We start from the raw sequence: 67,608 nt of genomic DNA on the forward strand, positions 1-67,608 counted from the left end.
AGGAAGCATCAGAGGAACGCGGGGGAAAAGTTTGAAAGCACCAACCTGTCCGTTCTTACAGAGGTCTGCCCACATGCTGGTGCCGTCTCCTCCTCTCATCAACACATGGTAGATGAAGAAGTACGTGCCCGGGATGCTGCAGATGAACTTTCCCGCGATGCCGTCATAGTTGTTGCCCAGGTTGGTGACGACGTCGTCGAACTTGAGGATCTCGTAGCCTTCGTGGGGGTTCTTCAGCCCCGCATAGAAGGCCACCCGAGGCACCGTGTTGTAGGTGGCCGTGCTGATAGCTCCGTCCCCCCCCAAACCCAAAATCCCAGTCCTCCCCTGATCGCCTCTGTCGCCGGGAGGCCCCGCCGGACCAGGCGGCCCCGGTTCTCCCGGCGGTCCGGGTGGTCCGGGTTTGCCTGGCCTGCCAGGCTTCCCCTGCGGGCCCTGCACCAAGGTGGAGGGCGGAAGCACGTTGCTGTTGTCGCTCAACGCCTCCGCCTCCGCCTGGAGGCCGGTGGAGCTGGTGCTGCTGGCCGGCGTGCCCTTGTTGAGGTAGGGGTCGCACACCATACGACAGGTGCCCAGCATCTCATAGTGGCTGGCATCCGTCCCCACGGAGCTGACGAGCACGGGGATGAGGACCACCAGCACCAGGACCAGCATAACCCCTACGGCAGCCGCCACCAGGGTCTTCCTCCCGATGCTGAGTCGGGGAAGGGGCTGCGCTGCCAGCGTGGGTCTCCCGGGGGCGGAAATGGTTACTGCTTGAAGTGGGGCGCCCGTCACCGAAGAAAAGGACCCAGGGATCCGGAGGAGGAGGGATGCAAGAGGACCGGCGAGTGCACGAGGGTGAGGGAGAGACCCACATACACTTGATGCTCCTCCCTGCACTGCTCCGTCACACTAAAGTCGGCGAGCGGTCGTTCACACGCGCGTCAAGACTCCGGGAAGCCCGGGCGCGCACACACGGAGCGACATCCAGCGCACGCTTCCAAACACAATCTGACTTGTGAGTAGAAGCAACAAGGATCTGGAGCCCGGAGGAAAGGATGGAGAGACAGAGGGAGTGAGGCAGAAAGAGAGAGAGAGCGAATATGATGACAGTGGGGGAGTGTTGGAGATACAGAGGAGCCGTGTGTGTGTGTGTGCGTATGTGTGTGTGTGCATGTGTGTGTGTGTGTGTGTGCGGTGAGTTTGTGGTGCCTGATTCTCAGGCTCGGCTCTTTATACAGCGGCGGCGGCAGAAGCGCCCCCACCTCCCAAACACCACCCCTCATCCTCCCCTCCTATTCCCCCCCATCAAGTGAGAGGTTGGTGTGAGCACATCCTCTCTCTCTCTTGCTCGCTCTCTCTCTCTCTCTCTCTTTCTCTCTCTCTCTCTCTCTTACCCGCTCACTCGGAGGAAGGTCTCTCATCACACCACATTTCTTTCCAACCCTCTCCCGAAAACCCGCCGAGGATCCACCGCCACCTTCCTGACCGTCTCGCTCCACCTCTTTCATCCCCTCTTTTTCCCATTCTGCCTCTTTTTTTCCCTCTCTTTCGATGCCATCTCTTGCTCCCTTGCTTTCTCCCCTCTCTTATCAGCATCCAGCCTCTAAAAATAAAGATGGAGCTTGTTGGTTTTTTTCCCTTTTCTGGGAGGAGGGCTCCGGAAAACCGTGCATATACAGTGTTGCACAGACACAAGGCGACACATCTGCTATGCCAGGAAAGACTTGCAGCAAATAAAAAAAAAAGGTTGGAATGACAAAAGTGAGAGACTAAATATTATCGTTCAAATTAAACATTCGGTTGCAGTTTTGAAACGTTTGAAATCTTCACTTATAACTTTCCTTTCCTCTGTTTTTATTGTATTCCACTGTCCGCCTTCTCCCCGCGTCAATAGCCCTGCCCCCCCTGAATGCTCCCTCTTATTGGTGTCTTTTTTTAGGCATTGATCTCATGGTTTTTTATCAAATTAAGCTCCTGGTTTGGGGGGGTGAAAAATCTATATTGAGGCGTGATGTCGTTTGTTTGACATTTTCATACCTTAGCGTGATAAATGGTAAAAGAAGAAAGCAAATGACAAAGTGTGCAGATGTCAGACAAACAAAGCCATCTTACGAAGTAGGCGCGATGCTTGCCGAGCAGTTGAGCGGCCGCTCGCCGGCGTTTTCTGGGGAATTCGGTTCACAGCACGAAATTGACCAATAAATCAAACTTGAATGGAGAGACCACGGCTCATCCGTGTCAATATGAAGCGCCGATCTGGACCAAAAATGTTCACGTCAGCTGTGTGGAGGCGGCATTCCGAGCAGGAGAGGAGGGGTTTATTTTGTCTGCATCGATGTTGGCGGGTTTAAATCGCAGAACGGAAGCCGATTGAGCCGGTAGTCAGGGAAATCTAAATCACCAGTTTATACCCAGTGGGTTCCAATTATGTCCGAAAGGGAGCGTCTCCATTCTGTTTGGTGCAGCTCTTTCAATTCATAACTTCTTCATGTCGATTTTGATGCATCGCCACCTCCTGTCCCGGCATGCGCACTGCAGCATTTTTCCAGTTTTCATTGATCTGCTTGTGTGAGGATCATTTAGAAAACTTTACAGTGAAAAGGCCTGTTCTGGAAAACAGGCCTCGGACTGTGTCGGAGCTGGACAGATGTGGATCAGTGCACATTTGTCGCCGCTCCTCTTCGTATATCAGCGGTTATATTTCTCTCCATCTCCCTCGCCTCATCATCGCCGGTCGGTTGTCTAATCTATCACTTAGCAGGAGACGTATCCAAATATCCGGCGCACCAGCTGTGCCTGCAATGCATATTTGCCTGTATTGTTTTATTCCTCACACCAGACAGGGGGTTTACCTATATGAGGAAGCACACGAGTTCTAAATTGGATTTGGGGTTTGTTTTTGGGGGGGTGCTGAATTGTTTGTTCTTCACACCTGCCGTGGCCCTCAAATCACTAAATCAAAGAACCGCAGAGATCAATGCGCGCGGGAGAGGACGAACAAAAGAACGATAGCGATGAGAGGAAGATGAGGGAGATGAGGAAAGGAGCGGCTGGAGGTGAACGAGCTCCCTCCCAGGCTGATGCGTTTCAAGACCCTCGGTTTGGAAGAGGCGGATCTTGCATGTGTTTTTATGACATCATATAAACATCGGTGTAGTTTCAGGCAGCTCTTGGTTTCCGTAGTCGTTTAATCCGGTGTCAGACCAGACTATTAAACCAGATTCTGTCTAGCCGCTCTTACTGACTGGTTTTGAGATGAGTGTTATTCGAGTCTTTCTACCGCATGATGTTTTTTTTCAAGTAAATACATTTTATTTCTGTTCAACTTTGACCAAACGCTGAACCAAACAGCCCATTTGAGGACTTGCCGACCAATAAGATCCCTCCGTTGACGTCTTTGGGAGAGTAAAGACGTGTTGGAAGTGAACATGAGTTCGCCGAGGAGTGCTCAGGTGTTTAAACAGAAGTGTTCAGTTTGGTTTATTTGCTTTAATTCCATCGTTATTTGTTAATAAAAGCAAGCTGAAGCAGGTTTTCACGGCGCACAGCTGCCACAAGAGAAACGTTTTTTGAACTACAATAATCGAGCGGATGCGAGGACAAGGCGAGAACAGGAAACCGCAACCCCGGCGTAGCGCCGTGTCCAGGCGTCAGCCGCGTCCAAACGCACCTCAAACACGCTGTACCGCTTTGTTGTTCTCCCTGGTCACAGAGATACGAGGAGGCGAGTGTTTCAAAGGCGCACCGGGGAAAATCTCAAAACACGAGGAGTGGAAAAGACTTTCAAGGATTCGATTTTTTTCCTTTTTTCTTTTTTAAAAGAGGAAAGTTTAGCAGGTCAAAGAAAGAAAACAACATCACAAATACGCGAGCAAACACCGAAGACGCATCATCTCTAGTTGGGGTTGTGTCTCTGATTGCTTCCCTTGTGTGGTTCCTGGCCGGGGCTTATCAAAGCGCCCCTTTCATAAGTGCTCGGATCAAGCCCACTGCTGTGACTGCTTGGCACCCAGCTGAGGAGGTTTAGAGATGGAGGAGGAGGAGGAGGAGGAGGGAGGAGGAAGGAGGGAGGAGGAAGGAGGGTGGGCCTCAAAACAAACAAGGGAAGGCATAGGAAGTCGAAATCGGTGATGTTGAGAGAGGGGTTCTGCATTTAAAGGAAACCGGGAAAGAAAAAGGCAGAGTTTGGATGGAAGTGTGTTGGATATGTTTCACGATAAAAACGAGGGCGGGAGGTGTTTTACATGCGGCCTGAGAAAATGGATATGCATTTGCTTTAAGCCCTCTCTGCCTGGGTGATTCCTTGCTGACGTAGAATATCCAGGCGAATGCTTAAAAAGAAAAATGTGAAGGACAACGAGCCACACAGAATGCCCCGAGGCCGTGTGTCCCTCCTCGCCACGGCGACCGCGGCTCCATCGAGCCCGACGTCTGCCCTGTTTGCTTAAACATGTCACAGCGTTGCATTTTCCACAGGAAATAATGAGAGACTTTGCAGACCCAGAGCTCAGCCGGTGCTTTCAGATGGGGGGGGTAGGGTTAGGTCCTAATGCGATTATGACACGTCGCATGTGCAGTGGATTCAGCCTTATTGCGTGTGCGTTTCAGCGCAATGAGCCGATAACAGTTGGGTGCAAGATTATGAGATACTAACCGGTCGGTTGCACAGACAGGCGTCGCAGACTGCACAGGAACTGTAGTGATTTACAGAGCAGGATTGAGGGGGGGGGGGGGGGGGTGGGCTGGATTTTATCACCCGTGAACACGTCTTGATCCTTGTTTACGCATTGTCTTGTTTTCCTTGACTGAACAGCAGCGCTCCAGGGAAAGAGTTGCTCCACTCTCGCTGCTCCGAAACGCTGTGAATGAAGGGAGCTGAGAAATTAGAGCCTTGATTCCCCGCCGCCGCTGCAGGCCGGCTAACATGTCGAGGTATAATGAATCCGGCGATGTCTCCGCTTGCGTTCCCTCAGTCTGCCTCGCCCGCAGCCAGCCGGTCGTGACCTCGCTCAGTCTTGACTTATCTTCCACCCGGGCTCCCAAATGATGGGCCAACCTTTCCACCTCGTGCAGGACTGCGGCGCCACTCCCAGCACGAAGTGGAATCTCTTTGCACCGCTTCTCGACTCTCCTCCTCCACATGCATGTGATCTGACTCCAGCTTTCCAGGAAAGGTCGGCATTCTGCGAGGATGCCTCACATCTGCGTGCTTTGAGGAAGTGCCATACTTGACCAATAGTTTTTCCTCATTAGCAGTTTAAATTTGCATTTTTTTTTTCACTCAACAGACGTCTTTCTTGAGAAACATTTGGGATGGAAAAGTGAGGCATTTTATTGTTTATTTCCTTACCTTGCATCTGAAATCAATGCCAGTGCACGCATTTTGTCAGCCAATGCTGCTTGCTATGATAGCAACAAGCTAGTCTATTTATTAGCATTCACTCAACTCCCTTTATCCCGTAACCTCGAGTTCACGCAAAGTTCATCAAAACTTTATGCTGCACTTTTTTTCTTATCCCCCCCCCCCCCCTTGCTCTTAAATAATACCATTAGCTAAAACAGTGAACCTAAAATTACTGTAAATTATTCAAAATGATAAATGCATTGCCTCGTGCTGATATTAAAATTAAAATTGCTCTGTTAGAAGGTGGTGACTGCAGCTCAGCGGCAACAAAATTACACACGTACACAAAAGGTCAAGGCTCTAGGAGGCAGATAGATAATGAAATCAGCGCGTACTTCAGCGTGAGCCCCGATGAGCCTGCAGGGAGGAATCGGGAGGATTGAGCAGTGTGTGTGTGTGTGTGTGTGTGTGTGTGTGTGTGAGAGAGAGAGAGAGAGAGAGAGAGAGAGAGAGAGAGAACCTTCAGGACAGAAGCAATAAAGCTGCAGCTAAATGGACTGATACAGTAAACAACAGGTATCATTTAAATACGCCTAGAAAATAAACCAATATTTCCACAACTCTCAAATGTCACTTGAATTATCTAGAGTGATGCCGCATTGACTCATCCTCAGCGCTCCCCCCCACCGGCCTCCCGCTGCCAGTCGCCCGTCGACCTCCGACCCGCCCCGGCGGAGACGCATCCCCGACCCTCCGCTTCCGTCTCACGCCACGGGCCTCGGGCGCTGCATTGAGCATTATGCAATATGCATGTATTTATGCATAGGAGGTCTTCTCTGTGAATCACGTGGGACGTTTCAGGGAATTTGTGATGAACTGGGAAATTCCTGTCCCTTAAGCGCTCATGTCACACCCCAGGCTCATTTATAGTATATCATATAGCCATCAGGGAGGAGGGAGTACAGCGCAAAACATCATTAATATGACAATCATTAATATGGATCTGGGAGCAGGGAGTACACAACCAGGAATAATGAGAAGAGCGTGCGATAAATATTGCGGCATTCCCTCATTTATTATAAATAACTCATAAATAAGCGTGGGAAACATTCTATACGTGTTAACAATATTTATATTGGGTAATTAGAAGCTGCTGCAGCTTCTGTGTTAAGAAAAAAAAAAAACCTGCACAGCAGCCAGCTGACCTTGACCTTGATTCTGTTTTCCTGATTTGGTTTTCTGAATAAAAAAAAGACAGACATATTAAAGTGAAACCACGAGCGAGCTGACCACCTGACAACGCACCTGGATCCGGAAAAACAGTCCAAATCTTTCCCCTGAGGAGGCCGAGAGGTGGAGTGCAAAGGGGACCCCCTCTCCCCCCCCCCCCCCCCCCAGCTCCAAAGAGAAAAAGCAGCGCCACCTTCCCTCCTCCCTCTATACAGCATGGCAGTTAATTTAAATTCTGCAAGGAGACAACCCATAAATCACCTCCATTCTGACTAATGGCTTCTGCAACCGAGGGAAAACGCTCGTCTCTCTACCTGGAGAGATTCTGCACTGCAAAAAAATAAAAAATAAAATAACAGGCTACGCTGAGTTTGTGCGTTTGTGTGCATGGAGTGTGAATCTATATGTGTGTGCTGTACACACACACCAGTGCTTCCCTCAGACCCTTTTTTTTGAGGGAGTCAGCAGCACAACTCACCCGTCCACGTGAGCAGCTTTCACTGGAGGCAGAATTCCCCTGCGCTGGTCCATAATTAGCCCCCCATAACGCCAGTAGTGTGTGACACTATACTGACCTTGGACTGGACTCTAAAAAAACACCCCTCCATGGGCCGACACAGGCACAGCTCACCCAGATGTGTGAGTCATAAAGCCTTCTGTTAACGCCTTAGAAATGATGAAGGCAGCAATCGCTTGTGATATTTACAGGAATAAGCGGATGTTTATGTGGAGCATATCATTATTTTGATGAGAACAGAGGCTAATATTTAGATTTCAAGTCACCAAAGACACATTTTCAGGTTCATTTCCTGTGGCTTGAATCATCTTCACACCTCAGCTTTTCTCACCACTTAGACGTTAGACCAGGCATGGACAAACTACGACCCGGGGGCCATATACGGCACGTTGGGCTTGTTAATCCGGCCCGCCAAACTTGTCCAAATTCTATCATTAAATTATATTTTATTATAATTAAATGTAATTTATATTAGTTCACACAAACACTCCATCCATCTGTCAAATCTGAGAACCCGTTGTGGCCCGCGAGTCAAAAGGTTTGCCCGAACCTGCGTTAGACTCACATTTAAATCAGAACGTGATCACAGCTGATGAATTGTTTTAAAATCTGTGATGTGATTGCTGCATTAAAAAAAAGATATATTAATCAAAAAATATTTTAGATATGAGGTGTTTTGGATGAGTGTTGAGAATTAGCATGGATGCTAATCCATGCATCTGGTTCCTGTTCCAGGGGGGGAAGTAGAGTATTTATGTATAATCACTAAGCTTATTTATGGCGCTTTACTTCCCGATTGACAGCGGAGATAATTAAATCCTTGGAAAATCTAAGCCGCTGTGAGACAAAAACGGCACCGGCGAAGCGTCGCTGCCCTTTGCACCGCTGAGACATGTTCTTTCAGCTTCCTGTTTGTGTCTTATTTGCCCCCTCATCATCTGTTGCTACCCATTAGCGCCGCGACAAATACCAAACATGCACACTGACATAATGATTTTATTAGAGGATGTTAGCCGTGCATAAATCATGCCACGTGCAGGTTGTACTTCGGTCCACAACGACCCAAAAGCCCGTCCACCGTACATTCCTGACCCGGGTCTGGTGGGTTGGGTCTAAAAGCAGCTCAGTAGTGTGAACAAAGTTAATCATTTGCGTTGTTTTAAAGCTACTCGACGGTACCGATCGCCATCGGAGCGATTTCCCTGGGTGTTGAACCCAATGCTGTTTATGGGGAGGAAGCAGAAAAGCAGCGGGATCAGCACCTTGGAGAGTTCCGCAAAGCTCGGCCTCGCTTCTGTGAGTTGCGCTAATGCAATGCATGAAGTGGGTCGTTTCTGCTCCGAGGCGGGTCGCTGGTTCATTAGTGCAGATTCTTACAGATCCGTTAGGACAGACCGGCGCCGGTAACAAGTTGTTTGGGTGTCGGCCAGAGTTACAGAGTTTCCACTTACTCCTGCGCCCGACTCTAATTGTGGGGATTTTGACGACTCACTAGAGATGCTTCGATCCGATTCTAAACGGTCTATCCATTAACTCGTACATGCTGCGTCCTTTATGCGTTACGCTGCCGCCGCTAGCCACTGCTCGACTGCCTCACTAATGGCGATTAGAATCATGTGTTAGACTACACAGGTGTGGCCGCATGCTAACACCGCTATGCTATCTGTGCCGCATGTGAGGTCGTTTCTTTGCACACGATTTGATTCCCATCATTTAAACCGCCTCCCAGTTTTACCATCTCTGTATTTAATCTCACTGGACAGGAACCTCCTCCCGAGTTTTCCCTCTCCTCTGTCCCATAATCCGATCTCATTAGGCCCATGAATGAAAGTCTCTCCGTGTGAATCCATTAAGGAGGCTTCCTCGTAGCTCTCGCTGTGTAATCTCTCAAACCTTATGGGATTAATCGCCCACAGAGAAGAGAAATCTATCCGTTTAATCACTGGAAGATGTGACAAAAACGCTGGAACTCGGGGATGTGGTGGGAAATGATTGGCCAATTTTAAATTCATTGAAGAGGGAGCGAAGAGAAACGGAGGGGAGCTAATACGGCTTGTAGAAATCAGCGCTCTCTGCTGCCTTAATGAGGCAATCATTCCAGCTATTTGTGCTATATGTTTGCACACAGAGAAAGGACGCTTTGTATTGGCTCAGGACGAGAACTACACAAACTGATTAATGATTAAGAAGAATAAAAAAAAAGCCTCTATGAGTTTGAGCGAGACGATCCCTTCATGTATTGCAAATAAAATGGGGGTGTCCCGCGCGACGACATCGTGTTTAGCGTCGCTCACCTTCAGCAGTGGAGAAACGAGGCCGAGAAGGATTCCACCGTTTAAAGTTTGATGATGCCTCCGTGCGCCCGTAATGAGACGGGATGAGGGTCGCCCAGCGACGTTAACCCGCTAATAAAATCTGCCTGCCTTTAAAGGGTGTTAGAAAACCACAATTACCCCCCCTGACATTTTTTTTACTGAACTGAATATTGCATCTCGGTTTCTAACCGTTTTTCTGGCTTTAGAGTAATAAAGGGAAGTTACAGTAAGAGGTCAGTATTGACCAGGGGGAGGAGAGGAGAGGAGAGCTCAACTATTGATGAGTTTCTTGCCTCCGAGCTATCTCTGGACACCCGTGACTTGTGAACAAGCTTTCAGCTCGCATCATCTTTTCCACTTCCACCTATAATTGGCCGTATGTGTCACCAGACGCCCCGCTGCGGAAGAAGAAACGAAGATCACAGCTGTGACGAGGTGATTGCTGAACGACTCGTCCTTCGCCATCGGTCGTGGGAGACCGCGTGAGTCGTCGAGCCCTTCTTACCTCTTGGATTCACGGGGACTTGTTGTGCAATTATTACGGGCCTTTAAATAATCAGGCCGTGAAGAGGTTAAACTTTAAGCTCTACGGGTCGTCTGCATATAATGAGATATATTTATAGTCTCAAGAGAACATATGCGTTAGATCATCGGTAGAATAGTGTCTCAAGTCAAGCCATGTGGCATTCAGTGGGCATTCGTTAACCTTTACTGCTGCCTCAGCAGATACTGGCATCAGGTTAATCAGGTGCTGCGTTCAGGTTATCGGGGCCGATAGGACCGGAGAGCAAGTCCCAGCTTCAGCAAACCTGAAACGCAGGTGATTCAAAATATGCAACCGATGGCCGTCTCCCCACGCCCGCCTGCAAAATTAATTGGCGGCGAATGCATCAGTGACACCAGCGATGGAGGGGTGGGAAAAGGTCAGAGATCGGATAAGGGTTTGTCCGTCTTCCCTCATTTAAATGGCAAATGTCACAGCAGCCGGCGGAGAGGCTGCTGCAGGGAGCAGGGAAAGGGCGAGCGAGAGAGCGAGGAGGAGGGCGAGAGGGCGGGGACGGGAGGAGGAATTGGATAAGTGGGGGACGACGTGAAATGCTGATGAGATGCTGCTGGGTGGATGCTAAGCGGCGAGCGGCGATGATGGTCCATCAGAGCCGGGGGGGGTGGGGGGTAAAGCTTAGTGCACCTCCCGTGAGGAGGAGGTGTCAATTATCCAACATGCAGGCAAACTATGCCTTCGATCAAGACTGCAAGATAATGTTGGGTTTTCTTACCTCGTCTCTGTTGGATGGATAAAAGTGATCAGTGATTCTTATTATGTGGGCGGGGTTACAGATTCCACACGACCAATTAAAAGCTAACAAACTAGCCTATAATCAGGACGGCCCTGCCTGGCTGGAGGCATATTTGTTGCGCCATGGCAACCGACTCATCCTGCACGCCACGAAGGCCTGCGTTGCGATGGCGTGTTCCCGCCCAGGCGTCTCGTCCCTCGCCTTTCCTAATCCGGTGATTATCTAATCAGAGCTGGCGCCGCGCATCCTGACAACCGCTTATACGTTAACAATGTTAATGAGGCATTTTGCTGAAGGATATTGAGATTGTATCTTCACCTTGTGACTCGGGATGTCAACAGCGCAGCGTGCGACGAGTCGCCGTGTGCAGGCGTGTAATTGCAGGACGCCGGCGCCCTGATGGCTGAGCTATTTGAGGAACACATCACGTAGTCGTGTGACTCCTGCTCTGCCTGTCTTTACTTCCTATGTGGACGGCAGCATTTTTACAACATCTACAAGACATGTAAGGATTTAAAGAACGAACTGTAAAAGTGTCGGAGCTGCCTGATCGCAGCATAAAGGGTAAATAAACCCAACGCTTCTTTGCGACTCCGCCCCTTTAGATGTAACGCACGCATCCTGTTTCTGTCTGCTGGCTTGTGTGAGGATAAATAAACAGCTGCGGACGACATTCTCTGTAGCAATCAGCGTTCCTGTTTTCTCCTTTAGCAGGTTGTTGCATAATGTTCATTAGTCAGTGTTTGGTGTCCACGGAGAAATCGACCGTGAGCTTGATGGACTTTAAGCCGTTACACATGAAGATGCAACATTTTGGAGGAGCTGTAGCAACGTTAATTCCCGCCTCCGTGACCCGGAAGTGTTGTTTTAGCTTTTAAGCACTGCGTATTTGCCAATTTTCCACCAGTTTACATTTCTGCGTCTGAAGTGGAAGCAGGCATCTGGGAGGCCGAATGCGAGGGGGCTTCAGCTCCTTCTGAGGGAATGTTCCGAGGGAGGCCACGGCGAGTGGCCTCAGTGAGGAGCAGCACATGGGTGGCCTCTGGAGGCAGGCCCCCCCATCTGGTGTTTTCTAAGCGCTTGCCGCTGTAATGAAAAACAGGATTCTCTTTCTATCTCTTTGCATCCCTCCGCCCTCCCCTCGCCGTTCTCGCGTCTTGTCTCTGTATATATGTCTCCGGCTTTCTCCCTTCTGTGGGATTATATACTGTGAGCTGCTAATAATGTTGAAGAGCCTCCTGGGCTCCCGCTCCCGGAGCAACGGTGCAATAAAGTCGGGAGCTCACAAATACACGGCTGTTTAATGGAAGGCGAAGCTCGCCAGCCGCCACGCTGTATTTACAGGTAGCCTCTTCTGCCTCAACTTCTTTGTCTTTCTTTCTTTTCCTTCCTCGCCTGCCTCACCTGTCAGCCACCTCGGAGGAGACTGGCAATCTGCTTGCCGCCTGTGCCTCCCCTGCAGCCTCCCACGCCACTGCCAGAAAGCGCACACTTGGGCTGGCTTCAGGAAAACACAGCGAGAACCACTCAGTCATTGTGAACGCCGTTTGCAGCCACAGTCGGCGAGGCGGCACGACGCAGGTCGCAGAGAAAGAGAAATTACAGTGCTATTCACCAAATACGTAGGGAAGAAGAAGAAGAAGACCGGGACGCTCTCTTCATCACGGATTGTTGTTCGTCACGCTTGGCGCCGCTGCCCGTTGTCCCAAACTATTCGGATCTTCCCATTTAGCTGGTGCCATCTGTTTTAAAGCAATGTCAGAATGGGCATGACGCGACGGGGCCGCCGCTTCGGTGCCTTGTTCTATTTATTCCCCGATAATGAGAAATCAGCAGAGGGGCTGGCAGGGCGCTCGCAGCCTCGCACGTTCACCCATGAACTTCTCTCTGGGCCATATGGCTCACCTGCAGGGGGGCTGCTTGACTCTCCTTGCTCCGTGTGCAGAGGCACTGATCTCCAGCGCTGCTCTTCAGAAGGCTGCTGTGAATCCAACGTGCATCCCGGTTTGAAAGGGAATAACTCCCCTCCGCACGCTCTGTCACCCCCCCCCCCCCCCCCCCCTGCAAGTGTTGTTACGGTAACCGACAGGTGACTCGATTGTCAAAAAAAAAAACGTCGGCAGCCGCGGAGACTCGCCGTGGGGATTTAAGCTGTCATAATTGTCCCTCCTCTTTGCGGGACACTTTGTCCTTATGCGGTAATCCCATCTGTAGCCTCGTACGTGTCACGTTTCCAACGGGGGGGGAGACGGCACTCTGTGACTAATTACACACTCTTGGAATGTTTGAAGGGCCACAGATTGAGGATGGCGAGCACGAAATGTTTAATCCAACATCCTGGCCAGAAGACTTTTAAGTGTCGCGCCGGCCTGGCTCTGCAGCAGCAGGCTCTGGCACAGACAAAAACCAACTTGTAATCCCCAGTGCTGCACAAATCATCATGTGCACACACACACTCTCTCTCCCCCCCAACGTGGTGCCGTGGCATGACGCTGTTGTCGTGGAAGCGAGGCACGAGGCATGCGGAAGTCTTTGCACATTTTATTAATGAAAGTGTTGCCCCGTGTATTTATCGAGTGTGGTGGGATAATGTTGATTTCACTCCCTCACATCTGGAAGGGGCTAAATCCCAGCGGGGAGCCACCTCTGCCCCGGATGCTCTGAGCGGAGCGCCTTGGGAGACCACAAACAAAAGCTGAGCCCCCCCCCCCAGAGCCCGCACGCAGAGAAAAGGTCACAGAGCGCGCTGAACCGACCGACATGCGGCGTCATCCACCGGTCTCTCAGAGCGGCCCCTTGATCCGACTCTGGACGTCCCCCCCCCGCTCGCCCGTCGGGGGGTGTTATTGTCATCCTGGCACCGTGTGGCCGTAAGGATACCCTAATGAAAATGTATGGAGGCATTTAAGTCACATAACATCTATCATTCTAACATTTCCTGGGAGCATTCATCCATATTGTTTTCATACTTATAAGCAGTGTTTTTCCAGAGCTTGATATGTTAATCCCGATTGTCTCGGATGAACTTCAGGGAAGCTGCTTCCTTTACGGACACGTCTCAGGGCAAAAACGGGGCTCGCTTTCAAGTGTGGAAGAATCCTTGAGCTCTTTGACATTGAATCATTGCAGCTTAGAGTCGCGCTGATATTTTGAAAATTCATTCTTCTCTTATAATAAACACCTTTTACTTTTGTTGGGCCTTTATTCGTTTGCTCAATTCTGTTTTATTTTTTTTAAAAAGGAAGTCGATAAGAGCATTTAGCAAGTCACATTTTTGCTATCTCGGCTACATGTGAGCTGATTCCAAATGTTCCAGCAAATGAAAGGACAAATAAATGAATAAAAAAAGCACGTCAAACAAAACAGTGTTTGAGGTGTTCATTTTAAGCCTATTTGAAACTCAAATTTGTCCTCAGGTGATGCGGACTTGACCAGTCGCGAAGGTTTTATATCAAAAGACGTTAAATTTTGCAAATTGGGCGGGGGGGCATTTATGTATTTATGTATAACAAAGCGTCGGAATCCTGCAGGATTACAGCGTGGAGATGAATATGCTGCTCAGATTTAAACAATGCTGATGTGTCAGTGTTGTACGCCCGATCAGCCACCCCTTCCTTTTGCCCCAGCCATGTGAGACAGGTGCTGCTGGGGGGGGGGGTTCTTCTTACCTGCACCTGCATTGTGTCTCCAGAGCAACTGCTTTCCCATTTAGCGGCTGACAATATCCAAGCTTTCTATTCATTTCCCGTCTTTCAAGTGGGAGGAAATGAATCACTGAGCTGTCAAGGAGAGGCGCAGGAGCAATAACAGGACTGTGAGAGAAAAGAAACTTTGATATCTGAGGTTTACTCACGCTTTATTCCCTGCGTACCCCTGGGCCGTGATACGGGACGTTGCACCGCTAGACTCCGGCTGCTAAAGCTAACAGACCTGCAGGTGTAATTTCATCTGCCCGTCCTTTTTCCTCCCTTCCTCCATATGCCGCCCACTTTCTGGTTCTTAACATTCTCTCACTCCGTCTTTCTTTCTCACATGCTGCTTGACCGTCTGTCCTGCGTCACCTTCATTAAACTCAAAACGTGCCGTAAAGTCTCAATCGGGTGTTTTAATGAAACGCCATTGGACAGGAAATCACCCTGTTCTCTGCTGCTGACCTAAAAAAAAAAAGTTGTTGATATATTCATATTAAACCCGTTTTAACCCTCGCCCGTGTTTCCCTGCGAGTTGAAGGTTGAAATAAATGAGCGCTGTACGGTGAGAATTAATTCAGCGCCCATCACGAGGCTGAAGACGCAGTCGGGACAGACGAATGAACCGTCGGGCTAAAGTCGGGACGATGCATCACCGTCTCCTCCAGATGAATCTCCTCCACTGGACATGCTACCTTTGTTAAAAGTAATTAGGACTTAAAACTACTTGTGTTAAAGACGGGCTTCTAATCAGGAGCGCCACGGCGTTCTCCAAATACCTCCACCAATGACAGATGGAGCTTTAACATCTATAAATCAAAATTACAAGTCGTTGACTCGTTAATGATTAACTTTGAGCCACTGAACAACAGGAACTGATTAAAACCATTGCATACCCTTTTTAATGGACCCGAAGGGAACGTCTGTCTTTCCACACTACAATTCCTGACAGACACACAGAGATGAAAATGAGCTCAGAGGCATCACCTGGCTGGTTGATGGCCGGATGCTTGAGAAGAGCACATCCAGTTCAAATATAAACCAATTTACACGTTGAATAATGTCAGAGCTTTTTCTTTATCCTCGACCAGCTGTCCGTGATCAATAATCCTCGGGTTGGGCAATAACAATGATCCCTCTGATTAATAGCGGATAGGGTGCGGCTGCGGGATATAACTCATCTCTAATGAGGAAATATTAATTAATTTAGCTGCAGATCAGCAGCAGGGAAGCTGTGAGTGTTTCCGGATTAAAAGAGAGAGAGAGGGGATTCAAATTCAATGTTTATTTAAGTCTCCTACCGAATCGGTCAGGTCCTAATGTTAATAAATGTTCCGTGTTCTCCTTTACGGCCCAAATATCCCATCCTCCGGATAAATCCCGAGCTCAATCAGAGCTGTCTCGGCGTGAGTTCCGGATGCTGACTTTTATTTCTGTTTCTTCTATCGGGTTTAAAGCTTCCGCTTTCACTTTCATGTGGCTCAATCGGATTTGAAGAAATCCACATTTTGCATTCACGCAGCCCTTAAAAATGTATATATTTGCATTTCATTAAGTCAAAATGCCCAATGGCGTTGTCTTGGTTTGCTTCGACCTCAGTTGTCTGTTTTCCATTCATGCTGGAAAAGTGTTCGGGTGGAGAGAGAGAGAGAGAGAGAGAGAACGAACAGCTGTCTTTACATCCATTCCCTCTGTTGATTTTGAGGAATTACCGAAAGCTAAATGTAAATAAATATTTGTTTGTGAGGGGGTTTCGTGTTTGCTCAGTTTGAAAGCCCCTTGCTGTTGTTTGCCATCCTCCCGGGGCTGTGGATTCCTGATGCGGCTTGTTTTTCCATCCATTAGAGCAGCACCTTTCTAATAAATCCGTTCAATATAAGGGCCTCGTGGTTTTTCAAATTCTGCAGAGCTCATGCATCCATCACCTAAATTATTGTTTGCTCGCTCGCTTGTTCGTCCTTTACCACCTGAAACCGTCCCTTTTTTCCATCCTTCTCCTTCCAGTTGTTGCGTCTTCCATCCCTCGTTTCCTGCATGTCTTCTTTCCCTTCTTCCATATTATTCCTGGCATCGCAATCAACAGCTAGCTAACGTTAGCCGCGAGTTCTTTCACTTGTGTGCCACGCGAGAATCTGGCTGGGTGCAGGCATAGTGATGTAAACGAGGTCCGATGTTTAATTGATCCGATTAATCGATGACGAGGATGGCAAGGATGAACCGGAAGTATGAAACAGGCACAGGATGGACAAACAGATCTATATTTAATATGGTAAGGTAGGGAGTCTAAACCTTTTGAGCTGCGTGATTAAAACAACGCAATAAAACAGCAATAAAGGCCGATTACAGAATAATGAAATACCCAATCTGAGATCGGCTTCGGGAGAAAATCCTTTGATTAATATTTTGGCTTCCGCTCTCTTGTGAGATTATATATTTTTTTTGAAAACTCTTGTAAATCCTAAAACAAACAAAACACATGTCCTTTAAGCCTCGCACATTAATGCGAAAATGTTTTCTTCTTCTAATTAGATTATAATCGTCTTGCACATTTCTCAGATGAGTCAGGTTGGCTTTTCCTTTTTCTTTTTTTTTGCCAGAACGTCTTGGACTCAGCTACTGTGTTTCTGGCCTTTGCCGTTGTTAAACATATTTTTGCACAATTCTCTGCCACATACTAATTTAATTTCAAAGAGACCTGCTCGCAGCCTTTTTGGGAGTTTCTGCTCAATTTCAGATTTGTTCATTGGCTGTTGAAGCAAAAAAAGCCAGTGTCGCAGTTTAAATACCAATAAAACTACATATATAATAAAAAAAAAAAAGGACGTGCAGACAAAGAAGCCCAGCGTCTCCATGCAGGAAGACTTTAATGAAGACGTCTTCATCCACACGGCATATTTTGACATTCTGATTGTAAAAAAACAGACAGAAAAGGAAAATGTTCTGTGCTCACAGCAACAATGTTAGCGAGCGCCGCGTTAGCAACCTGAGGTTCAGGGTCGGGGGTGTCATAATCGACGGCACCTTTTAACTGAGCCATTTGCTTCGCGGGTCGTTGGCAACAATGCGCCTTCGGCCGCGAGTCCTCCGTTGATTCTCCGGACCGTTCCGATCGATACTGTGGGCGGGAATGTGCCCGTGATTGAGTAGAAATGAATCTTGTCAGCTGATACTTTCCCAGGGTCCAGTTAATGAAAACGCATTCTCTAGTCTAGACTGTCCATCCAAATGGTCTGCTGTTGTAGCTGCACCCCGGCCGTACCGATTCAACGTGTGCTTTTACACCCGAGGCCGTGACATCTTCTCAGTTGTGACGAATGTTATCGAAGTAAGCGACGAGTTTATGATTACTCTTGAAATAAATTACATTTGCAGATGCAGCCCATCTGTAATTTGTCGTGCAGTTTCTGGGTGTCCATGCGCGGTCGCTGTCAAATGTTATTTGCAGGTGTGAAACGTGTCAGACTTCTTCTCCTGCATTTTTATGGCCATTTCATCTTTGACATTTTTGACCAGCAGCTTGCAAGTAAATTTTTGCCGCCTGCTTTTCAACTAGGGACGCTCTGGATCAATAGCCGGACCGCAAAAACCCATTAGCGGGTACGTGTCTTCCACCTGTGGCTGCAGATAGGAGCAGGAGAACCTAAGTTCAGGCCGGAATTGAAGAGTTAAACCCTGTTTTGGAGTATGGAGGGACTCAAATGGCTCCGTCTAAAAATGTAAGTCGAATTCCTGATCTCGCAAGTCGCACATCAGTCGGTGTAAAAAGGCCCCATCTGTCAGAGACAAATGACCTTGAAGCAGACGCAGCGTAAGTACAGACAGACACACTCGCTCCATCAAAAACACAAAAAGAGGGAGAAAATAACCATGGCAACACGGAGGGGGAAAGAATCTCATCCATCGCCTTTGTGCCCTTTCAAACTGTCAAGTGATGATATAGGATGAGGTGGGGGTGTGGGGGCCCCTTACAGCCGGGCCCCATCACCTCAGGAAGAGGTTATAGGATGGAGTTGGGTATGTGGGAAAGTGACGGGGAAAAATAAAACCATATGTCTGTCCGGCCTGTCAGTCCCAGTTCATCGTCAGTCGGAGGTAAAATGTCACGCCCTTCATCGCTTCACCCCGAGCTGTGGACTTTTAATTGCGTCGGCAGGACATATAGTTTTATCACTGTGAGGCTGCAGCACAGACGGGACCGGGGTCTACCCGGAGCGGGAGCGCCGGCCGAGGGGGGGTGACGACGGCCTGCAGTGAGACAAGAAAGCAATAAATCTGATAAATGAAGCCAATACACACGGAGGCTCGGACTCCACCTCTCTCTCTCACTCCTCCAGCAGCAGCACCGCCCGCATCCCTCCATCGCCACACCAGAGGATTGGGCAAAGGCTTATTGGGCGCTCGTCTGTTTACAGACCAACGCTTCCCATCGGGTTTCGGATCAATGGGATTACATTTGTTATAAAGCAGGGTGGGGGGGTAGAGTCCACAGAGGTGTGGGTGTGTGAACGAGAGGACGTACGAAGGGGCTGCTGGAGAATGTGATGACGGAGTGACATTTCTTTGGCAAAGAGTGGGATCAGGAGGGAAAAGTAAAACTGATGCCTGCAGATGGGACCCAGGCTGGGGGGAGCTTATTGATCTCCCGTCCGTCTCCTCTTTGCAAGATCAGAGGGGATCGGAGGCCCCGGTGTTTATCGTGCAGTCAATGTGAGGATGAGGACGCTCCGTCTGGGGATATGGCAATGAGCCAGCTCTGCAATAAGGCGTGTTTGCACGATCCAAATATTGTCCCAGAATGTCTTTGAGAGAAAATATGGCCGACGAAGGGCAAAAGTCTCGCTGTTTCTCACAAAGCGTGAAAGGAAAGGAGGAAGCATTACGTATTCACGGTTGTTAATTAGCAGAGTTTGGGCAGAGCGAGCACAACAGTTGTGCGTTTGTTTTAGTCTTCTGACACGCTTTCTTTATTCGCTGTGGTTTCCCGCAGCGTTTGAAACCAGACTCTCTTTGTGTCGGCCCATTTGTGCGCTTTCCGTTTGGCCTGTCTGTATTTGCACGTCTTCCTGTGTCGGTTTATGCGCTTAAAGAAATAATTATGAATCAAGCTAAATAGCCTGACTCCTGTTTAACTAGACTGCCGATACGAGGAATACATCCCACAGAGTGCCGATGCAGAATTTAGACGGGAACGTCCTTTCTTGAATGACGAATGCGGTGAATACATTTCCATATTTTGAGTGATCAAAAGCTGAAGCTGTATTTTGCACACGCAAAAAAATATAAAGGCATTTAATTTACATCGAGATGGAGAAGGATGAGGAGAGGCAAAGAGAGCGTCTTTAATTACTGCCGGAATCCAAACAGTTACTCGGCTGCGTTTCAGGCCCGTGTTGTCTAATCCCGTTACACTTCCTTGTCCGCACGAGGTGACAAATGTATTCCGATTGCGCAAGGTGCTATTGATTTTTCTCAGTTGGGAGAATTACTCCACGCTGAGCACCAATCATCTTTGACGCAGGCCTTTATTCGCACTCTCACCCGGATGCATTTTGCCCTGCGCTAATTCGAGGAGGTGGATGCGCTGGCATGCTCTGTCAACTCAAAGCCCTTCTTCAGTCTTTGCCCTCTTAAAAACACGCACATTAGTAGCAAAGGCGTGCATGCACTGACACACACACACACACACATAGATTAATGTCAAGGACTTTCCTCTTTAGGATTTTACAACATTACGCATGCAGATTAAAAGCACCTATACTCCGCTCTTGGATATTCTTTGGACTTGCCCCTTTTATTTCCTCGGCTCTTCAAAGCGGCGCCGAATGTAATCCCCCTTAATGGATGTGTAATATTTACACTCATACCATAATCGCTTAAACATTCATTTACGGAGTCATATTTGGTTGTTCGTGGGCCTGACAGCCTATTCATCAGAGCGTAAATGTGCAGAAACCTGCTTCCCCCCCCTGCTGCAATCAATCAATACGCTCTTCTCTCCGAGCTACCATCGTCTCAGGCCAAAATTAATCACTGAGAGGTTTGCATAATCCTCTTCTGCCTCCGTCCCACCACCCATTACCCAGCATTTGAAAATCTTTTCCTTCAAAGACTGATGATTCAAAAAATTTATCAGAAGCTCGCATTCTGAAAGCTCCTGACATTGCGAGGCTTGAAACAGAGGGAACACAATATATGGGGGGGGGGGGTGACGGTTGGATCTCCAGTTTAATTGTATGGAATTTTGGTCAATTGAACAGGAATTTGAGTTTAAACGGAAGATGGACTCCGGTTATTTGAGCACTAGCTCTCGCTTGAAGGCAGACGGTCCGAAGCAGACGAGGAGATTTCCGGTCACAGGTGTGGAAGGAAGTCTAATGTCATCCAGTTGATCTATGGTTGATGCGTCCAGATGCCGGAGGAGGGTTATCCGAAGCCTGAGACTAAACCCTCAGGTTGTGGCCGCTTCCAGTAATCAAATCTGAGCAACAAGAGTAAAGCATCTTTAACTGCATGCTGACAGGCCGGCGGCGGCAGCGGACCGCTGTGGCATAGAAAATAGAATAGAAAGCCTTTATTGTCTTTGCATAGTGGATATACAAAGAGTCGCCTTCGTCCTGTTTCCATTCGGCTCTTCTTCACGTGTTTCTAGTTAATCGCTTCTCATACAAAAATTTAAATGTTTGTATGTGTGTGTATTTTATTGTTTCATATGAAAACAAATGTTCTGGTTCTAGTAAAAATCAGTAAATACGCCAGATTAGAAAGTTTAAACTCAAATTGTGACACGCCATCACAATTATTTGTCAATGAATAACTGATGTCGTCATGGCGACAGCTGCTCCTATCCAAACCTTCTCATTTATATCCTACTGCGTGATTAATCTTTTTGGTCTTCCTTCACTTGCCATTCCACACCTGACCACTAGGTGTCCCCAGTCTCTCAGCCAACACGCCTCCTAGTCTGCTCACCTGGCATTCCTTATAATTCTCTTTAAATACATATTATTTAGCTCTTCTCGCTGGTCACAACATTTAAATTTACTCAAAAAATAAATCTGCCAGAGGTGGTGATGCCAGAGGTGGTGATGTTCTCTGAAAGTTTTACTTTTAACAAATTTATGCTGAAAATGACAGATAAATAATAGATCAAGTGTTCTGCAAATTTATAAAGCTGGTGGTAATTATCAGCCCATTATCTGGCTCTGCAGGCGCCTCGTAATGATCTTTTTATATGAATCAGTTGTATTGGAGCGCGAACATATCTAAAGCCTGCAGTTTGAGGGAACCCCGGGACCGGAAAGACGTGACTTGCACTGCAGACACGTTAAAAAAAAATGTTGTTTAAATAAATACAGCCCAGGGTTCTCAGAACAAGTCAATAAAGGTAAAGGTTTCTATTGTTAAATAAAAATAAAAATGCAGAATGAGCATTTTTGTTGTGTGAATCAGAGACACAAGTTTATGTTTAAACTAAATCCAAACAGTTTTGCTTCCCTCCTCTTCTTCCATCTGAAACAAAACACACACACAAAAAAATAAATAATTGCTGACCCAAACTCGCTGCAGAGGCTCAGCTATATCCTCTATTTGATATGCTGAATGCAAAGCGGCTGATTTATTCATTCATTCAAATAAGGCTAGCCGAGCCGTTAAAAGGACGGACCGAACGGTTCAATTTGGCGTTAAATCGAGACTCAAAAGATGTTCAAGTGACATAAATGTTATATTTGTTCAGCTCGGATTTGAGGTTCGCGACGGCATGAAAAATCATAATGCTAGTTTCAACAAACCATTAAACCCGGCAGACACTTTACGCATTTAAAACTGCCTGAGAAGCGGATGACAGCGACGGTGTCACAAGGTGAAGGTGCCGGCGGTTCACTCAGATGCAGGATATAATTAAATAGGGGTTTATCTTTAGCACACATTCATCCTTGTCATCAGAGCACTTTAAGAGAACCAACCCGTGAATGGATATTACGTCCTTTTGTCACCTCCTTAATTGCCTCTTGCCGTTCTGGGATCACCCCTCAGAGACATTGAATTTATCCGACGTGCCCGGGAATATTAGGAAACCCGAATCCCCTCCAACAGAAATCGGTCGGTGACGGTTATCTGTGCTCTGCTGGATGAGCGTTTCAGGCTAGAGAATATCTATTTCTTGTGAAAAGCAGAAGGTTAAGAGCTTTTTGTTGTATTTCTGTTTTTCAAATAGATCTCCAAGCTTTGTGCCCTGCTGGTTCGAGAAGCCGTTTAAGATTGTAAGACAATGTTTTTGGGCGGATAAAAAAAATGTCACTTCACTTTTGTTCTGGTTTATTCACGTTGGCTCCCGAGGATCCCGTCTATAACTTTAATACGAATGCGTTAAGCCCTTTTCATAATGAAGGGCATGCTTCATGGTGTTTGTGTTCATCAGAGGTTTTCCGACGTGGACACTGTACTAACCATCAGATGGAAAACTTTAACTGACAAAAATCTGTGTAGTGCAAATTGAGGTTTTTTTTTGCAAATGCATGCTTGGTGCCATCTGGTGACTTCAAGCACTGAAGGATTTAATTCAATTCCAGGCGCCTGATGTATGGAAAAGAACAGCTGCCACAATATAGCTTAAAATTGATGGGTGGGATAATGAAGGCGTCTCCAAAACACACAGAGTTTGCAAAACATACTTAATTGGGAAGGCCCTCGGCTCCTGTAAGCTTGTGGATAAATATAGCGCTGCGGTGTTGCATAATACTGTACATCGTTTTAGGGAGTGCACCGTAGAATAGGAGTGCCTCCCCTCCTCCTCCTCCTCCTCCTCCTCATTCCAGTGGGGGGGCCGTCTCCACTGATAGGAGCCCCCATAGCGATGTTGCTGCAGCGACAGCAAACAATATGTGTAGCAACGTCTGGAAGAAGGGCTGCAGTTTCGCTCTGAGCAAGTCGCAGCATGATATGTGTCATAAGGATCTTTAAATGGTGGGAGTCCTGTAACGAGCTGAGCCGCCGAGCGTCCCGCAAGAGCAAAAACGACAAACCGAAATCACCTCAGATAAATACGATAAAAGTTATATAAGATTGCCATGACAACCTCGACCCTTCAAGATACAGGGATGATGTCATCGCCGCCCATGTCAGCTGTGGAGGCAAACGCTGGCGCATATGGGGCAATATTTGGTGTAAAAATACAAGAAATATGTAATAATCCGGATCCAACTTGATGTTGTCAGACATTGGGCGGCCCGAGGGCTGATCCTTTCAGAGAGGCTCCCTCCATGTGGGATAAGCGCTCGCTCGCGTCCGCGTGGACACACCCGTGCTTGCTTTGGAACTGGATTGTTGAGGCGTGATCACACAAGGGAGACTCTCCCCACACCTCCGCAGGATCCGAGGAAGAGGAACGCGACGCTGCCGTCTAGCGCACTCCAAAAGGTGATTATAAGTACTTCTATTTAAAGCTGGGGTATAATTAAAGTGTCTCTTTTCTGCCATTTAAACTGTATTCACGGTTTTCGTCTCTTCATCCAGTGTCTTTTTTTAAACATAGCTTTAAAGTCCTTGTTGAATTGTGAGCCGTTAGCGGATTTACCTCTCTCGGCTTTCTGTCTTACAGCCAAGATGCCGGAAACAGCCGAATCCGTCTCAGCCTCGCTCACCACCAACAGAAACTGCACCGTAGAAATAAACAACGTCTCCGATAGCTACTGCCTCATCAACCCCAAGTGAGTCTGGAAATGGGTTTTACCAGCTGCACAGGTAGTAACAAATAAATAAAAACAGTGTAAGAGGTTTAAAACTTGGCATATAAGCTGAGTGCAGAACATTTGTTTCTTTCCCTATTGATTATGAAAGGAATCTGAATACAATCGCCTCTGGAAGGGAGGCTTTCATGTCACTTTGCTGAGACGATCCACCGCTCTATCACGCCGCGTGGCGCCACAACACCGCCTCATTGCACATTGCATGCAGGTCCACTCGCTGTTTTGCGTAGACGTCCACATCCGAACCAGTCCATCCGTCATAATGATTCCTCTCTTCCACGTAGGGTGTTCATGTCGAGTGGCTTCAGCCAGCACCCGCCCCAGCCCACGGTTCGCCCCGCCACGGCCGAGGTGTGCTCCTTCACCAAGGACGACCACACGGCGAAGGGCGCCGTCGGCCTGCTGACCTACGACGTGCTCCACGTGCCCAGTCGCCGCATATCCAACCGGCTGGCCATCATGTTCTCCGTGCCCTACGACCGCAACCTGTACGAAAACCGCCTGGCCGTGGGCGTGGTCGAGAAGTCCCGCTGCTGCGACAAAAGTCTGTACAACCAGATGTACGACGGGAAAGACCTGACCAACTTCAGCCGCTCCGAGAGCGGCAGGTGCGGCACCGGGCTGCTTCATAAAGCCAACGACGTGGACGTGAGGGCCACCATGTCCAGCGTTGGAAGGGCCATCTTGAAAGTAGAGCTCTTCAACAGGATGGGCTACTAGCCACGATGGGGGGAGGGGGGGGGGGGGGGGCGTCCGGCCTCGCCTTTGCGCCCAACACAATAAAGGTCGTTTGATTTTACTGCAGTTTGTCTCCGCTTTCAACATCCCGACGAGAGGGAGACTGATTTTCCCGTCAAATGCGTTTTGCGTCAGCTGAAAGATCAATCATTGGCTGACAGCCAGCTCATTGATTCTCCATTAGATGATTCCAACGGCTCGTCTTATTGTGTCTCATCATGCTAATAAAACATTCAGAGCGGCCTCTTTGTGTGGATGTGTTTTCTTTCATTATTAACAATGAACAGAAATCCTTTTTAGTCTCTTCGGTAGTTTTCGTCCAATTCAAAGGAGCAGCAGCAGATGGAATATCTGCATAGATGGGGGGGCCGGGAGGGGGGGTAAATCAGCCCCGATGACAACATCGATCCTCGCCGTCTGACAGACGCTGAAGTTTCTGTGTTTCTCCACTTAGAGAGAAGCGACTCAAGAAATTGCTTGTTTGAACGCGTTTCCTTTGTTGCACAACGCTACAGTCAGAATTCCCACCTCAGCCGAGTGGGAGATTCCCACTCGGGTTGAGATCCATTGGGAAACTGCGGCTAACGCTGACGCCCCGCCGCAGATTAAGGTGTGGTCAAAACACGGGAATGTTTGTCCTCTTCTAGATGTGCTATGCGGGCAATAAGAGCGTGTTGACAGAGGGCGGATTCTGTCCCACCAGGTTCGTGTTTAGAGTGGGAGGCTCTCCTGCATGACGGAATGTTTGGGGCGCCTCCCTTCCAGGTAACTTTTCCCACTTTGGAATTCAGGAGCAGCGACAGAGTTTCTCAGCAGGTAAGTCGCTCGGATCCTTTTCAAAAGACGATTTATGAGAGTAAAATTCATTTGATAGAGGCGCTGAAATGGCTTGTTATGGCATCCAGACACCTGATGGGGCATTTGTTTGATTGATCGAATGGGTGATCGCTCACTACTGCTCTAGTTGTGTAATGTGGAGGGAGGAAAAAAGGGAGTGCAGCTTCTCCCCGATCATTCACAAGTGTTTGAAATGCCTGCTCTTGTATCCGGATACGAACCCGTGATGAAGGTCGGCGTTTCGGCTTCGGCGTAGCTCCGGAGGATATTTAATGCAGCGTTTGACAGCAGCTTTTGGGAGCGGTTAAGACGGTTAACACGCAGGTTGCCCTTTTTTTTGTTTCGCAGGCAGATCTCACAGCCGGTTCAAAATGACAGAGTCAGCAGAAGCCGTCGCCGCCGACATCGACTCCAAGAGGAGCATCACCATCGAAATCTCCAATTTCACCCCGAACTACTGCCTCTTCAACCCCAAGTCAGCCCCGGCTGTATTTTCACGCTCGTTTGGAGGATGTGCAAAGAAATAAGGGTAAACATCTTTTTTCCTTCTTCTTTAGGGTATACCTCGACAATGGGGAGACGTACAACCCCCCTCAACCGTCGGTGCGCCCCCTAAAGGTGGAGGTCTGCACATTCACCAAGTCCGGCGGCGAAGCGACCGGAAGTGTCGGCGTGCTGACGTACGACCTGTTCGAGAGGTCGCGGAACGCCCACAGCGAGACCCTGGCCATCATGTTCTCCGTTCCCTGGGACTACAACCTGTACAAGAACTGGTTTGCCGTCGGCGTCTACGACAAGTCTCAGAACGCCGATGAAGAGTTGTTCAAAGAGATGTACTACGGAAAGACCCAGGACCGGTTCGTCAGGGATGCAGCTTCCGGGTCGGGAATCAGCCATGTCGGCAGGGAGCTCGACATCAGGGCCACCATGAATCCACTGGCCAACTCCATCATGAAGGTGGAAGTGTGGGACAAGAAGTTTTCACCACAGCACAACTAGACTTAGAAAGACCATCCTCCCATCTCAAGGTTTTATCAGTCTGGTTTTAGTACGTGATGCATTTCTGCTGACGTGTCTCTCTGTACTCGGGTATTTAGGAGTCTCCTCCAGATCAGACTTGAGCCTCTTTATAAATCCAGACAGGAATTAAACCCCCTTTATGCTCAGAGGCTATTGTCTGCCTCAACAGCAAGCGCTTTTAAAACGGCGCCTTTTAGAACTAAGAATCCAGGGATGACTCACCCGAGCACGAGGGCACGTTGTTTAATGTGACGCGCCGCGAGCTCGCCTTGTATCACCTTGTATCGCCTTGACGGTGAGGTCTGAGAGATGAAATAAAAATAAAAAAATGTGCCGAAGCTTTTTTGTGTTCGTCTCTTGAATTCTTGAAGTTTGGAACAGCACAAGAACGTTTAAAAAGGAAAGAAGATTAAAGTTTTGGATGCAAAAATACACAGAAGCAGACACACCCAGCAATGAAAATCAATAATTTTGGGGGGGTTATTTAGTTCAAAATGATTTATGTTTACAATCTTGCCATGACGTTCCCGGTTCTGTTTTCCCTGTTAGATCTGCGCTGCATCAACCGCTCCGTGATCAAACATGCTCATCCATCGCATCCCATTTTTCCTAAATTGCGCACATAATAGATCGGTGTACTGTGAGCTCGGCCTTTGCCATTGAAGCACGGAGAACTACACGGCGGGGAAAGGCACACTATCAATACATGGAGACGTTAAACAGGAACTTCTGTTTGTCACAGCTTTAAATTGGGAATAACTTCCCACAGATTCCTTTCATATTTTGCCTTTCAATCGCTCCTCCGTGATCATACACCTGCATATCAGGCCTCTTTCATGTTTTGTGCTATTTTGTTTACCGCCTTCGATTGCGCGTGTCTGCATATGTGTGTGTGTCTGCATGTGTGTGTGTGCAGGAACTGTGTTGGCCTTTGCTTTTGTGATGCAGCATCTCCGGCTGTGCGTGCAGAGACGGATATTTCACATCAAATGCCTTCCTTTGTGTGTTTAGATAGGCCGGGGGGGAGAGAAGCATTTCAGGAACAGAGTGGGATTAAACTTCTTTAGCAGGAAACAAAAGATATGCTGAACATTTATTGTCAGGTGTCGATAAATTTAAGAAGCTCAGCGTCCGTGAATTTGAAACTGTTTACCGACCGGGAGTGAATCCAGATGATCGTCGTGGTAAAAGCTTCTGTCAAAATACCCTCCAGGATGTCAGGCGGATGAGGGCAGGTACAAAACAGCAGCTAGCGTGTAGGCATGTCTCCTATTAAACAGCAGATGATCACACTAAGACAACAGCGAGGCTGAAGGTACATTCGCAGCAAGGTAATGATGTGGGAAAACCGGAAGAACCTGGAACGGTGACTTTCTGCTAGATCTGACAGCTTTCAGCTTGTTGAGAATTTAAAACCTTTTTGTTCAGTGTTTTCTCACCTTGAACCTCACAAAGGAAGGTCTATCTGTATTTTTTACTATTATGTTGCTTTTAAGAAGGCAGATAGTAAACACACAACTGTGTCTCCTAAAAAAAAAGGTCACAAGAACGTTATTTATCCATTAAAATGTTTCACACAGGCCGATCAACAAAAAGCTCCGAGGGAAATAGGCAAATAGGAAAGAGGCAGCTCATTAAGTGTATTTACATAAAGAGTTTGAATTTCTATTTGCTTTGAAACTCAACCAAAAGGACAGGAACACGTATTGACTCGAACTGGGAGTGTCCAAACAGAGGCTGAAAGCTTTATTCATTTCAAAGATCCGAGGTTTAAACGGGAGCTGCAGCCTCTCATCGGTCTGATCAGCACATCTCATGGCCAAACGTGCAGTCAGCAATAAAATACATAGATTAAAGCGTGCTCAAAGCGAGTTTGGACCTTCAACTGCTTAATATGTTCTCAAAGACTGCCATCTAGGGGCCACCGGTGGTATCACATGCACTCACACAAACGAAAAAACACAATACAAAACACTACATTAAATATATACAATATAAAATAAGATAATACAATAGCAACTAAAATCCATATAATAAAATCATGTCAATGGCAGCATGGTAGAGTTGTGGCCTTACAGCAATAAGGTCAAAGGTTCCAATCCAGCTTGGGGCCTTTCTGTGCCCCATGTGTGTTTGTATGTTCTCCCCATGTCTATGTGGGTTCTCTCCGGGTTCTCCGACTTCCTACCAAAAATATCTAATTTTGGGTGAATTGGGCATGCAAAATTGTCCGTAGTTGTGTGTGTGTGTGAATTATGTGTGGCCCTGCGATGAACTGGCGGCTTATCCAGGGTGTACCCTGCAGCCACACCCGGGAGAATCAATGAAAGAAAGTGGGAAACAGGCTGGATTTCAGATCCTCTTCATCATTAGGACACAATCAACGTGCCACAACCTGTATCTCCCGCTGTGATGGACACGTCTTGACATCCAGCAGGGCTCCGCCTCCCAAACAGTTCACGCTGTCGGCCCAGATGTACGTCAGCCTCACAGCCCCGTCATCGAAGGCCGCGGCAATAATGTCCAAAGTTCTCAAATCAAGCTGGAGTTACGCTGTCACGGATGTTTGTTTTGTTTTTCAGAACTGCTGTGGGTCATATTTCATAGACTCTTCCTTTGGATGAGATACGAGGGTCAAAGGTCATGTTATCCCTCACGGGCTCTGCAAATCATCTCAGTGTCTCGTCGTGTTAGTTTGTTGTTTTGGAACTTCTCGCCATGCGGTATGATACGGATTTGTGTTGTGTGATGACGCAGGTGACTTGAGGGTGTTAAAAAAAATTCTCTACAGTATCTCGACATTATTTATGCAGTTTTCTATCCTAATAAACTTGTAACAAAGAGAGGAAGAGTATGAACGGGTATCATCTGCTACGTTTCATAGCAACCGAGCTATCCTGGGTTATTTGGGGGGGGGGGGGGGGGGTTGGAGATGACTGGCTTTTCCTTCCTGAGCAGCTTCCAGCTAATTGTTTCCATGTTTGACCTAGAACTTCATCGTTTGGTTCCAATTTCTTCTGAACAATTGAAACAGTTTACAGCTCGCTGGTGAGTCTCGTGGCGCATTTAGCCAATGAAGACTCGTTTTCCTCCTTCAGGTATGGGTGGACATAACAGGAGCCGGATGCTCATCCATAGTTAGGTTCTATGCCCCCTAGTGGCTGCATTGCTTATTTAAATAGTCCATCAAGTTGTCCGTTTGGCTGAGGGGAAGCCTAACTGGCCCCCGGTTTGTCTGTTGCTTTGAGCTGGTTCTGAAGGATCCAGGCCCAGGTCTGACATCACACCCGTTTGGAACGGTCGTCCGCCGCCATCCAGCTTCCTGGAGCTCGCACAAAAAAAGCAATCACACATGTCACACTCGTTGATTCGCATCAGTCTGTGCAAGACTTTTCATTTTCATCTCGCGTGACAAAGCTCCAGGACAGAGACCAATAAACCACTGGATGATCAAGGACATGCGTGAGTCTGATGAGAGATCAATCAGTCATCAATAATTCTGCTGACTTCCCGTGTGTTGCCCGGCTGCCGGCTATAACGCAATTATTTCCGCATCCCACCCATTATTGCCACGATTCCCAGCCACGCTATAGCGAGTCGGCCATTGAGGTACAGATGCCCCCCCCCACCAGCTGCCCTGCTGTAATTAAAGTCATTAAATGTTGGGGAATGTTAGAAAACGTCTAATTACAACACTTCCGACGGGGCAAAGATGTAGCCGTGAAGCAATGAAACTGTTGCTGGCTTTTAAAGTGACATTTCCACTGTGGGTTTTTGTAGCTTTTTTATGTTCTGGAACAGCACGGTGACAAAATAACACTGGAACAATGTCTGGTTCTAATGCTCGACTCTGTTTAAAAAATGCAAGCCCGAAGGGCCCAAGTCCAAACCTCTGGAACAAATGGCCTTGAAATGGTTGTCATGTTGACATTCAACCGCAAGAGGGCGGGATTCCCAGACAGAAAACAAGCTCAGCGCTTTTGTTGTTCCTGATTTCACTTTAGTCAAACAGTTGATGAAGCCCAGCCTTTGGAACATGGGAAATATCCACATTTTGCAGAATGACGTCATCAAATAGAAAATTGGCGCACTTTAACACACAAAGGAATGAGATCAGAAGGAGGTGTGGATGAGGATGACCCGACTTCTAGAGAGGAAGGGTCAATGAACACATTTTCACACACACACACACACAGATCCACCCTGCAGTGTTGCTCTTGCCAGAAGAGGGTGTGATGCATGACTGCTGTCACTGCTTTCATCACTACATCGTCATAGCAACCGCACCACAGCGCACCGCTGCTCTTTTCTTCACGATCAGAAGAAAATGAACCAGGATGGTTTTCACTTACCTCACGTGGGTAGAAGAATAAGCAGCGGTTCATTAATAATCCAGCTGTAGCTTTATTGGTATGGATTTTTATTTTTTATATATATAATACAATGTTTGGTGGAATGAGTTCCGTCAGACCATACAGTAAATACATTCAGTCCTGACAACACAGAAAAAAAAAAACTAATATAAATACACAATCTGATTCGCACTCACGGCGGCGATGTCGTCATTAGAAACCGAACAATATATAATCACATTATCACGACTCAGGCAAAAGATAACGCTCTTATCTTCCTGTCAACGCTGCAGAAACGCTTCCAGTGTCTCTTTGTCACTGGGTGGAGTCGTTAGATAAACTTTACATCAGTTAGCTCATCGTATGATCACGAGGATTGTCGTTTGTTTGTTTTTTTTACACGGGGGGGTGCTGGAAGATTTTTGTTTCAAAAATAGACAATACCAGGAAACGGAGCTCCTTTTTCTAGGCGTACATCTGTGACCTCTGACCCTAAATCTAGCTCACATAACCAGCTCCATGCAGGCGTTTTATCTTCCTGCCCTCGTTCTACACATGGAAACGGTCACATGTCTACATCCAACTCTGACTTTTGATTTTATTTTACTTAAAAACTAAATAAAAGAAGTTGTCATCTAAATTTGGTGGTTTAAAGCAGGTTTAGTTTAGTAAAACACTAAACTAGCAGTAAAAATGTCTTTGTATTTTTTTTAAACGCACAGCTTTTGTTGTCTGGACCCTGAACGCCAGGCCCTACAGTAAAAGTCAACCTCACTGAATTCCAGATGGGACCAATGGGAATTCACATCTGGAGTCGATTGTGGATGAAAGTCAAACATTTGTCACAGGAGGCGAAGGCGACATGCAATTTGTTGTTGCTAATATACCGTCCACCATAAAGCAGCATTCAGTGTTTCCTCATCCTGGTTCCCGTCTGGCTCCGAATTCCTCTCGCCTTTCGGATGTCCTCTGCAAAGTCACCGATGATGACGAGCGCGGCGGCGGCGGCGGCGGCGGCGGCGGCGTTATGTGTAAATGAGCTATAGTCCCCAGATCGGGGAGAGGAAGAGGGAAGATCCCAGGCTTCTCTGAGCGGAGCCTCCTCAGGAGCTCCCGTCCCCGTTTTTGGTCTTCAGCACCACCAGGCTGACCATGATGGGGATCAGGCATATGGGAGTTATCACCAGGGCAAAGACGATGACTGGCGGGGGGTCGCTGAGCTCCTCGGTGGGACAATCCTGGAAGAACTTGGTGTGGATGTCCACGAAGGCCCGCTCCACCAGAGGGTTGGGCCACGGGATCAGGAGACAGTCGGATATCTCCTCCGTGCAAAGGCTCAGTTTGCTGTACAAACTGCGGCGCGGAGATGAAGGGCAATATATTAGAATGTATTTCGTTCTCATTTCTATTCGTGCATGTCTTTATAGAACATTGCTACATTAGAAATGACCTTCCCACTCACCCGCTCATGTCGCCCCATTTGCACCAGTCGGTGCGGTTCAGCGACGCCATGTTGTTCTCGTAGTTTGACAGGCACAGATGATGCAGCAGTTGGGCGAGGCATTCCATTGTCGGCGCGCCGTAATAATCGTAGCAGGCGGCGCAGAAGTCCATGCATTTGTGAGAGTTGTTGCCACAAGCTGTGCGTTTTTAGACAAACGGGGGAAAGGAGGACAGGAAGACAAAGAGGACGGGATTAGAATGGGATGAAAGGAGTCCAGTAAAATCTGGATGTGTGGCCGGAATGTCGCTTCACCCACCGAACGACACGGTCGGCTCTCCGTGAGTAGCATCTAGAACGAAACAAAGCAGGTTTAAAAAGGTTCAAAAAGTCCTGACAAGCGTGTCTCATCGTCCCGTCAAATTGAGTTGCATCATTTAAATACGAAAGTTGATCTGTGCGTTGATTTGTGCGTCGCACATGTTAAACACCGAGGCAGACGTTTGCAGCTGTCGTCGGGGGGGGGAGACCACACACTCACCGGAGACGAGGGAGAGGAAGACCCCAAAGAAACCAAGCGCTCCCTTCATGTCAGAAAGCACGAATCAAGGCGCCTTTCCCCGAGCCGATCGGCATGTACGATAGCCTGAATACAGCGAGGCATAACAGGAAACCCGACAGGATGGACGAGACGCCGTGTGACCCTCGGTTACCAGATGTCCAAGCAGTGTTGCCCACGGTTACCAGATGTTCTTCGGAGATCTGTCTGACGGCCCACCCGCCTCGGTGGCAGCTCTTCTTCTCTCAAACGCGCGCTTCTTTGGGATTTTCTGCACTTTTTAAAGGGGTGGAGACAACAAAGAGTGTCCTCTCCATTCTCTCCCAAATAAAAAGGGAGCGCACCCAAGCTGGGCTGCACTCACATCTGAAAGCCCTTTACTTTTTTAACTCTTGTTCTGCTTTTCAGTCTCAGCTTTCTCACAGCCGAAGGCCCGGCCAGCTCGCAGCATGTGATTTATTTGCCTTTTGGGCCGCCTCTGCCAAATAGGAAACATAAGCAAACATTTAGAGCGCAGCGTTTTGGGGTTGGACTTAATCGTGACTCTGCACGGTGTTCTGTGTGCGTCTAGGTTCATTTGAAAAAACCTGGAGTCACTTATTTACGAGAGTCGCCCAGCTGTTTAAAGGAAGGCAAGATAAATTTGAAGAAAGAGGCGCTGATGTTTCCAAGGCGGGTTGGGAAACTCTTGTTTTTGCACGTCATGGCGAGTTACAGATGCGCTTGCATCTGTACGGTGGTTTCTCGCTGTCACCGCGGCTTGAGAAATAAATAGAGGCCCAAATGCGTGGTCAATGTTTTCTCACGACCGGCCTGCTAATTTATGCCACTGAAGCCACATGTTGGGCCTCTCGCAACATCTGTTTGCCGAGCAGAACTTCAATTTGGTTGTGTGTCTTTTTTTTCTGCAGAGGAGGAGGTTGGCAAAGGAAGGAGGGGAGTCAGAAAAGGGGAGAAGCAAAAAAAAAAAAAAAAAAGCAAGGCACAGGATGAGGAAGAGTGGAAGCGGCACCGCGCCAGAGTTCCAGTTGTTTCACAACTCGGAGTGCATGCGTTGATCACAGACGTTGCGTGGGGCGCATGACGAGCTCATTCAGGACGTGGAGCCAGTTGGGGGGGGGGGGCCCAACTGGCTCCACGTCCTGAATGAGCTCGAACCGTTACGGGCCTTGTGTCTACTGCTGTTGACCCCTCGCTGCATGCAGAGGCCTCCCCGAGGAGCTCGTCTTGGGCTCTCATGACGAAACGCACAAGGAGATCCTGGCAGAGGCCGGGATCACTGAAACCAGTTAAAGTGAGCCTAAACGCTCACCATGCAGATGCATGTGCTTCTAAAGGGCGTGGGGGTCTACGAGATCATCCAATGAGGTTCATTTAGACCGGATTGCGTGCAGATTTTAAGTCTGCGCTTAAGCACAGAAGGAAACGGCGCCCAACTTACTTGCGATGGTCGTTTCTGTCGGGCGATGCCCTGCAGAGGAAGGCATCGGGTTAATCAAAGTATTTGTTGCCGTGTGTGTTGTGGGATCTGTGTTCCCTCTCGCTCACCTACGGTCGTGGCGGGACTCGCCCCTAAGTTTTCATCGCCCACACAAATGACGCCCGTGCATCCTGCTGTAAAAGAAGAGATGGTAGAAATGGATATTGGAGTTGAGTCAAAGCCGCGATTTGATTATCTTGTAATATTCCCAGCTTCTGAAGAGGACGTAAAGGAAATAGCTTTGGGGAGTGAACAGGTCAGAGCATCCTCCCTTTGTCTGCCCCGGCTTTAAGGGAAATCTTAAACCAGCATTTAAACTTACACGCCTCTCCCATAAGGAATAAAAGCTCTTATTTAATAAATAACAGAAAATCAGATTCGAGCATGACCCACAGATTAATTTATAATAACCTGACCCTTCCCAACACCAAAAAAAAAAAAAAAGACTTCCCTTTTTCCATTAAAACCACTTCACGTCCCTTAAAGCTAATTGTCGGAAGCGCAGAACTCAATCGTGAGACTTGCTTAAGCTCCTTTCTCCAAAGGCGCTCAGTCAGCGAGACGTTCCTCCTGAGCGGGAGGGTAGCGACTCCGGAACAATAAAGGGATCCAGAAGTAAATCCTCTCCTTACCCCAGACGAGCAGAGCCACAGAAGGGAGAGCAGCGCTGGTCATTCTGCCTGACGCCGTTGTGTCCGTCTCCTCGGCCGGGCAGGGATTACAACTCAACCTTTTTTAGCAGGAAGGGTCTCTGAAACAACAGGAAGCCCTTATTTCCTAGGATGGGCGGATTCACACAATGGACAAGGCGCCTCTGATAAAAACCCACTGTGGTCCATGGGTGTACCATCAGCCCTCTCTCTCTCCCTCTCTCTCTCTATCCTTTGTTTTCAAAGAAAAAGAAGAGTGTGGAAGACCCACACATCTTTTTCTTCTCTCTCTCTCTCTCTCTCTCTCGCATCAACAATAATGGGTTTGAACACTCGAGTGGAGCGTGTCCGAAGGAGGACAAACGCCTCTGACAGTTGGTCCACTTTTTTTTTGTTTTGAATGTCTCACTTGAAGGAAGACAGGATTTCTAATGGAGGAGCTCTGAGGCCAACTCGTTGTTGCACAATGGAAACGCTTGGACTATTCTGTGTTTGGCTTTTTATTCAAAAGCAGCAAAAAGAAAGACAAACAAAAATGTTTTTAAAAACGTATTTAAAAGCTACGACATTTTGAGCGCGCTCGCTTGCTTTGGACCCAATGTCACACTGAGTTTCTGTGTTCGATGAAGACAGCGCCTCGTCCACGCCTCTGAAGGACGAGTTGTTCTTCCTCAGCTGCCGGACTCGGCGGCGAGCCAGCCAGCTCAGGGGCTTCCATGTTTTCTTTCAGATTAAGGAGGAAACTCTCTCTTTTTATTTTTATTTTTTACCTAAGAGAGGGAAGCAACATTCATCGGGTTCTTTTCTTATCCATGAAGATTTCACGCTGAACAAATTCCTCAAAGAAATAATAAATACGGATTCAGAAATGTTTCCGAGTGAGGGATAAGATGTGTGAAGTGTCTACTTTAATTACAATACAATGAATCTCAGTGTTTGGAATCTTGAGCCACTGACATAATTGTGATTTTTAATTATGGTGGCTCCTGATTGTATTTTTTTTAACCCATGCTGAATCTGAATTGACTCGGCGACATACTGATGCGTCTCCGCCCCTCTCTGTGTCCCAGGCCCAGCGTATACTGTCCTCCAAATGTATGTTTTATTCCTCCTCATCTGGATTTGGATGTCCCCCCCCCCCCACGATACCACATCGTGAGGAACATTAAAAATTGTGTTTGTCATTTTTATTTTTTATTTGATTGGTCTGTTTTTCATTGTATTGTGAAAATACCACATAAAAAGAACCTATTATGCAACACTTAAGAAAGTGAACGTCTGATCCCGAATCCACATCAGCTCCTTGATCCACCGAGAAAAAGACTGTTCATTTCAAAGTGGTCTGACTGGCGGGGGGTCTGGTTTCTTCACCTCAAGGTTCAAGGTTCACCTGGATTCAACTCGCTTTTTTTAAGGCAGGATGAAATGCACGGAGCTCCCCCTGGAGGACGGAGGCGGAACAACGGCTGGGTTATTTTTCCACCCGTAAAACTCCACTGAACGCGTTTCAATTCATCCTATTGGTCGTTTTACTCCTTTTTCTTTTTTTTTTTTTTAGAAACTTTATTTTAACTTACAATTCACGACATAATATATATATATATATATATACACACACAACACACCGTGTATGTTATATATATTTTCAGGGAATATCCCAGATTAAAACGCGGATTATTCCCTCACGCTTTTACGCGAGGATATCGCGCCGTGCGTGCGTGGACCCGTTGCATCAGTTCCTGGATGTGCGTGTGGCTGCTTCCACGCGACTTTTTTTTTTTATTCCCTGGGACGCGGAGTACTCATCCTCCTCTGCTCGGAAAGGCTGTGGATCATAATAAAGACGTCACCCTCACGGCTCGGTTTGGCTCGACCAAAGCCAAAGTGCGCAACAACAACAACCTCCAGCAGCATGCCCGCGGATAACGCAGGGATTTCTCTCCGATTCCCTCGCCGCACGGAGACGACATCTGCGTCAGATCCATAGCAGAGGCGGCGTTTAATTATCTCGGATCTCTCGGACTATTTAAAAAAAAAAAACAGCAGAAAACAGGGACTCGATCGCGTTGCGGGCTCCTGACGCAAGACGCGGATCTGAAGGTATTTAATAACTGCGACACTCGCTTCCGCGGCTCGACGCGCACACGCATCCCGCTGGAATAACGTGCGGTCATTGCGGCGCACGTCTTTTAAAGTGTGCCACATTTAAATGGGCGCTGCGTGTCTGCTAAAAAAAAACGAGCCGTGCAGTTTACAGGACGCAGCGAATTAAAAATAATAATAATAAGATAAACGGCAGCCGCTTTGGGCCCATTTCTGTCTTTTACACTTCATTTTTTTTTTGCTTCTGCGTGAAGCCGGAGAGGGAAGTTGTTGTTCGGTGGCGTGATTATGAAACGCAGTAAAACTGTACTACGCACTTTCCAGCGCTGCTTCATGTGTGTGTGCGCGTGTGCGTGTGCGCGTGTGTATTTTTCTGAAGAGGCACGCCCACTCCTGAGCAATGTGGACGCCTATTGGGGTTAAATTAGAAAACACTTTGCGTTCCCGTGCGCAGGCTGTGAGTCGGTTTGTTCCGAACCGAATCCGTCCAGAACCGGAGCAGAGCCGCAGTTTAAAGCCACCCGTCGTTGGAAGGCATTTCTGTGTCAGCGGCAGTTTTGTTTTGTCGCCGGCAGGGGGCGCTTTTTCAGCCCGACTTGGAGGGAATGGCGAAGTTAAATGTTCGTGAGATAAATTTCACACCTAATTTATTTCCTAATCTCAGTTTTAACATTGGGTTATTTATTTGCCGGGTGCTTCTGATCAATCTCAACGCTTCAGGTTTGGATGTGAAATGTTCCGGGTTTATTCTGAGCAGAACTGAATCTGAAAATGCGATTATTATTACTATTATTTAGAGCTATAGCTTTGATTCTTTCACCCAGCTAAACAATATTTTTTTAAAAATCATGAATAAATAAATTAAAAGGCAGGAAGGAGTGGGAGAAGATGTCATCTGCAAAAATGCCCCGGCCGGGGCATCATGACCGAGATCGTGCCGTTGGCATGCTGGAGGGTGCGGGTCAGGAAAGACAAATCCGCCTGCTGCACTTCTGAAACGGGTTCTGATGGCATCCATCGTGTGCCGTGGTTCTGGTCGTGGTATCGTTTCAACTGGCCTGACTGAAAACGACCTTTTCCCATCTTTGTCTTTTTAAAGAGTCATGGACGCCGCCGCCGCAGCTCCAGCACCAAAACCTCCATCTTCCTCCTTTGCACCCTCCCGCGGCCTGCTGGAGTGGAGGCGGAGGGTCAAGTCCGAATACATGCGCCTTCGACAATTAAAACGCCTTAAAAAAACCGAGGCGGTGAAGGTGGGCCTGAGGAATCACTCACAATCCCGCCTCCTTGTCCTCTGCGTGGCTGTGGGAGAGTCACAGTTTGGCTTCTCTGCTCTTGTTTGCTTTCAGACTCTGTTCATGTCCAACAGGCAAAGGATTGAGCACAAGACGAACCTCCTGAATGCAGAGTGGTCCAAGCTCAGGATCCAGTCCATCCCTCTGTCGAGCTCTGGCGGCGCTGCGGTCGGCAAGAAGGTGCGTGGATCCGGTCTCTTTGTGGTGAGGATTCTCCTTCCTGTTGCACCTTGAGCCTCTTGAGTTCTCACCTGGATGTCAGGTGGGACGTCTCGGGACAAAGCGCGGCCTCTGGGTCCTCCTTTTAGGTCGGGTTCTGTTGTCTTGTCCGCCTCAAACCGACCTCTGGTTCTCCTACAGATGTGCACGGTGGAGTCCGGCGTCCCTGCCGCCAAAGCCCAATCCATGGCCATGAGGCCCCTGTCCACGGTGGCGGGGATCCCCTTCATGTACTCCTGGTCGCCTCTGCAGCACAACTTTATGGTACGGCAGAAACACTTTGATGATGATGACGATGAAGAATACTCCTAATTTCATCCGACCAATCGAAATGCAGGTGGAGGATGAGACGTTCCTTCACAACATCCCGTACATGGGCGACGAGGTGCTGGAGCAGGACGAGGCCTTCCTGGAGGAGCTCATCGACAACTATGACGGTGTCCATGGCGACAGAGGTGCGTTGACTCCTCGGCTTGCGATGATGTCATCCTTAAGCATCTCTGGAATCTTGCTTCTTATTGCCCCCCTTCCCCCCCCCCTCCTTACAGAGGGCGGGTTCATAAGCGACGAGGTCTTCAAGGAGCTGGTGGAAGCCTTGAGCCAGTACTCTGACCACGAGGAGGAGGAGGAGGAGGAGGAGGAGGAGGAGGAAGTGATGGCCGCGCCAGAGGCGACGGTGAAGAAGGAGGACCAGAGAGCGATGAGGAGGAGCTCGGTGGAGAGTTCGGAAACTGGCGCCGTGGCCTTCGTCGTCAGGAGGAAGAGGAGGAGCACCACGGAGGGTGAGAGCGGGTCTTCGTCCCGGGGAGAGACCTGGAAAGATCCCGGGTGGACAAGGCCGGTACTCCGTGTTCCCGTTACAGAGCGCGGCTCCTACAAGGTCGCCCACATCTTTCACCTTAGCCCCGCCCCCTTGTCCCTGCACGGGCGCCACGCGGGAGAGAACCTGTTTGTTCACGACACTGATACGACCTGGCTGTAATTCCAGAACGTAACGACCTGTCATTGCAGGCTGCACGCCCACACACACACACAGACACACACAGACACACACACACACACTAATACACACAGTGAAAGGAAACCGGAAGCACGAAAGTCTTTAAGCTTCCCGTCAGGTTAAGGTCAGATTGCCCCGACATCGTTCTTGTCCTCTGTAATCAGTTACGTAATCTATATTTGCTTGTGTTGCGCAACGATCGAGCGTCGTTTGTATGAACCGCCTCCGTTTCTCCGTTGTCTCCTGAAGTGAGCGACTCATCCGGCGCCAAGAAGGTCCCCAACGATCAGATATTCACCGCCATCGCCTCGATGTTCCCTTACAAAGGCACCATGGAGGAGCTGAGGCAGAAGTAAGGGGGGGGGGGGGCTGTGCACAATGCTCACCATGGTTACCTGAGCTGTCAGGCTGAAAATCCAGAGTGGAATCATTTCATCTGCATCTGAAAGAGCTTTTGTTTCAAATAGCGCCGCTCCGGCCCCGAGACACAGGTGATATATTCCCCACTTGAACTCCACCTCTCCCTCCGCCTCCTCAGGTACAAGGACCTGCTGGAGCCCCCCAGCCTGGCGAAGCTGCCCCCGCTTTGCACGCCCAGCCTGGACGGGCCTTTTGCGAAGTCGGTGCAGCGGGAGCAGTCGCTGCACTCCTTCCACACGCTCTTCTGCCGGCGCTGCTTCAAATACGACTGTTTCCTCCATCGTAATGGCTTCACACACACACACACTCGTCATCATCGTCGCCTCACGGCAGCCATTGAGATCGCTGTTTCTTTGCGTGTTTTTGTGAACAGACAGTCAAAATGCGTCCGTCTGCTTTCCCGAAGCCTTCCACGCGACACCCAACGTTTACAAGAGGAAGAGTAAGGAGATCCACATGGAGACCGAGCCGTGTGGCGTGGACTGCTTCCTGTTACAGGTGCGAGCGCACGCTTCCAACCTTTCCGTGCATTCAGCCCGATGTTTTTACTCATTGCTGTTTGCCCCCCCCCCCCCTCCATGAAGAAAGGGGCTAAGGAGTTTGTGGATCAGAACATGTTGCGATCACAGCGGTCCCGGAGACACCGGAGGCAGCAGCGCCCCGCCAGCTCCAGCTGCCCCGGGACGTCGGGGTCCGTCGAGGAGGGCAAACAGGCCGACAGCGATGAAACCACCTCCTCCTCAGGTAGGAGCCCGCCCTCACCAGAACAGGGGAAGGAGCTGGGACAGCTAAGGAAGCTACCAGGCTGATCAAGGATTCTAATTGTTGTTGTTTTTTCTCCTCACATTTTCCAAAGTGATCAAATGTCACTGCTGGACGGAGGAAACGTTTGGTTTACCATAATCTGACCCCTAAATCCCTCCCCTTTCTGTACGGCCCGTCAGTAAAGTGGAATTTGGCTGCACATGATAGCTTTCCAGTCATATCCTGCTCCCTCCTCCGTTTCCCTCCTCCGTCTCCCTCCTTTCAGTATCGGCTCCCTCGCCAAGCAAAACAAACCAGCTGTTAGCTCTGGATCCCTCTCCCCGCTCGGTTCTCTTTTTTTTTTTCTTCGTCTTTTCTTTTCTCTCACCATCTTTGCATCGAATAAAAGGAGCGCCGTCTCCTCTGGATCTTTGTCGTCCCTCCCTCCGGGAGCTCTCTGGTCTGTGACTCATCCGAGTCAGCGACCCCGCTCCTGGTTTTTTGGGAACACGCATGCGCTCGGGCCGGTGACTCAGCAGATTGTCTCGTCCGCGTTGAGATAATGTGGAAAAAAAAAACAGATTGTTGAGCAGATTAATGAAGATACTCTGCGCTGGAGCATGTGGCTGCAGCGAGGCTGCAGTTAGCCTGTTGCCTAGCAACATCCAGCACAATGCCAGGCGCTGTGGTGGGAGTGTTGCTCTCGAATATCCGAAAAGCTAATTCAAAGCTTAAGATTCCAGTGGTGTGTGTGCGCACGTGTGAAAGCGCAGACGCACCAAAAATAGTAACGGAGGGATCTTTCGTGTGTGTGTGTGTGTGTGTGTGTGTGCGTGTGCGTGTGCATGTGCGTGCATGTGCGTGCGTGTCTTTGACAGAGGGGAACTCGCGTTGCCAGACTCCTATCAAACTGCGTCCGGGAGACGATGACGGGCCAGAGCAGGCGTGCTGTGTGGTCCAGTGGAGCGGGGCGGAGGAGTCCCTGTTCCGAGTCCTCCACGGGACGTACTTCAACAACTTCTGCTCCATCGCTCGCCTCATCGGCACCAAGACCTGCAAGGAGGTGAAACGCTCTGCCCGATGACTCCTTCTGACGCGACGACATTCGTTAACTAAGAAAAGCAGACCTCCGCCAAGCAGCTCATTCCCCTCCTAATTGGGTTTACACCGTCCGTATGGTGATCTGGATCATCACCAAAAGGTTCTGGATTATTCTTGGTATCTTTATCATCACGTGGGAAATCGCACGTGCGTCCGGCGCCTGTGGGTCGACCACAGAGGGGAAGGGACTAGACATCCCTCATCACGAGGTCGATCCTCTTCAGACGTTCCAACGCTTCCCAGCAGTGTTGGAACATCCCATAATAAAAACGTTACGTCATAAATTACACGCTGTAGCTTCTTACATTCATGTCATTGTTGAAACAGCCTGTTTCCATACCTGTCTACCTATCACAGCGCTGCTGGTATCCACAAAGCCCCGCCCACTGCTAAACTGAGTGGAAATGCTGGAGCCAGCTGTGTGTGTGAGTGTGTGTGTGTGTGTGTGTGTGTGTGTGTCCCAGTCCCAGGGAAGAGGCCAAATCTGGTTTTTGGGGGGTGATTTGGCAGCGCTGTGTGAGCGACTCTCTGCACGCGCACACAAACGTGCACGTTTGGCCTCTGCAGAGTTCTGATAACACCGAGGGTGCACAGCGTTCTGTGGCGTAACCGCAGCAACGTGCCTTTCAGCTCAGCGGCGCGTTACACAACTTCAGGACAGAATTTCTTCACTGCAGTTTGTGTTTCTTACAGATGTGTGTGTGTGTGTGTGTGTGTGTGTGTTGTGCTTTTTCGTCTCCCCCCAGGTGTACGAATTTGCGGTGAAGGAGGCCTTGATCCATCGCGTTCCTCTGGCGGACGGAGGCATCTCGCACCAGAAGAAGAAAAGGAAGCACAGGCAGGATAAGTTCTCTGAATAGATGAAGCGTAAATGTAACGAATCAAGACAATTCATTTGCCGTTAACTGTGCACAGGTGGTCCTCGCTTACCGACGACTCTGCGTTACGACGGGCTTTCAGAAATCTCAAAGTGTGTGTGTGTGTGTGTGTGTGTGTGTGTGTGTGTGTGTGGCCAACACAACAAACACGCGTAAAGCCGTCGTTACGTGAGGACCAGCTGCATTAGACGTGCAGCACAGAAGAGTTCTAGTAAACGTTGTTGTTGTTGTTGTGTTGCAGGTTATGGGCCAAGATTCAACTAAAGAAAGGTACGTTCATCGATTAAAGCTTCCCCCCCCCTCCCCTCCCCCCACCCCCGGTCTGACGCTTCGTCCTCGTTGTTCCAGATAACTCATCCAATCAGGTGTACAACTACCAGCCCTGCGATCACCCCAACCATCCGTGCGACAGCTCCTGCCCGTGTGTGATGACCCAGAATTTCTGCGAGAAGTTCTGCCAGTGCGAGAACGAGTGTGAGCGTCACCGTCCTTCCTTCTTTCTTTTCTCTTGCAAAAGAAAACCTTTTCGTTGCTTCGAGGCGGTTCTGCCGGGCCGCGGAATGTAAAATGATTCTGCAGCGTTCCATCAGCAGTCAGAGGAGAGACTGTCCTCTGGCGGGGACAGGCATGTCTCCGTTCAATCCGGATTGTCTTTGTCCTTCGGGGAGCAGACGACAAAGGTGGATTTGCTCCACGCGTTCATTGTGTTTCGCTCACCTTCCGTCGACCCCCCCCTCCCCTCTCCCAGCCCAGTATTGCTTCGCCAAAAAGGAAGCAGCACATGTTTGTACTCTAAAAAATAACCTGGCTGCGCCTCAAAGGGATGTGACGGGAACTGAGCCCGGTAAACGGCATCATCTCCGACGTCGGCGTGAGTCATACGGCGAGGGCTGCGCGGCGTTTGATGATACAGGCACACAAAAAACGGGAAATTAGTGGTTAATCCAGCGTGACAGAGAAGACGAACGCTGCCTGCAGCTCTTGTTAAGGACGGCATTCCCCCAGGAGAGGCTGCTGGGAAGGCGAGTCGGCTAGTCGTGCCTGGTCCGTCTGCTGATCCGCCCGGAGGGTGTTGTCGCAAAACTGCATTTCAACATATCGGCCAGCAGAGGTCCCCGACGGGCGCGGCATTACCCGGCCGCCTGGCGGGGACCTGCTTTAGAGTCCTGTCGTGTTCTGCAGAGTCGTGCACAAAGCCCCGTTCACAAGCGTGTCTCGCTGTGTTTGCCAGGCCAGAACCGCTTCCCGGGCTGCAGGTGTAAGACTCAGTGCAACACCAAGCAGTGTCCGTGCTACCTGGCCGTGAGGGAGTGCGACCCAGACCTGTGCATGACCTGTGGCGCCGCAGACCACTGGGAAAGCAAAGGGGGGGCCTCCTGCAGGAACTGCAGCATCCAGAGAGGCATAAAGAAGGTGCACGAGGAACGTCCGAACTGCTTGAGTGACAGATGGCTCACATTTGTGGCGTCCTGACCCAATGATCCGACTCCTTTCAGCACCTGCTCTTGGCGCCGTCGGATGTCGCTGGGTGGGGCACCTTCATCAAAGAACCGGTGCAGAAGAATGAGTTCATCTCAGAGTACTGCGGAGAGGCAAGAGCTTGCAGTCGGTTAGCGTTTGTTGTTGTTTACGGCCTCTCGGCTCGCTTGAGTTTCATTTCCTTTTCCTTTCGTGTTTGCGCGAGCAGCTGATCTCCCAGGACGAGGCCGACAGGCGCGGGAGGATCTACGACAAATACATGTCCAGCTTCCTCTTCAACCTCAACAATGGCAAGTATTGCCCGAACACCGTGCCGCCGCCGCCGCCAGCATTTTGCAGGAAGCCTTAACAAGCTCCGTGTCTCTCGGTAGATTTCGTCGTGGATGCCACACGCAAAGGGAACAAGATCCGCTTCGCTAATCATTCAGTCAATCCAAACTGCTACGCTAAAGGTGAGCCCGCTCCCGTGTGACTTCAGAGCGCTTTGCTTTGATCCAGCTGTCGCTGACGACTGCCGTTGCAGTGGTTATGGTGAACGGAGACCACCGCATCGGGATTTTCGCCAAGCGAGCGATTCTGCAAGGGGAGGAGCTCTTCTTTGACTACAGGTAGAGTCGCAGGCGTTGAGTGTGACTCTGCAATCGATGCGGCTTGAAATGCTGGCGTCCGCAGGAGCTGCACGCTGACGAGAGCCGCCTTCTGATTCCTCCCGTAGATACAGCCAGGCCGACGCCCTCAAATACGTCGGGATCGAGAGGGAAGTGGAAATGACTTAGCGACCCCCGCAGCCTACCTCCGGCGACCCCCGAGAGCTCCTCGGCCGCTCCGCCGACGCTTCTGTCTTTCTCTGCCGTGCCACGTCCAGCTTTTCCAGAGTCGTCCCCCCGTGTCTAACCTCGCTCTGCTGCATTTCCAAAAATAGAAATTCCCTCCCTGCTGTCTGCAGGTGCTCCTGCACCACGCCGCCTCCTCCGGCAACGGACGCCACCTGCCCCCCCCCCCGCATCCACCCGGCTACCTGCAAGATATAGCGCCAAACTTGCAAAGAATATCAAATGTATTTAAAGAGGAAATGCTATTAATCCTAACCTGCGTCGCTTACTGCACCAAAAGGATCACATGTTCTGGGGGGGGGGGGGGGTTTGGGGGGGGGTGCTCCCAAACAAAGCAGCAGCCTGTCTAACGTTGTGCTGTTCTCTTCGCCGTTCGGTTACTGTACTTGTAAAACTGGCTTTTTGTTGGACCCTCAATATGTAGCTCAAGCGTTTCCGTTGTACCTGAATATGATCAGTGAAATGCATGCGCTGCCTCTCGGGTTGACACCCCCGTTACACGTGTTAGCCACAGCGTAGATTCAGTGCGACGCTGCTCTCTGCAGTCGCTCAGTATTGTCGTGTGATGTCATTTTGCCGCCGGTTGTCCCGACGATTCTGGCGGCGACGGCGGCCTGCTGTGCTAATATAACCCGTCTCAGCAGCTATAGCATCGCCACCACATCTCTGTGGTGAAATAAGTTATTGTGCGTTTATATTATTCTACAAAAAAAAAGTAAAATAGGCAACCAAGACGAGAAACCGACTGACTGAATGTAATCCGTAGACGGTGGTGAACAGATCTCATCCCTCTTTTCATTTCAAACCGTTACTCTAAGCGCATGAGAAACCCGCTCGTCATACGTTTACCCGATCATGATGCCTCTTCGCCCTTTGGGAAGGCAATAAATAAAAAATAAAACACACATAGTCAAATAGTATATGTCTTCCTCTAGAAATAAATATATGTGCCAAAATATTCCGCACAGAAAACGGCTGAAACGGTGTGGGCGTGTTGCGTATTTAGCAGATGTGAGTCAAAGGTAACCTTAGCAAAGCTATTTATTACCATATTAAAGCAAAGATTGGCAGTTTATGACCAAATATTAAAGTCGTCCTCGTGTGAATGTCATTTGTCATTCTCTTTACTTTGTACCGTCTAGATTTGTTACTCACTTTGTTTTCCATTTATAAAACATGAAAAGCTCACTTTTGAAATGAGATCTTTCTCAGCAGAGATGAACGAAATGGAGTTATGCTATATGTACAGTGTATGCCTATAAAAAATAAAACTTTAACTTTATACATTAAACATTAAACTGGTCCTGCAGTGTGTTTGTGCCTGAAACACTAAAGTGCGCAGCTTGCATCTCTTTCAAGCTTCTTTTTTATTGAGGTGACAAGTTTGGCCTTGATTTACACAGTAATGGTCATTTACAGTGAACATATAATAAAACAGTCAAGCTTCACTGAAGAACAAAGAAAATGTTCAGATTCTGACTCCACTGATCCCAAGAGGGAGGAATTCATTAAAACATCAATGAGGGGAGGGACCTAAATTCTGTTTGTGCTGCAAATGGCCCCGATCACACCAGCCTGAGGGCTTCATGGTGAATTTCATGGGTAGGACATGATTAGTTTGGCTTGTAATTGCTTCTGCTTTCAGGGCCACTTATTTCCAATTATCTAGGAGCCGCTTGGGCTATTGTTGCCTCTTTTTTAAAAGGAATCAGAGCAGAATTACGTGTGGCGTCCTTTAAACGCGTTAATTTTAATGTTATTCAGCAAGATGTGAGATAGATTCCCTTGTCTGAGCCAATGACATCCTGCTGCCCTACCGCCCCCTGCTGGCCACATTCAGGCCTCGATACAACGGAAATTGTATAAATTAGTTATTCTTTCTTTGTGGCCCGGTAACAAATGCCTCACGGACCGGTACCGGGCCGCGGCCCGGTGGTTGGGGCACGCGTGTTGACTCTTCTCCAGGCTGCCGGCTGATTGTTGAACAAAAATACTAACTGCTCTGTCAGTTTCACGGTCCGTTTTTCACTTTTCACTCATCTCACCGCAATAGTCATTAAAAAATATAGCCTGTGAAATCAAAATCTGTACATTTGCAAACATTATTGGCAAATCATATCATTACAGTGACTGAATTTTTTTTTTTTTTACATCTACTGTACATCCCTTTACTGTGCAATTCCACATAGGTGAAAGAAGAAGAAAAAACCTGTACACACCTGTGTATTCGCCTATACACTCGTCACATTCTACTTGATGTGCTGCGTAGACAGGTAAGCGATAAGCGTTGATTGCGTCACACAGCGAATTAATTTTAATCTCGTGAGACTTGAGATTTCATTGAACTGAGTGCCGAAATTTAAGCTTTTCCCTGCACCGCTTTAGGTAGAAAATGATCCAGCAAGCATGAGTTAGAAGAAAAGGTTTTACACTCGTGTCGTCCTTTGTTACGTGTTTTACAGTTCGCGCGTGGAGCCGCAGCTTCCTCGAAGACGCTAATCGTTGGGAACGATCGCGAGAAGATGTCCCAGGTGAGGGCCATCACCTCAACTTTAAGACAACACATTTCAGATGTGTTTTTAATCTGGAACATACTGTGACCAGAAAAGCTACTATCTACTGACTATGGCAGTTCTGATTCACAAGAAACGCAAGCGTATACACCTCTTACAGTCTATAAGCACCATCTCCAAGCTCCATCCTCATCACTGTGTTTCTCTCTTTAGTTTTATTCGTGAACTCCGGTTTCGTTTCACTGATCTCGACTTTGGTTGCACTGTTGATCGCTTCCAAAAACCCAAGGCTGATGATGAGCTTAAAAAGAAATGTAACGAATTAGTAAGATACATATCAGACTGCAAAAAAAAAGCAATCAATGGCTTTAAGTGATCTTTAAAAATGGCTCAGTGGAAAAGACAAATCATAATCAGTAAATAATATTTCAAACATCCCTTAAATTCCTTTTCCCACAGCGTCAAGTCCAAATCCCATCTGAATAAGCTATTATGGTTGCTTCAGGTCAAGCTTGCTCAGATCAGGCACTTCAATATTTTCACCCTGCAGTCCAGCATGAGACAAAATGCTAACGAGCATCAAGTGCCACCCAACATCAAGGAGCATCAAGCGCCACCCAACCGGACAGAGAAACGCCATCAAAACAAGTACGAGGAAAGAAAACGATCAAATTGAATATAGGTATCCGTGGTTATTTTGAGTGCTACTTCCCCTCTCCTCAACCCCATCCCACCCTGTCGGTCCTGTGATGCTAGCCGCTTCTGAACTCCTCCTCAATTTCTGGGAGATTCCTCTTTTCTCTCCTCAGGGTCTCGGTTAGCGGTCTGGCGCTGCTGGGGGACTCCAGGTGTTTGGGCTCGTTGGTGCTGTAGCTGCCCTTCTGCTGGTACGCAAACACGTAGATGGTGTACACGCCTCCGAAGAGCAGCAGCAACGCCAGGAAGCCGATGACTGGGGATGGAAAAACAGCACAGTCGGAGGTACATTTGCAACACAATGAGATGAGAGACACTGGAAGCAGCAGGCCCTGTTTGATAAAATGACTAGTGCTTTAATATTATATTATATGAATGTGAGTCTGATGGTATAGATAAGCCAGAACATTCTCTGTCTAATGTCTAAATCATATTTCTAATAAGTAGTCTGTTGAGGTTGGACACAGGACGTCAGAGGACGTTTCCAAAGGGTGGTTCGAGGTCTTTTTGGGAAGTACACATGCTCGGATTTTGAATTAGCAAATAGTCAACAAAACGTTTCAGTGCTGCGAGGAAGTATATTGTATTTAGTGTAAGAGTGGAACAACTTCTCAGACGGTAAAAAGAAAGCCAGTGTGATTTTTTTTTAAAGGTCCAGTTTCATTCTGAATATTCACATTTGTAATGCAGCGACGTGTTTTAAAATACTAAGAATAAAAATATGTGCAGGCCGGCTGCCTCAGAGCTTTGGCGCCTACAACCAAAGCCATTTTCTAGTTTCCTCTCTCCTAAAGTTCAGACCTTGTGGGTGCATTTCTAAATGTTTCCTGTCACACTCCAACGACTGCAGGTCAGCTGACCTGAAGATAGGAACTCGCCCGTAGAGGTGCGTTTGTTTGACAGTTTGTTTGCTCTTTAACGGCGGGGAAGGTTGCAGAAGGCATCAACCTCTAACAATCAGGATCCAGTTCCGACGCCTGAATGGTGGCCCAATCTTATGTGACATCCTGATGTCCTTCATTTGCATAATTCGTCTGTATCTGAATGCTCTCTTGAGCTGAAGCATCTATCAGCGATGCACAGACTAAACATAGCTGATCCGGTAAAGGTCCCTGACAGGAATGTGGTTCCGTGCTGATGTTTAATCCTGAGACTCCAGCCGCTCCTGCTCATCCAGGGACCTGCTCTATTTATTTCATCTGTAATACTGTGCTTTAGACCTCTGGTCTGGACTCAGCAGCTCTAATAATAATGTAGAGAGTTACTGCTGGGATTAAAGGTGATGAAATATATTAAATGTTGTTAGTCAGATGCTTGAATAAAGCCCAAAAACGGATTCTAACTAGCCTGCTATAATTTAGGATTAGAGGAAAAAGGGAAAGACAAATGGATGTTTTGTTCATCTGGGACATTAAAAAATACTGAGAAAAGCAGAAATGAGGCTGCATTCAAATTCAGGAACTAAGCGGATGTGCAGAAGAAGGGACATTTATCCTTACCTGTTATCCAAACTAGTCCAAGGTCATCGTGGATATAAAAATACTCTGAAAGGGATGGTACAGAAAGAAGAGGATTGAAACATTTTATTCTATTCAATTTTTGCATTTATACATTATAATATATGCATAAATTCACCAATTCCGGTAAACCAGGGGTCTGCTTCCCAGGGCACGTAACCCAGGACGGGAGGAAAAGCACCACAGTTGGACTCGGAGATGTAGCCTTGTGTCTTCACGGGAGGGTCTGTTTCGTTTGGCCGGAAGAAGGCTTTTAAAGGGGCGTAAACGTTGTATCTCACCCCAGATATGCAGCCAATGAAGCCCGGAGCGTTATGTTTCTGGATGTCATAGTCAATATCACCAACCTCTGATAGGACAAACAGAAACACCATCACACCAACAGAATGAAGACAAAGCAACCACATTGGACAGCATGTTCTGGTCAAGATTAGGTTAGATGTTCACCCATCACTCTGCCCAGGAACATGGACTTTGGAGAATCAAACCTGGCGTCCTCCACCAGGGTTATCTTTTCCACTATGGGCTCCATATAATCCACCTGCAAGTTAAATAAAGTATCAGAAGATTTACACAACCTTCCAGGCTAGTATAGTAAGTATGCTAAGCTAAACTGAATGACGTATCTGACTCTCTATGAATAAGCCTCATCATTTCCTTTAAGATGAAGTGAGAGAACGAACCTGTGTCTTGATGGTCCTGTTGTGTCTGGTTATGTTGACATAGTGAGGGAACCCATCTGCCAGGTTTCGGTGCGCCAACTGGAACTTGTGTGTTATGAGTCCGAGCTTATACCTCAGATCTACGCTACCTGTGGGAAGAAAAGGGAGAAAACATTCTAAATCTGTCTAGCATTGGAGTCTGACGCATTTAAATCCGCTTCAGAAAGTCAAGCTGTTCTTGAGCGTGCTTCTGAGCTTCCCCTACCGTCATTATTGAGGATAATGGCGATGTAGTCTTGGACGAAGGAGCTGATGTACAGCAACACAGCTGGCGTATGAATGGTGCTGAAGCTGAACTCTATGTCATCCGCTGTGTCGTTGTAGCCGAGGCTGAAGTTGTCGTAATGCGGATCAATCCAGTTGGCCCACGCTGCTTCGTCAGACACGGGTTTCTTTCGTATGTTGTACTTCAGCCACGAGCCAATCTCAAAGTGCGCCCCGATGTCTTGGAAAAGACCATAATAGTATAAGTTAGTACAATATGAACGCTTTGTCTCTCCAAACATCTACAGACTGACCTTTGTGACAGTAGAAGCCATCAAAAGCTGTATTGTTACAATCACAAGTGTACGATGCATAGCCGTCGATGCACTGGCCACTGTTGCGGCAGGGAATGCTAGCATTGAGACATTCTCCGGTACAGTTCCTTCTTATGCCCTGTTCTTCATTTACTTTCCCCTCGAGATCAAGAGGAACACCATTCATCCGTAGCCCACGAAGACACCCCAAGAAAGGTCTCAGTGTGCGGTTAGCTGCCCCTGTTACAAAGAAAACTTCCTTTAATGGTTGGTCATCTCCTTTCAAAGATTAGACAGTACATAGTATTTTGACCAATGCACATTTTGTAAGCTTCAAGCAACCTACCGACTAGAATAGGATGTGTAAACTTCATGGTGACAAAGGTCTGACCTGGGAACCGTTTAACAGCCCAGGGCTGATAATCAACCTTAATGCGGGCCAATTTCACGTTAATCTCAGCCTGAACAAAGTGCCACTCGTTGTCGTTGAGAGGCACAGGAGAGCGTAGCGTCACGTTAATGATGCCATCGCCGACCATGAACAGAAACACAAGGTTATGGGTGGCTGGAAGAGGAAAGAAGGCAAGTTCAGTGACTTTCTCGCTTGTATGAAAGCTACATGAACCCTGAAAAAACCAACTCACTGTTCAACTCTATCCGTATGAAGTTTCGAAGTTGTTCGTCAGAGTTCTCCAAGAAGACGCCGTGGTCTCGATAGGTTTTGAAGTGGAAAGAGATGTCGGCGCTGGAGCCCGGCCTGAAGGTGGGGAAGGTTATGTAGGTGGGCTTTGTGAAGGCAATGGTGTTCCAGATGTTTCCTATAAAAAAATAATTGAACAAATATGCATATAAATAACCCACAAAGCTTCAACAATACCGAACATCAGAGGGAGCGCACAATCCGTGATATTTAAACTCACTGTCGCCGTGGCAGCGAAGTCGCCCAACGGTGAACTGCGCCTCTGAGCCTGTCCTGTTGGTGTCTCCGACTACAACCTTCCTGACAGGCAGATGATCTCGGAAGTCCAAATACCCCATATCTGAGAACCTGAAAAGCCACAGAGGCATGAGAAGGCCTCATGAGCAGTGTCACAGACACCAAATTAACCTGCTCAACTCACCCCCCCCCCCCCCCCCCCCCTCTCACCATTGTCTATAGTCGGCATCACAGTTGCATTGAAACTTCGGATCAACGCAGGTTTGATTGATAGCACAGCCACACATCTGAACCTCTCTGAATGTTCCTCCCCAATAAGAATGGCTTATGTTGTTACGACCAATCCAGTAGCTGAAGGGTCTTCCATCTAGTTTGAAAAAGAAATTGATCATCAATCATCAGTGTAACTTCCTGTGCTTTTTGTTTCCCTACAAGTTTAATGAAGCATCCAAACCCCTCTTACTGGGGGTGTTGAGGAGACGGGACTTGTAGCAGGAGTAGTCGATCCACTGCTCGCAGTACATGGAGGTGTTAGCAAGAGCAGTGACTTCATCCCAGGAGGCGTTCCAGTAGTTGACATCACCGATGAAGGGCCGGTCTATTGAACTCCCAGTTACCTTAGTGCCATCCACACGGTCATTTAAAATCACTGTCCAGGCTTTATATGCTGTGGAGGATAAATTGATAAAACATCCAAAAAGAATATGTAAGTAAATAATATTAATTTACAATTCCACTCAGTGCTAATATTGGAAAACACACAAAAGGAGTTGGCCCTGCCTCGTTTCATAACACCTTTTATTTCCCATGAAATTTCAGTGCTCAGTTTTCCATACAGGAAAAATATAATCAGACTTTTCTCTTTTCATTGTATTCTTACAACCCACCAGATGGTCCGACTCACTTTGAAGGTGCCGCTTATGAAGTTTGTGAATATGACTCACATTTCATTTTGCAGTACACTTCGAACGGCTTCAGTGGTCCGCTGAGATCGGGATCGATGGTGTAGTTTCCAGACCAGTACTTGCCACTCAGTTTGTACGCCTCACACGACTCTTTATAAACCGCTGTGCGACAAATGAGATGATCAATTTATTCAACTCAGAAGTGAAAGTGCCATTAAAGCGATGAGGCTACCCGCTGGTACTTACACATGTGACACACTTCTCCTTTATAGCCCGTGTTTTCACACAGGCAGATGAAGTCGTCCCACGACTGGATGCATCGGCCTTCATGTTCACACGGGTTTGGAGTGCATCTATGAACAAGATTCACTCGTATTGATTGTTTTTACAGAAGAGTGACACTCCTTTTCTGAGGGGGATTCCAACCAACTGCCCCAGCTAAAAAGTACTTTGGGTGAATGTTTTTTGAATGCTTCAGTTGTAAGCCGGACTTTACTTGACTTACCTGTCTGTGATGCCACATGTGCCCAATAGCAGCTCAGCATAACGCCCCCACTGTCGCTGCAGAATGATGTCGATGTCAAGTTGTTCATTGTCTATGAAGATATGTTGCATGCAACCATGGAAGCGGTTCAGCTTGGTCTCGCACTTCCGGACCGTGTTGTTGCTCTGGGGACAACCTTAGAACATGAGGGCGAACACGAGTCAGGCAAAAACGGATTAGTGAGTTGACAGGAGTTCGTCGGCAGATGTTCGACATCATCGCCTCACCCCCGAAAAAGTAGCGGTCTCCTGTGCGAATGGTGAAAGGGTTGGTGATCTTCAGCGGAGACCCCTCCTCCTCATCGATCGTGAGGGTCAGCAGATTGTCTCTGGCTGCCAGATCCACCGAATGCCAGTAGCCGTCATTTAGCCTGTATCCTATGGACCGGGGGATCAATATTCAAATGTCAGTGAGGACGCGACACAAGGCAATTTCATTTCATCTTAATAAATGCCTACCTGCAGCAAACTGGAGTTTCTTCTTGCCAGGCTGGAATATAGTGACGTTGATCTGTCCCTCGCTCAAGCCCAGCTCAAGGGCACCAAGGTCATCAGCAAACCGCGTGAACATCAACAGGCCCGTGTAATCCCACGATCGGAACTTAAACTTGACAAACATACGGGGCCTCCTGAAGAAGCCCGGCACCTGCAGGTAGTTGTTGGGCCCAGCGAAAGTCATTGGCTTGAGCAGGATGTCCCTGCAGCCAAAATGCAGCTTTTTCTGAGGGAAGGAAGCATTTTCATTGATTATTATGGTATGATGAGCACGGAAAATATAAAGTAATGCGCAATCACAATTACTGCAATTATCAGAAGCGGCGATTGTTGTACCTTTCGGGGGATACGGATATCAGATTCCTCCTGTTTAGCCTTGTTGATGATGTTGATGCCATTGATGAAGACGTTTTCTACGCAACCCCGGAAATTAGGTGTGGTGGGCAGGTGAGGCATATTTGGTTCTATGACACCGCCTACATATAACTAGCAGAAAAGCAACACAGCAATTCATTGCCATTAGAAAGAAAACCAATTCATCAACTTGAGGCTCATTCATCATCATTTCCTCATCCTTAGCCTTACCTTGTAATGACCTACAAATAGATTTATGAATTACCTGCGTATCCAGATCCAGGTGCGTAAACTCTCCATTGCAGATGGCCGTCACCGTGTGACTGTCGACGGTGAAGTTCACCTGTCGACCGTAGCGCTTGACGGTGACGTAATGCCAGTGTAAATTATCGAGAAGACTGCCAGCAGTCAGCGTGGTTCGGCCATCAACTTTGTGTATTACACTGCTTCCTGTGATGTAAAGCAAATACTAAGACAGTAGTTGAACCACTGTGGCAGTAGTGCACCCTGTTCACCCCCTATTCTCATACCAATATCGACTGGTGCGTAATATAGAAATGCCCAGTGCGGTTTCGTACCCAGACTGATGTGGAGGTAAAGGCATCCTCTCTTGAGCTCCAGGGTGAAGAGGTCTCCTTGAATCCCCTCGCTGTGTAGCAGCAGACCATCCTGCTCCAGTGTTTTGAAGTTTATGGCAATGTGGTCCTGCAGTGTCCGGGATCTCCTCCCCGGGTACATGTAGACAACAGTGTCATCCCCGTTGTACTGTAGCACGTAGGAATCTGCAGACAAAATCTCAATGTAATATTTTTAAATTCAGTGTTAAAGTTTGTTTGTGATCATAAAATGTTAGAGTCTTGTGTGATCTCGGCCCTCCAAGTCATTTTTTGTGGCCTGCGAGCGCTGTGTGCAGACATTTGGTTTTGTAAAATGCTGCATCTCTCACACGTGTTCTTAACAGCCCACATTTGTTGGTTGTTCTGCAGTTCTGGCTCTCTCAACTGTGATAAAAGAGTTTTGAACAAAGTTAATGCCATAACTTGTGTTGGATGATATTTTTCTTTCTTTATTATTCTATATTATTTATGGTACTTGAATAAGTTTGATTATTGATCGATGGAGTAGTGTGGTTTTCTTAACCTGATCAATTGAAAGGATTTATGTTATAATAACAGCAATAATCTATCCAGATATTTTTACAACTATACAATTTAATATGCAATGTTTGTAACTTAAGTAGTGAACTCATCAAACGGAAACATTCAGCAACATGGCAATAACGATAGCAACACGCTGCCGTCAGGAAATCAATAATCTGCTGGCGGTGACTATTGAAAGTTATTTGAACTTTTTTGTCTTTTCCAGCATGTGCTGATATTTTGACCCCGGCGACATATGGCGCTCAGGATCAGCACCGGACAGCTCCATCATATGAAGCTGTCCGGTGCTGATCCTGAAAGTGACGTCTTTTCCCCGGCATTGACTCGGGGAATGTTCTTTATCTTGCCCACTTCGGTTGGTTTTTTTTGGTTTGGTTTGTCCATGACAAGACAAGGTGGTGTCCTTGGATGTGAATCAGATGCAGCAAATCCCTGTGTCGCATTCCATTAGTCATGTTCACCATAGGAGCAGCCAAACAGCTCCAGCCTCACGCCGATCTTCCCTCCGCTCTCCGTGTTCCACGCCAGAGGAAGCAGACGAATGTGTTTCGCAGTAAATGCATAATGAAAGACATTCCTCTTCACCTGATGGTAATTCCAATTCCCAGGCAATGTCTGCGAACAGATTGGACCGGAAAAGAGTGTCAAGAGTCATTGAGCCATGAAGGTGTCAAATCATTAGTAAGAGCCTGAAGATGAACTGATGATGAGATTAGCTTTGTCAGTATTGAGAGAGATAATACGCCACGCCGTCTTTGTTTCTGTGCCAGCGACGTACAACATAATGGTACGCCCATCGACTGGGAAATCGGCTGTAAAGATTATATTTGACTAGTTAATCCTCGCCTCATCCCCGTTATGGCCCTCATCCCACCCCAGCCCTGCCGGATCACCTACAGAGTTTCCTCCCTTCATGATGTAAGGCGTCCAGGCGTCTGGCCTGTCCCCGTAGAGCAGGGTGTACTTGGAGACCCAGTCATATGAATTGAAGGTCCCCTGTGTGGCGATGGCCACCAGTCGGTACTTCCTGCCCAGGTCGACCTGCAGCCATGGCTGTCTGTCTCTGGGCGATGGTGACCAGCCACTGCTGCCTGAATGGGGGGGGGGGGGGGGGTATCAAGATTGAAGCATTTGTGGCATTGTTGTTTCCTTTGCTAGATCTTTCCTTTGTGGGATAAGCAATATATCAGGGCATCTTCTGTGAACTTACCATACAATTTGGCGAAATTGGCAGAGTAAAGAAAGTTATATCTGGAGGAGGCCAGGAAGGAGGAGGCGTAGAGCCCAGAGACCAGCGGATCAACACATTCTCCTGCAGCGATAATGAGGAAGACGATAGGGTTAGGAGTTATGAAGACATCCTCATTCTGTCGCGGTCACATATGTCACAATCATCTGCACAGCCTCATTAGATAAGACCATGCGGAGTTTAATTAGAGGCTGGTGCTTTAAGTAAATTCATCGTGCAGCAGTGGAAATGTACAAAGCCAGTGGAGCTAAGTTGCGTATTTGTAATAAAGCCAATTCCTGCAAGAGCTTCCACACAAGGAGTTTGACGTACAAATCGAACCAGCTTTTTCTCTGAGCATCGGCGTCACGTGTAATGGAGAAATACAAGACCAACGTCCGCCGATAATGTGGGTTAAATGTGAGATCCACTACTGGACATGTCAAGCAGCCCTTGCCTGCCTATTTCAAATGAGAGCTGATGTGGATCTTTGCTGTCGTGATGCAGAGATGGATCTAAAATGATGCAGCATCACATGAGAATCTTCATGGGTGTGTCTCTGTCGCTTGTTCCTGCATAAAGTCTAGAAAAAGTGCAGTTTCCTGGTAAATAAAAGTCAGGCTGCAAGAGAAGACGCAGCAAAGTCTGCACGATGATACTCACAAGTGATTTAATATAGATATTTATAGATTGGGTTTTATTTGAAGATAAATCTCCGGACACAACCGATCAGACTGTTTTATTTTGACTGTGTTCAAGGCTGACTAAAATAGAAATGCATTTGATGAAAGCAGCTCCCGGTGTGACCTTCCTCTTCCTCTTTCTGTCAGTATAGTGATCGGTAGGCGTTTACTGGTGAGAAGGAGACCTGAGTTTGGAATACCCGGAATGGAATCAGGAGAATTCTTATGCAGGCTGCAAATCGATGAAAGATGCTGCGTATACTCAAAATGCTTTAAATAGCTTTCCCCTCCATGAGCATGGAACGCATGCGAGTCGCTGCACGCATTAAAACTCGATTTTCTACCTTATCTGGTAACAATGAGTTTGGTCACAGAACCCGTAAGCCATGACCAAGGACATCCGGGTGGAGCAAACATGCAGAGCGAGGGAAATGTGACCTTGGCTTTCTGCTCAGTCTCACCATCTTCATCACACACATACTCCACATGTATCTCCAGTCGATCGATCGCAGATATCCGGCGCAACGTCTCCTCACTGCAGAAGCGTCGCAAGCGATATGAGAGTTAAGAAGTTTCATGCTTATGGCTGAAGACGTATCGATCACCATTAATTCTTCAATGCTACCGGAGGTTAACCCAGGACACGCTGCTCCTCTTCGCCTCCTCATGGCGGTACGATCACACGTTTTGTGACCTTACACATGATCCCTTTGCCATTTTTCGCCTTTCTCTCTGTTGCTATGACGTTACAGCTACAGCCGGATGGCTTTGCAGAGTCACCCCTCTGCTTGTGATTCTGCATCGCCTCCTCCCTCCTCTGCACCACACACACACACAGTAAGCGCTTTCTCCATTCATCATAAAGGAAGCTGGGGGGGTGGCAGAGCTCCAGCAACACACTTTGCTGACTCTTCATTGTGCTGTAAGTAGAGGCAGCCCTGTCTGCTCTGACACATCACCACTGCTGGCTGCATACAGCATGCAGAGAGGAGCGTCTGATCGCTGTCACATACATGCGATGCGTGGCAGCGGAGGATTCTGTCCGGGTGCAGCCCTCCGACCAACATTAGGTCAAAAAATACTGCAACCATCCCCGCACACAAGGGGAAGTTAAAGGGGTTCCAATCAATCATTTATACCCGGGCGGGTAGTGAGTCGATCAGTTCAGTGCGTTAGATTAAAAATCAGACTTCATACAGCTACCCCACACACACACACACACACACACACATGAAAACTGATGAGTCACGCGAGAGGTAATATGGGATTAATGGTCATTTCAGAATCACGCATTAAACTAATTGGTACGCAGCCACTGAGATAGATGGAAGATATAAGACTGTTTACCCTTTAGCCCCCACCTCCAGCTGAGCCCCCCCCCCCCCCCCCCCCCCATATGAACCCTGCAAGGTGAATTCACGCCCTTTTGGGGGGGGGGGGGGCTTCCCTTTAAAAAAAAAAAAAAAAACAGCACTGCAGTGGGCTGGTCCCGGCGTGGACGCCGAGCCCCGCTGTCTAAACCCCGGGTTGACAGCCCCCGCAGCACGCACCGGACACGCAGCATGCACCGGACACGCTGCGTGGAGGCTATTACCGTGGAATAAATAAAATAAATTCTCGTGTGGCAGAAAGTCGAGAGCCGAACGCACACGGTGCAGAAACTTGCTCGCAGGCTGAGAGAAAGTACTGCAATGCAGACAGTTGGGTCGGGGGGGGGGGGGGGGGGCACCTTCTGCAGGACCGCTGCGGTTTGGCTCTACTTTTTTGCGCGTGGTCCCACAAAGCAATGCTTTTATTGCAATAACAACAACCGCGATGGATACGCGGAGAAATCGGATTGTCCGTGATTCGGCTTTTATCTAAACGTGTTTTGCCCTTCAAAAGACCCCCCCCCCCCCCCCCCCTACATTTAGCCTCCCAGTGGTATTTCCCCTCTTCTTAATATCAAATATTATCCTCCAACTTTTATCTTGAGCAATCCAGACGGTAAACAATATGCTTTAAAGGCACGTAAATACGTTTGGAAACGTTTTAATCAATAGTCTAGCAGTCGATAATAGATGAACAATTGCTGTTTCACAGGACTTACGTGAGGAGCAATGTCGAAAACCCAAAAATAAGAGGCATATGCTCAGTACTTTGCAAGTCATCCTTCACTTAGGACACGCTTCTCCGCACAGGCGACGTTAATTAGACCGCCGGTCTGTAAACTATAGCGCAGGTCCAAACTCTTCTTCCCGGGATGTCGGACAACCTCCGGGCGGGGACGCGCATCGGATGCTGTTGCTGATGCTGCGCTCCGCCGAGAGCGCGCGCACTTGGTTTATTTCCTTTTTAATTGTTTTATTCACACGACCCCGTCATGCAATGTGGTTCCTGCGTGATGTCGAGCCAGGTGGAGGTAGATTCTGTTTGGTGCCTTCCAGAGGAGATGAAGTGGAGACTGGGAGGTATAGAGGGATCCAAAAACTTTCTCAGTCTGCAGAAGATTGATAATAATTATTCCAAAATTAAAAAACAGCAATTTTCCACCTGGGTTTGTATTATATCACAGATGCGTTAAACTTGGGCTGCACCGGCGTGGAGATGGTTAAAAATCTGTCTTTCCAGGAACACCGATCTGCACTTGGATCCCAAAAATAGGTGGACGTTGTTTATATTCCGTATCGGCTGCAGAACCGACCAGAACGGCTGCATTGGCGTCTCGCGTCTGACCTTCGCAGGTAATTCATGTCAGTGCATCCACAAATATATGCAGAGCAGAACAGAGCAGAGGTTATTATGGGATGATGATGCCAGCTGTGCCTGAACTCTGACTGATCCCTGTGCACCCACGCACACAAACAGAGGGGGGATGGGGGGGCAGGATGAGACTAAGGCACAGGCGGATTTGTGGCGATGGGTGGCACACTGACCATGAAATAAAATAAAAAAAGGCTTTAGGATTAAGAAGTGGGTTTGTGGGGCGGCTGTGCCTGGGCCAGCGCAGGATTTACCTTGTTTTCAATCAAATCAGATTGTCAGTTTGTATAAGCTTCCTCTCACTTGGTTTTTTTTTCTCCCTAAAATGCCAAAGTATTATAAATTTAAACCCACAGAGAGAAAAGAATGACATCAGCAGGATAAACAGATGCAGCCCAGACACCGACGAGGTGTCTAGACACGATGTCATTTATTTAAAGCATTGAATTATCCAAGCAGCAGCATTAATTACATTCACATTATTTAATTTCTTAATTTCTTCATTGAGACGTCTCGGTTAAAGTAAAGACCATTCTGATGTCTTCAGGCTTGCCATCTGTTTCTTTGCTGACCTTTAACATTTGACCTCATGGCGGCGATTGAGCCTGGTTCAGACGAGCCAGGCCCGGTCTGTTTTGGGTTTAACTTCTCAGCCCATGTGCGCTCAAGCAATAAACTGATTATCAATGGAATCAGAGGGAAATATTCCATCTTTCCAATGGTCGACCTCAATCGTACGATGTTTACTGCACAATACGCCACCAAATCAATCCTAAAATCCTCTTACTTTATTTGACTAACTGCTTCTGCGAATGAGCTCGAATATACACAATAAAAGCAAAATGTGTGTCGATGCAAAACCAAATTTAATGCCTCTAAAATATCCTACAATGTGGGAGCAAACTAGATTAACCTTCTATTTGTATCAGGTGCATGCATACACACAGATTGACAGGCACACACACACACACACACACACACACACACACACACACACACACACAACACGCTGCATTACAGCCGGTTCGGCGTCATACCGCATGTGATCGCTAGATGTCAGAATGAACTCAGTCATGGCTTTTTCGCTTCATGACGTCAGATTTATCGATTTGATTGATAATTTAACACAATTTACGCGTCGTTTAACTTTATTTAGAATGTTATTTCGTGTAGGCATAATAAAAGGAAAAAGTGCACAAATTGCATAATAAAAATTATACCTTAGTTTAATGATAATTAAACACTGTAGGTCTGCTGGTACAATGTTCCAGGTTAGTTGTTGGCAGGTACGCAGAGATATCAGAATTAAAGTTCAATTGAAATTAAAAAACAGTGCCATAGAAAGGGCATTCTTTCTGTCTGTAACCCTCCAGGTCTCCACCCATGAAGGCTTTGTTTCTCAAAGGAACTTGTTTTTTTTTCTTTCTTTTTTCGATCAGATAACTTTGTTCTTCCCCTATGAGCACTGTACGTATTTTCCACAGGGGTGCCAGAGTGCATTGCAAAGAAAATGTACTGAACAGTACGAGTGTGAAACCACACATCGGCTCACAAACAAAAAACACAACATTGGGAACACGTTCTATACCTGTATGCTGCTGATCTGTCATCAAGCCCGAGGTCTATACTTGTCATGGTTGATGGATGATGGAACCTTTAAAGTTTAAAGTGATAAGCACTTGATCATATCTGATATGCAAAACACAAAACAAGATTGAGAAATGCTGATGGTGGCTGGTTTGACGATGTGTGAGCGAAACCAGGGCATTCAGCAAGATTTGACTCCCACTGGGGGACAGGCGTTCATTTGGGGGGGGGGGGGGGGGGGGGGGGTTGGCTCTGGTATTGTCTAGAACCAGGTGTCTTATAACTTCAGCTGATAACTGTTACTCTGCCTATGCATGGGTGACATCCGTATCTATAAGACTCAATAATTAATGATCAATGACCTGTTGTTGTTGTTTTATCATCAAAATCAAATAATTTTACATGCAGTGCAGATTAAAAAATGTTATTATATATTACAACACTTGTATAATAATCATATAACTTCAATGCGGTTTGTTGTTCGCCCCTGATTCCCCTCATGTGCTCTGCTATAATTCTTTTTGTCGCAGTGTTTTAATGTAAAACCTTCTCTATGTCAAATAAAAACATAAAAACACGTTGAATATATGTAGCAAAAACAGGCCTGTGTTGATTTACGGCCTCTTCCTATAGTCGCCATCCTGCTCCCAGTTTGAAAGGTCACTCCTGTCACACGGGTCCATAAAGCAGAACCAGCCTGCCGAGGAGGCCGAGGTGACAGGCGGCCACTGAAATAAGCTTTAACAGCAGCAACAGCTGCAGCCCAGTGGTGGAGCGTGGAGCTGAGACACTTTTGTTTCTCATGTTTGCTGCCAACATCAGCACGCACACGCACGCACGCACACACACACACACACACACACACACACACACAGAGCGGTGGATTGTGTTTCCCTCACGCAGCAGACAAGCCGCAGTTATTTAGTCTGCCTCCCAGTTTGCTCGCCCGCCGTCCTCTCTGCTTTGTTGCCCTGCCTTGGGCTTTGTTTGAGGCTGCGGCGGAGCGACAGTTGCAGCTGGGAGGATGATGAGTGACGAGTGAGAGCGCCGTGCCAGATGAAGGTGTGCGCGGTCAGGTTCAACAGCAGCCTGCTTGTTTGTGTTCAAAACGCGACAATTAGATCAGGAGATCCGATTCTTTTTGCAGAGTATGCACACACATACACACGCGCACGCACACACACGCGCCCGCGCGCACTGAGATATCTGGGCAGGCACGCAAACCTTCCCCTCCCCAGATCTGTTCCTAGAAGTTGAGCTCCCAGTAAAGCGCCTTTGGCAGCAAAGCTACCGAACGGCTTGTCCTCGCAATGTCGGGCCCGCTCCGCTCACAGATGGGGCATTTGGAGGGCAGCAGTGGGTTCATTAGGAGAATGCCTAACGCAACAATGAGATGTTAAAATAACAGGGGGCAAAGCCTGAAATATCATCTAACCAGAACCCCCCCTCCCGCCTCCCCTGAAGATCGGGAGGCATCATGAGGGGCGAGCGCATTTTGCGCGTAAAGACGAGTGAAAGTCAGATCCTCGTCCCAATCCGACCCATGTGGTGAGTTAGTGATATACAGTGAGAGTGAGGTTGAGCGTGCTTTGGGCTGGAGGGAGGGTGCAGAAACAAAATACAGCCCCTCATCCTGCAGAGTTCACGCTCCGCATCCGTGCGCGTAGCTCTTGGAGGTCACGGTAACGAGTAACAGCCTGGATCAGGTCCTGGAGGAAACCCGAGACAGCACAGGGAGGCGCTCACACACACACAGTTTGTGTCGTGGCACGCATTTTGCTCAGCATATGCATATTAAAGCGTCGTTGTTTGCGCATGCGTGCGTGTGTTTAATGACCGGGAGTGCGTTTACAAGACTGCTTGCTTATTTATTCTGTTTCTATACTTTGAACTGTCTGATAAAGACCTAAAGAAATGCCTCATTATATGATCTCAATGTAATCATTAATAGCAGACTTTGTGTCATGTTGTGTTGCATCATTTCCAGTTGTATGTTTGATTGCTTTTTCATTCTCAGCCAATCGCACCGCAGTAATGCAATTCTGCAGTTTCATTTGCGTTGCATGATGCATGTGGTTGTTTTTCTTGATTCTTGCCCAGTTGCTCGTGTTTTAGCGTGAGTCTACCCTGTAAGGACCCTGTAAGGACCCTCGGGATCGTCCCTTGTGCAAAGGACTGGGAGTTTACTGGGAGTTTACTGGGAGTTTACTGGGAGTTCCTCCGCAAAGCGCTGCTGCCCAGACTGAGGCAAATCGGTGGGATTTTTTATTCTCCAAATTCAGTAATTAGATTGCTTGTAAACTGTAATGCTAAGAGCCACTCTCATTGCTGATATCTAAACACAGGAAACAAGCACAGACGCACGTGTGCCAGAATTCCCAAATAGCGCGCCATTCTCCGAAATCCTCCGCACATGCGCACAAACCATCTCCGCTTTTAATTTGCACGCAAAGATACAAACAGCGCCTCTGAACTGGATGATTATCTCTGTGCTTGTCTGCGAAATGCACAATCCTGCACGTGCACGAATGCACGCGCGCGTGCGCAGAGACCACGAATCTGGCCCGGGTTCAGATTTGGGAAACGCGTCCTCGATCCAGTATTCAGCGAACGTTTTAGCCACTCAGCATCCTAAAAATAACTGAAGGACTTTGGCTTCCTGCCGAGCCTGCCTAACTGTCACTAAGTTACCCCCCCCCCCCCACACACACACACACACACACACACCAGGACAGCAGCCATGCAGCTCAGTCTTCTCCACCACAAACTAATGTCATATAGTTGTCTAAATGAGTATTTAGTAACACAATACAAAGCTCGGTTGCCTTTTAAGTCCTTACTTTGCTTTTTGATGACTGCAGCGATAACAAGGCCTCTGTTATTGAGATTCATTTTATTTTACCCCCCCGCCAAAAAAAAGCTGGTTTATCGTGCTGCAGAGCTCTACAAAAAAAAAAATAGAATCATGTATGTGCATGAATTTAATGGATAGCATGAATTATGGCAGCAGCATGCCTAAATGCTGACAGAGGATTTTTAAAGAGTGATAATATTATGTTTCTTTGACAAGTTGCTGCCCACACACACAAAGCCATTGCGTTAAATAGATTACAGATTAGACTTCTTTTTCTTTTCTTTTTTTTTTTACTGCGGTAGAAAAAGAGCTGGCTGCTGCAATAATGGATGTGCAGCACAGTGGTGCCCAAGACAGATGGCTCAGGAATAGAATGTCACCCTGCCTCTTAAAACTGGAGAAGCCTCCTCGCAGCACAATTATTCATGCATTGCACACGGTTTTCGTGCAGTTTATGTGTCGACAAGCTGAGCGGGTCTGGAGCGTCCGCCGCTAAGGGGAAACTATGAGGGGTTAACTCGGGCGAGAGGGTCAGAAGTTGAAGCGGGGCATGTTTTTCCCCTGCCTGGCCTTCCAGTGACACCAGCCTGCATGTGCCATGAGCCGCCTCCCTCCCTGTGGTATCCCCAATACTAGTAAACAGTGTTAAAATGGAACGAGAAGGCTGAAAGCACTGGAGATATAGTCTTGATGGGATTCCAGCTGCGTGCGGAACAATTCTGCCGCTTCTTCCCGCCAACAGCAGGGCTCGCCGTGGCGGCACTGTTGTGTGCAGTTGGAAGCAGACCTTTCCAATTTCTTCCCCGTTCATTGAATCGACTGTCTCCCATCATCACGTTAGCCTGTTTTCCACACGTAAAGCCGACCTGTCACGGACGATCCGCACGCACAGCTGGATAGTTCACAGTGGAAACTTCAGGTCAAGTGGCGCGATGGTTAAAGGCCTCCCCAGAAGCCCTATCCCATTACACGGGCCAGCAAACAGCAGTCCTCTGTTCCCCAACCCCGGGCTGCTGCACCTAAATGCACCGGGCTGGTGATGGGGGGGCACCCAGCTGAAAGTAAGGCAGGAGGCTCAACGGCAGACAGCGTTTCACATCCCGTTTTGTTGACAATCAATCTGGTTCACCAACATACGAGTCTGGCTGCGATGCGGGTTGAGCTGAAACAGGATCCTGCAGGGGGGAAAACGCAAAGGGGAAGGAGTGGGGGAGAGAGAGAGAGAAGGAACAGTGTGCTGCTACGCTCTGTCTCCAATCAACTTGACATGTGTGACTTGTGACTGCGTCGCCGCTGGAAACCCCACGCGCCAATTTCAACAAACGGTGTCGCGGGGTGTGGCAACGCAGGAAGTCGGTCGGACCAGCCAAAAATATAAAAAGAGATGAAGAACAGAGCTTTTTATCAACGCCACAGTGAAAGCTGGGAAAAGAGGGAGCAGAGGAATTCAGCCAAAGAGGGGAGGATGTTACTGTCGATTCTCCTGTTGGTTCTTCATTAAAAAACATATTTAGAGGATTATTCTGGTAAACTAAATGGGTTATTTTTTGGTGGTGGGGGGGGGGGGGGGGGACTTCTGCTCTTTCAGAAACCATATATGGAGGGAGGGCTTTTCTCTTTCTTCACTTTAATAGCACCGGCTGACGGAGTGAGCTCTAAAAATAAAACACATGTTCCTTGCAGGTCTGTGGGAACAGGGCCCCCCCCCCAGCGTATTGTTTTTGGTATACGTGGGAGGACGGGTAAGCTCTGGCCGAGAGAGCGATACTGCCGAGTGGATTCGGATCGAGGGAGGGGCAGGGCTGCTGTACTTTCAGGGGGGGAAAAAAGTTGGGGGAACTATTCTTGCATAGGTTTATGTGCAAATTATTTCAGGATGTACAATTACTTTTGTGTACGGTTACATCAATTTGTGCAAATATCCACTTCCCCTTTTCCGGCAATCAATGCGGGGCGGTGTGTTTGTGTGTCTGCGTGGGAGACGGGGGTGAGGGATGGTCTGAATTAGAGTCTATAAAGCCGAGTGCACCCCTTGCATAAAAGCTGCATCCCCACCAGCCTTCCAATTGACGCACAAAAGCCCGAGGGAACCGGCAATGACAAGGAATACACAATTCACGTGTGTGTGTGTGTGTGTGTGTTGTGGAGTCAAAGGAGTGTGTCCAGCTAAGAGCTGTTTTTTGGTGAGGAATGAGTTAAAGCCAGCTGACTGGGATGTGTAGGGGGGGAGCTGGCAAAGAGCAGGGGATGGGAAATGAAGGGATATTAAGGGAGAAATGAGCATGAGCGCCGAGGGGGCTGAATATATCACGTGTCTGGATTTAGCACCGGTCCTCCTGCCTCCTCCTGCTGTATCTTTTGTAGACCGCTCAGCGAAGTGGAGGAGGAAGGCGAAGGGGGGAGGTGAGTGTGTGTGCAACTCAAGAGAAAGAGGGTAAAGTAAGAGAAACACTCAAATCTGCAGGAAAAAATGGCGGAGAATCATCAGATACCAGCAGTGTTCGCTGTGATTGTGTAGCCCAAGCTCTTCTTCAAGTCGAAAGATCATTTATGTTGATGAAGGTCGACTTTAATATGATAGGAAAAAGTAATAATATGAAGCTTTAATGGAATAAAAAGCCTTCTGATCTATAATAGAGAGCCTTTTCACTGTGGTGAGGCAGCAGATGAAACTTAATTCAATGCCATGTTTTCTAGGTAAATATTGCACTTTGCCTCATTTAAATAAACTAATTTAGCAGTTAAAGAGGAGGCCGGCTTTAAAATGCATTCATCCAAGGGGAGCGAATATCATTAAGGATTTAAAACAATTAAAAATGTGTGGTGTGATATATACGGCAACTACAGTAAACAATCAGCACAACAACAAGTAAACAAGGAC

The 67,608-nt window shown here is 47.9% G+C and overlaps 6 protein-coding genes across 9 annotated transcripts in view; 3 read left to right on the forward strand and 3 right to left on the reverse strand.

Annotated features, from left to right (window-relative positions):
• The window catches only part of c1ql1l2 (complement component 1, q subcomponent-like 1-like 2), a 10,172-nt gene extending 9,518 nt beyond the window's left edge, over positions 1-654 (reverse strand). Inside the window, exon 1 of the mRNA XM_068749725.1 lies at positions 46-654. Within this exon, the coding sequence (XP_068605826.1) occupies positions 46-654 (609 nt within the window). The remainder of the gene's footprint in view (positions 1-45) is intronic.
• A 23,015-nt stretch (positions 655-23,669) lies between these two features.
• LOC137905992 (bryoporin-like) lies at positions 23,670-25,100 on the forward strand. Its single transcript, XM_068750279.1, has 3 exons — positions 23,670-23,795; positions 23,977-24,085; positions 24,409-25,100. The coding sequence occupies exons 2-3, from the start codon at positions 23,982-23,984 to the stop codon at positions 24,842-24,844; spliced, it is 540 nt and encodes a 179-aa protein (XP_068606380.1). The 5' UTR covers positions 23,670-23,795; positions 23,977-23,981; the 3' UTR covers positions 24,845-25,100.
• Positions 25,101-25,530: 430 nt separating this feature from the next.
• apnl (actinoporin-like protein) lies at positions 25,531-27,052 on the forward strand. Its single transcript, XM_068750273.1, has 3 exons — positions 25,531-25,678; positions 26,048-26,174; positions 26,257-27,052. Exons 2-3 carry the CDS (start codon positions 26,071-26,073, stop codon positions 26,696-26,698), a joined length of 546 nt encoding a protein of 181 aa, XP_068606374.1. The 5' UTR covers positions 25,531-25,678; positions 26,048-26,070; the 3' UTR covers positions 26,699-27,052.
• Positions 27,053-32,174: 5,122 nt separating this feature from the next.
• On the reverse strand, positions 32,175-33,102 carry ramp2 (receptor (G protein-coupled) activity modifying protein 2). The gene is made up of 4 exons (XM_068750448.1): positions 33,054-33,102; positions 32,832-32,864; positions 32,534-32,711; positions 32,175-32,424 (listed from the first exon to the last, which is right to left on the reverse strand). Exons 1-4 carry the CDS (start codon positions 33,100-33,102, stop codon positions 32,175-32,177), a joined length of 510 nt encoding a protein of 169 aa, XP_068606549.1.
• Positions 33,103-37,163: 4,061 nt separating this feature from the next.
• On the forward strand, positions 37,164-46,564 carry ezh1 (enhancer of zeste 1 polycomb repressive complex 2 subunit). 4 transcript variants are annotated; one of them, XM_068750479.1, is made up of 20 exons: positions 37,164-37,301; positions 38,404-38,557; positions 38,654-38,779; positions 38,960-39,082; positions 39,156-39,273; positions 39,367-39,600; positions 40,068-40,170; positions 40,357-40,520; positions 40,612-40,736; positions 40,823-40,982; positions 41,861-42,045; positions 42,830-42,921; positions 43,203-43,231; positions 43,310-43,435; positions 44,193-44,374; positions 44,458-44,553; positions 44,649-44,730; positions 44,812-44,892; positions 44,964-45,048; positions 45,156-46,564. In XM_068750479.1, the coding sequence occupies exons 2-20, from the start codon at positions 38,408-38,410 to the stop codon at positions 45,214-45,216; spliced, it is 2,322 nt and encodes a 773-aa protein (XP_068606580.1). In that variant the 5' UTR covers positions 37,164-37,301; positions 38,404-38,407; the 3' UTR covers positions 45,217-46,564. The 4 variants fall into 4 exon arrangements, with proteins under 4 accessions (XP_068606580.1, XP_068606577.1, XP_068606579.1 ...); XM_068750476.1 differs by having other exon boundaries at positions 40,645-40,736; XM_068750478.1 differs by having other exon boundaries at positions 39,156-39,600; positions 40,645-40,736.
• Positions 46,565-48,538: 1,974 nt separating this feature from the next.
• On the reverse strand, positions 48,539-59,694 carry cntnap1 (contactin associated protein 1). Its single transcript, XM_068749649.1, has 24 exons — positions 59,634-59,694; positions 56,844-56,945; positions 56,531-56,724; positions 56,095-56,248; positions 55,052-55,255; positions 54,739-54,923; positions 54,456-54,605; positions 54,084-54,345; positions 53,853-54,002; positions 53,587-53,761; positions 53,328-53,434; positions 53,121-53,243; positions 52,640-52,843; positions 52,387-52,543; positions 52,160-52,287; positions 51,884-52,057; positions 51,586-51,804; positions 51,240-51,479; positions 50,927-51,166; positions 50,683-50,810; positions 50,447-50,540; positions 50,118-50,348; positions 49,982-50,026; positions 48,539-48,738 (listed from the first exon to the last, which is right to left on the reverse strand). The coding sequence occupies exons 1-24, from the start codon at positions 59,692-59,694 to the stop codon at positions 48,539-48,541; spliced, it is 3,927 nt and encodes a 1,308-aa protein (XP_068605750.1).
• Positions 59,695-67,608: the final 7,914 nt, after the last annotated feature.

The sequence above is a fragment of the Brachionichthys hirsutus genome, chromosome 16 (genome assembly GCF_040956055.1).
Source record: "Brachionichthys hirsutus isolate HB-005 chromosome 16, CSIRO-AGI_Bhir_v1, whole genome shotgun sequence".
Classification (NCBI taxonomy): Eukaryota; Metazoa; Chordata; class Actinopteri; order Lophiiformes; family Brachionichthyidae; genus Brachionichthys; species Brachionichthys hirsutus.

What these genes read in the sequence shown, in the direction of transcription:
- LOC137905992 (XM_068750279.1), top strand. Translation starts at nt 23,982, where the DNA reads ATGCCGGAAACAGCCGAATCCGTCTCAGCCTCGCTCACCACCAACAGA. An exon ending in TACTGCCTCATCAACCCCAA is followed by an intron (nt 24,086 to 24,408) that starts GTGAGTCTGGAA and finishes TCTTCCACGTAG; the next exon opens with GGTGTTCATGTCGAGTGGCT.
- apnl (XM_068750273.1), top strand. Translation starts at nt 26,071, where the DNA reads ATGACAGAGTCAGCAGAAGCCGTCGCCGCCGACATCGACTCCAAGAGG. An exon ending in TACTGCCTCTTCAACCCCAA is followed by an intron (nt 26,175 to 26,256) that starts GTCAGCCCCGGC and finishes CTTCTTCTTTAG; the next exon opens with GGTATACCTCGACAATGGGG.
- ramp2 (XM_068750448.1), bottom strand. Translation starts at nt 33,102, where the DNA reads ATGAAGGGAGCGCTTGGTTTCTTTGGGGTCTTCCTCTCCCTCGTCTCC. An exon ending in AGAGCCGACCGTGTCGTTCG is followed by an intron (nt 32,712 to 32,831) that starts GTGGGTGAAGCG and finishes AAAAACGCACAG; the next exon opens with CTTGTGGCAACAACTCTCAC. An exon ending in AAATGGGGCGACATGAGCGG is followed by an intron (nt 32,425 to 32,533) that starts GTGAGTGGGAAG and finishes TCCGCGCCGCAG; the next exon opens with TTTGTACAGCAAACTGAGCC.
- ezh1 (XM_068750478.1), top strand. Translation starts at nt 38,408, where the DNA reads ATGGACGCCGCCGCCGCAGCTCCAGCACCAAAACCTCCATCTTCCTCC. An exon ending in AAAAAACCGAGGCGGTGAAG is followed by an intron (nt 38,558 to 38,653) that starts GTGGGCCTGAGG and finishes GTTTGCTTTCAG; the next exon opens with ACTCTGTTCATGTCCAACAG. An exon ending in AAGAAGAAAAGGAAGCACAG is followed by an intron (nt 42,922 to 43,202) that starts GCAGGATAAGTT and finishes GTTGTGTTGCAG; the next exon opens with GTTATGGGCCAAGATTCAAC.
- cntnap1 (XM_068749649.1), bottom strand. Translation starts at nt 59,694, where the DNA reads ATGACTTGCAAAGTACTGAGCATATGCCTCTTATTTTTGGGTTTTCGA. An exon ending in AGTGTACTGCAAAATGAAAT is followed by an intron (nt 52,844 to 53,120) that starts GTGAGTCATATT and finishes TATCCTCCACAG; the next exon opens with CATATAAAGCCTGGACAGTG. An exon ending in CCGTCTCCTCAACACCCCCA is followed by an intron (nt 52,544 to 52,639) that starts GTAAGAGGGGTT and finishes TTTTCAAACTAG; the next exon opens with ATGGAAGACCCTTCAGCTAC.